Raw genomic sequence first — 72089 nt, forward strand, 5'->3', positions numbered from 1 at the left:
AGGAGGAGCAGGAGGAGCACTGCCAGAGCCCTGCAAAATGACCTCCAGCAGGCCACAAATGTGCATGTGTCTGCTCAAACGGTCAGAAACAGACTCCATGAGGGTGGTATGAGGGCCCGACGTCCACAGGTGGGGGTTGTGCTTACAGCCCAACACCATGCAGGACGTTTGGCATTTGCCAGAGAACACCAAGATTGGCAAATTCGCCACTGGGGCCCTGTGCTCCTCACAGATGAAAGCAGGTTCACACTGAGCACGTGACAGCCGTGACAGAGTCTGGAGACGCCGTGGAGAACGTTCTGCTGCCTGCAACATCCTCCAGCATGACCGGTTTGGCGGTGGGACAGTCATGGTGTGGGGTGGCATTTCTTTGGGGGGCCGCACAGCCCTCCATGTGCTCGCCAGAGGTAGCCTGACTGCCATTAGGTACCGAGATGAGATCCTCAGACCCCTTGTGAGACCATATGCTGGTGCGGTTGGCCCTGGGTTCCTCCTAATGCAAGACAATGCTAGACCTCATGTGGCTGGAGTGTGTCAGCAGTTCCTGCAAGAGGAAGGCATTGATGCTATGGACTGGCCTGCCCGTTCCCCAGACCTGAATCCAATTGAGCACATCTGGGACATCATGTCTCGCTCCATCCACCAACGCCACGTTGCACCACAGACTGTCCAGGAGTTGGCGGTTGCTTTAGTCCAGGTCTGGGAGGAGATCCCTCAGGAGACCATCCGCCACCTTATCAGGAGCATGCCCAGGCATTGTAGGGAGGTCATACAGGCACGTGGAGGCCACACACACTACTGAGCCTCATTTTCACTTGTTTTAAGGACATTACATCAAAGTTGGATCAGCCTGTAGTGTGGTTTTCCACTTTAATTTTGAGTGTGACTCCAAATCCAGACCTCCATGGGTTGATAAATTGGATTTGCATTGATTATTTTTGTGTGGTTTTGTTGTCAGCACATTCAACTATGTAAAGAAAAAAGTATTTAATAAGATTATTTCTTTCATTCAGATCTAGGATATGATGTTTAAGTGTTCCCTTTATTTTTTTGAGCAGTGTATGTTGGGGTTTTGGTAGGACCTCCAATTAGAGGCAGCTGGTTGTCGTTGCCTCTAATTGGAGGCCACATTTAGTTGGGGTTTGTTTCAGTTGTGTTTTCTGGGTGGTTGTTTCCTGTATAGTCTGTGCACCTTACGGGACTGTTTTCGTCGTTTGTTTTGTTTAAGTGTTTTCCCTTCAATAAATAAGAAGATGATAAATATACCCGCTGCATTTTCGTCCACTCCTTACGACGACCGTGACAACACCTGTTAATTGAAATGCATTCCAGGTGACTACCTCCTGAAGCTAGTTGAGAGAATGCCAAGAGTGTGCAAAGCTGTCATCAAGGCAAAGAGTCTCTATGAAGAATGTCAAATATAAAATATATTTGGATTTGTTTAACACTTTTTTGGTTACTTCATAATTCCATATGTGTTATTTCATAGTTTTGATGTCTTCACTATTATTCTACAATGTAGAAAATAGTCAAAATAAAGAAAAAGCTTTCAATGAGTAGGTGTGTCCAAACTTTTGACTGGTACAGTACATGAAATGATCTATGTAACAGAGCATTCTACTTGTGCAGGTTGTGATATTATCAGAAACACTTCGGAGTGTGAAATAACACACACATAAGACCTTTAAAATCAAAAGGATATAGTATCCAGCCTATACTCTGTCTACTCTGATCCCCTGAAAATGACAATCATCTTGTAATGTAGGCCTACGTGTGACAGGATATATACCTTAGTTTTGGTCCTTGTTTCTAAGGGAACCATAAGTAGTGGTGAACATGTAAAAATGTATAAAAGCACCCAGAAGATGGTAGCTAAATGAAGATGTCTTACTCAGGCCATTTACCATTGGGAGGGGATTGGGGGGGGGGGGGGGGGGGGGGGGGGGGGTAAGTACTGGTCTGCCTGACAGGGTGGCTCTCCCATAGGCACCAATGTAATAGCAGCTGGATCTGGTCAGCTTAATTCATTTTTATTGTTCAAGAAAAAATGTAGTGGGATGTCTCGCTTCCTCTTCTGTCTGTGTCACCCCCTTCTGTCTCTGTCACCCCTTAAAGTTATGGCACTGCAATAATCTATTTTGTTTTCAGTTGGTTTCATGTGTTTGGAGTATCAGATGGGGGGTCCAAGCACAATGAATCTGACCTACCTTGTCATTGTTTTTGGTCAATTGTGAAGTAGGTAAGCAGCTTCTAAAGTCTGTGAAAACACTTTAGTATTGTAGGAAGCATTGAGCCATCCAGTGAAAGTAACAGAGATCTAAGAAGACATTTGTCTTTTGCTATGAACCTGTTTCAAACAAGCAAACCTAAGCATTTATACTTAATACATAAACATTGGTTGTTTACCTTACAGAAAAAACACATCAACTTCACATGTGATCACATGTGATCTTATGTGAAGAGAATGTGATAACATGTGACGAGAATGTGATAACATGTGACAACATGTAAAAGCAACATGTTATAACATGAAACTACACAGGTGAAAACATCATCTTATGTGATATAAATGTGATGACATGGGAATGCAAAATCTCTGTGACACCATTAAATTACAAATTTGAGCACATGTGAAAACATGATCTGAATCTGAAATAAATGTGACAGCATGGGGATGCAAAATTTCAACAGTTTTTCACACGTGAAAAAGCAATTCCACATGGGAGTTTGATTTTCACGTTTTGGTTTTTCAGCAAAAACACGTTATTCTCATAATCTATCTGTTTATTTATCTATCCTATGTATCTATCCAGTCATAACTTTCTTTTAACAGTTTTATCATTTGATTAAGAAATGAATGTATGGTTGAAGTAAGGGATAAACACCTGGGATAAAATAAAGTTGTTTAATTCATTTTAAACTTCAACAATGCCTCCTTGTCGTTTGTACTCTATTATTACAGTTGGCACATACTGTGATATTCTAGTAGGAGAGTGTATAAAAGTGTAGTAGGCTAGTCTGAGTGTAGTTATTTGAGATGAAATATGTGATCTATCTGCCCCACAATCCAAAGTAATAAGGTTGATAAACTACACTATCAAAGTAATAAGACCAATTATTTAACTAAATTTAAGTTTGACTATATTTAACTGCTTTGCTTAAATAAAACATTTTAAACTTCTTCCACTACACCAAAAATATTTGCTACGACTTAAAGCAAGTTCCACAAATTTTTATTTTTATATGGTCAATTACCATATAGGGTCAAGATGTCCTGGGACACACTATTGGGATTGTCAAGAATAAAAATGTTACATTTCATGATAAACTGTAGCCTCTGTGAACGGATGTTACAGAATTGATAACTGTCTGTCTGCTGGCATTTTGCTCAATTATTGCATGTAAAATGTGCATTTCATATATTCAAATAATTATTTCAATTGTGCATTAATTCAGTTAAGGATTCATCCAGAATAGGTGCACTACACTAACATATCCACAATGCACTTTATTTCACAATAGATGGGCTAATCAAGTGTTTTGACAGTTTTCCCAATTCTATTTTCAAGTTCAAGCTTGACACAGTTAAACGTAGCCCAGCCTAATGATTCTTTTCAGCCCCAGTATGCAAGCACGAGGGTTATCATTATGTCCTTTGTCATTGGATGCCAGGTTCAGATTCACAATGCCATTGGCTCTTTGGCTGTCAGTCTGAAGTGTTGCTCTTTTTTTTTTTTCGCGGGTCGTGCACGCGCAACACAGACAGGCACGTAACTGTTTTGAGTCTGTCTGGTGTCTGTCTGAAACTGAACAAATTGGAGATGGAGTTTTAAGTCTCCATCTAAATTGATAAGAAATAATGAATTCAATATGGGAATTTACAATCACTCAACAACGCTCGCGATTGAATTACAGCGCAATTTAAATCAATATTTAGGCTGACGCTTTGAAAGTTTTTTCAATGTTTATCATCAGACAATTCATTATTTACAGGTAAGACAATCAACCGTCTGTAGAGCGCGATAGGCTACTATTTTATACAAGCTTACTAAATAAATGCTATCATTCATTGCTGTTAAAATTAATATGTTATGATAAAGAATCGGAAATGTGAATCGGAAATGTGTTTTTACACATGCTGTTAAATTGACTTCATTGCTGTATATAACGCATGCCTTATGTGATGTGAATTATGCACTGCCAAACAGACAACAGCATTGTTGCTTTTGAGGAAATATGCATCCCTCATTCTTCGTCCTGTTGACTACTTTGTGAAGATGCACAGGTGACGCACCTTTGCTCACGTGAATACCTATTAACCATTTGAGCACCTCACAAGAGAGTGCCGCTTATTTGTTCAGCATTTTCAGAGCCAGAGGATGATGGCCCTTTTTTAAATGTTACACGAGTAACAGTGTGTTATGCCGAGTTCATGTGGTAGTCGGAACTAGGAAAGTCGGAAATGTCCGACTTGCTAACTGGTTTAACGTGGCACGTGTATGACTACAACCATTTAGGAAGTCGAACATTTCAAAGTTCCGACAAGCACTTGAACGCTGGATACATGTTACTCCCAAATATGTGTAATTTGTTGATTGATGACATTTTTTTACAACAACATTGTAGGCTAAATGAGAAATTTGAACTGATGTAGACCAGCTGCACTGCGCGTGTGGTAAATACCACGGCATTGTTGGCATGTGGAAAAAATAGTTTTCTAGTGTGCTCTTAACCCGCAGGTATCATCTTCTTCCGTCCTGACAAAAAGCCTATTTGCCCGAAGTTTAAGCCTAATGGAGCGTTTCAATGGAGCAGTTATTTGAAAGGTTGGTTCTGGTTGAAAAAGTAAATTACAAGTAAATGATGATAAGTAAATTACTGAGGTATTGTAAAATTGCCGTCTACCTGTTAATGTAAGGCATATGAGATGGCCCATAACCCAAAAAGTACATTCTAAGCTACCAATTGCCAAAAGAGCTCTTAGTCATGAAAATTGGATGTTGGAACTGTGTCAAAACACGAGTAACAGGTAGAAGTTTTCTTTATTCACACAATCAATGTAAAAGCCTATAAGGCAATATAGCCCTGAAGATGAACCAAAACGTGATTTGTGTCAGCCAGTAGGTTTATTAACCTATGTTTATTAGCTGTAGTCTTCTGTACCTGTCTAAGGTGGTTTCCTGTCATCTCTTGCCATTCACCGAATTTGGTATAGGACACTAGAATTACTGTTAAGTTTTTGTTGAAGAAGCCATTCGAATTGACTGTGTTAAAAAAAAAATGAAATTGTGTAGCCTGAAACATTTACATAGTTCATAGATTTTTCCATTGCATGCACAATAAGCTTCTACGAATTTGACATGTTAGATAAGAAGGTGCTCTTCAGCGGGTATATCCACATTTTTTGTTGCCTCAGTCAGAGATTCTACTTTGCATGTGAAATAGACACCTTTGCTTAGTCATTGTAGCTGTCTAAAGAAACAGTAGTCACATGACTTGGAAGCTACCCTCATACCCGCCTCTGGTTTGACAGGACAAGATGGCGGCTGCTGAAATCATAAGGCATTGTTATTTTCTATCGCCTATTGATTCTTTGGCTATTTGATGAGACAAACCTTGGACAGAATACTAGAACACAGTGCGGTTATCTGCAATAGATCAGAGAAAGCATAGATTTATTTGTTACTGCTGAATGTAAAGTGAGCATTCATTGCACCAAAACCCCCTTTTTGTTTCTTTGATAATATAAAAAAATTCTCGGCACTCTTAGTCTCTTTTTCCCACATCAACCCTGTTGTTCATATGCACAAATGATATGGACTATCCCACTGTCTGGTTTTGTTTATCTTTCAGTAAAAATATCCATAGTATTCAGTCTTACGCCCCTCGTCGTCACTGTAGAGGGGAGTGACAGAGTTCAGAAAATGAGCAGGGCAGCCTGGAACATTGAGATCTTACAGGCACAGCCATCAGCATTTTGCTCATGGTACATAGTGGCTCATGGCATTATGGTTTGACATAACTTGTGCAAGTAATAAACATGTCTTTGATGCTGATTCTGATGTAACAAATGTGGTTAATGGACACAAGATCCCTTAGCCAACATTTAATAAAGTGAAAAGTGTACAAAACCACACATTATCAGAAGGAGTTGTAATGACAAGTTGATGTACAGTAGACCTCTAAAGAGATATCGTAATAGACGCAAGGCCTCTTTGGGTGCTGTTAAACACCCATAAGGGTGTGGTAGTCGGAAAATGCTATCATTCATTGATGATAACTGTAAAAGTTATCGCTGGTTCTGTTATGTTTATCTGTGAGTCTTATCAGTGACCGGCCTGGACAGATCACTTAATGATCACCTGTTAAAGCTTGATTTGTGCATCTGCTGTCCAACCTAACCCTCACTGAGTCTTAAAGTAACTGTCTCGAGTTTCTAGATTTCTATGAAATATGACCTATAATTACAATATGAGTGAAAAAGATTTCCTTCCAAAAAAATGGTAATTAAAAAGCAGCTTTTCTGTGTTTGAATGGCGTGTGTCACGTTCTTGAAAGTGAGCGGACCAAGGCGCAGCGTGAGTATAGTTCCACATATTTATTTAAGTGAAACTAACAAAAACAACAAAACTTACAAAGACCGTGAGGACGTAGTGCCCAAACACACTAACAATCAATATCCCACAAAACACAGGTGGGGAAATAGCTACCTAAATATGATCCCAATCAGAGACAACGATAAACAGCTGCCTCTAATTGGGAACCATATTAGCACCAACATAGAAATAAACATACTAGATCACCCCCTAGTCACGCCCTAACCTACTACACCATAGAGAACCAAGGGCTCTCTATGGTCAGGGCGTGACAGTACCCCCCCCCCCCCCCCAAAGGTGCGGACTCCGGCCGCAAGACCTGAAACCAAATGGGGAGGGTGGGGGGAGGTGATTAGTGTCGGTGGCGGCTCCGGTGCAGGTCGAAGCCCACGCCCAGACCCCGGATCCGGCCATTGCGCCGGGCTGAATGCCTTGCCTGGACTGGGCATCGGCACAAAGGAAGACTCCAGCCATGGAGCTGGGTTGGACGCTGTGCCTAGACTGGGCACCGGCGCAAAGGAGGACTCCGGCCCTGGAGCTGGGTTGGATGCCGTGCCTGGACTGGGCACCGGCGCAGAGGAAGGCTCCGGCCTTGGAGCTGGACTGGACGCCGTGCCTGGATTGGGCACCGGCGCAGAGGAAGGCTCCCGCCCTGGAGCTGGACTGGACGCCGTACCTGGACTGGGCATTGGCGCAGAGGAACGCTCCCGCCCTGGAGCTGGACTGGACGCCGTGCCTGGACTGAGCACCGGCACAGAAGAAGGCTCCGACCATGGAGCAGGACTGGACACTGTGCCTGGACTGGGCATCGGCGCAGAGGAAGATTCCGGCCTTGGAGCTGGACTGGACACCGTGCCTGGAAGCTCCGCACCGTTGACCGTCGCTGGAGGTTCCGGTCCGTGGACCGTGGCAGGAGGTTCCGGACTGGGAACCGTCGCAGGAGGTTCCGGACCGTGAAGCGTCGCGGGAGGTTCCGGACTGGGAACCGTCGCCGGAAGCTCTGGACTGGGAATGCGCACTGGAGGCCTAGTGCGTGGAGCCGGTACAGGTGGCACCGGACTGGTGACACGCACTTCAGGGCGAGTGCGGGGAATAGGCACAGGATGTACCGGACTGGGGACACGAACTTCAGGGCGAGTGCGAGAAGCAGGCACAGGACGTACCGGACTGGGGACACGCACTTCAGGGCGAGTGCGAGGAGCAGGCACAGGACGTACTGGACTGGGGACACGCACTGGAGGCCTGATGCGTGGGGCCGGCACAGGTTGCACCGGACTGGTGACCGGATCTTCTGGTTGAATGTTGAGCAGAACACACTTGCACAACATCTCTCTCTCCCAACTTCTCCATTGCCTCCCTGACAGTCTCTGGCTCTTCCCGCGGCTCAGCCGCCAGCTCCATGTGCCCCCCCCCAAATAAATCTTGGGGTTTCTGTGGCTGTGGTCTGACGACACGCGCCTCCGGAGTTTGCCATTCGGCTCTGGCACTCTCCTCGGCTCAACCGGCCAGCCCTTGTGCCCCCCACCCAAAAAACTTGGGGTTGTCCTTTGGCTTTCTGTGGCTGCGAACCCTGGCGTTGTCGCTGTCCTTCATTATTACCTTCCGTCTGCCGCCAAGGGAGGGTTTCGCATCCACCCATCACTTCTTCCCATGTCCAAAACTCCTTTACCTGGTGAACACGCTGCTTGGTCCTGGTTTGTTGGGATATTCTGTCACGTTCTTGGTAATGAGCGGACCAAGGCGCAGCGTGAGTATAGTTCCACATATTTATTTAAGTGAAACTAACAAAACAACAAAACTTACAAAGACCGTGAGGACGTAGTGCCCAAACACACTATCAATCAATATCCCACCAAACACAGGTGGGGAAATAGCTACCTAAATATGATCCCCAATCAGAGGCAACAATAAACAGCTGCCTCTAATTGGGAACCATATTAGCACCAACATAGAAATAAACATACTAGATCACCCCCTAGTCACGCCCTAACCTACTACACCATAGAGAACCAAGGGCTCTCTATGGTCAGGGCGTGATAGCGTGGGCGTGCCCCAATGACAGAATAGTGTGGGCGTATACCGGTCATTAAAAATATTAATGCGAGTAGACCGCTGACTGGCCATTTCATTTCACTATCCTCTGTGAGGAAATAGCAAGCATTTTTAAAACTGTCTGTTCGAGATACAAGTTTGAGGTGGGGTTTTTGAAGTGTTTTTTTCCCCCCTCCAATGTATGCTTTGGCCACATACGAGTATAGGATGAGTCAATAACGTTATTTGGGTATGAGTTAACAGAATATGAACTTTTAAAAGTGATATTTTCACAGGACAGTTACTTTGATGGTTTTTGAGTGGTTTAAGATTATGTTTGCAGTGTAGCCTAACTTGGGAAGTTTTATCTTTGCAGGTTTGTCCCCAACCTGACCTGAAATGGTTGACATGTACAATTTTCCAATTGCAATTAGAGAGGGAGAAAAACATTGCAAGCCATGCTCACGGTGATGTCTGTAAGCATGTTCATGACGGTCCAATGGACCTGGTTTAAATTCAAAAACCATACAATCTGTGTACGATGACATTGTAACAAAATCGGCTTCCTTTGGGAAACCTGCTATGCTCATCAACATATGTTTGAAATACATTTTGAATACATTTTTTGAAAGTACATTTTTCACTAACACTTTACTGAAAGCAGACATGTACAATGGATTATTATGCAATTATAATAATTAAGAACATTTCTGTTACACTTAAAATGGACTCTGTCCTTAATTTCATGTCTTTAATCCTATGTCAAGCATGGGTTATTTTTTTTGTTTTTCACGTTAGCAGCATATTAAAATGTTTCTTGTCTTTGTTTACAGAAGGCCCTTATGACATCTTGAACCCTGTACATAAACCCCATGTCTGTGGTGAGGACACTGTTCCATGGCTGATGGTAAGAATATTGTTGACCTGTTCGCTAAAGCACATTTGGGCATGTTGCAAGGAGAAAATAGTAACGCTAGGAATGCTATAAGGTGTTGGGTAAAGAGAGCAAGTGTTATCGCCTTGGGGGAGCATGACTCTGCTGCACAGGCTAATATTAACAGAAAATGAGTAGCAGCTTTCATCGTCAAATCTGTTGCTGAGAAATGGCACTTTGCATTCAGCTCTGCAGTCCATTCATTTTCAGCAACCACTTCTAATAAACTCAGATTGTTGATATCTTCACAAGATAATTACAAAATGTGGATCTGAAATCGAATAACTTTTCACCAGAGGCTTTTAGCTGGGGAAAAATACTGACGTATATCTCAGAATCATTTTACTACTCTGTTATTGGTTCCTTTTTGCTTACCACGCTCTAGTCACGATTTACATTTTAGCATCATGGAAATGCCCAGAGAGAATGTGGTTCATCTTAAAGCCCTTTTTATATTTTATTTTAACACTTCTTGGGGGATCTCTGTGCTCATACAATATATTACGGTAGGTTAAATTTGGTTGTTTAATCTTTTATCAGTGCACTGCACAACAGCGACACCAGCCAATGCTGCTTTCTAAATGGCTGGTTGTTTTTCCTATCCTGACTACGTAATGACGCTGCATTCTGGAAACAGGGCGTTTCCTTTGATATTGGTGTGGCATATTTTTTGAATCAAAGCATTTGCTGTATTTGAAGGGGTCTCCTGGCAGTCTGCCAGAATATGGGCCCACTTGCCTCTTCCCCCATGGCTGCACAAGATCATGACTATTTGCACAGCTGTACTCTTTGCTGGTCTTAGCTGTCGAAAATTCAAGGCCAGCATCCTCCATTTTATGGTGCAGCCGAAGGGGAAAGAGTTTGCGCTGTAATGTAGCTACTGGATCAGGCTAATTGAAAATGCAGGGCGTATGATTAGGAACCAGGACAATTTCGACAAAAAAATAACCCGATATGCAACTGAACAATGTTAAATCGTCAGTGAGGGAACTAATATGAGAGAGGTCCCTGAACATGGATTTATGTTTTTATCTTTATTTCATCTTTTTTTCCCCCTTCGTACAAGGTCGTTCGATTTTAGATGATTGCATTGAGACGGGTAACCATTCACTTTTTATTGGGTATCCCCAAAAGTTTCTTGTCAAAATCTGCGTCAAATGTTATCATATGAATTTGTCTGTTTGTGGTTGACTGTTCTCCACAGTTAAATTATATGATTTTACATTTGATCGCGATCCAACATATCCTATGATTCAAAATTAAGTGAAAAGTATAAAATATAAAACAATTAAATTAAAAGATTTCACTATATATTATATATAATTTTTTTCAGTTTTCAGGTTATTTACAACAGGTTATCCCGTTGTTTTGTAATGTCTTAAAATAAACATTTAACCCTGATAAATACAGATAGTGTGACACATGCAGACCTATATATTCCCTAATTTAAAAAACGTACCAAATCGTGTGTTATCTTTAGTATCAAATATTATCAGATGCTGCTTCTATAATGCATATTAAGAAAAAATGTGTTTAGTACATTTTCAAACCAAATGATTATTTATCGTGAACTTGAAGAATTGCAATCGAATTAGATGTATACATATACAGACCACAATATATAATATTAACTGATTAGATTATTGTAAAATACAATAGAATGATTCTTTGATACGTTACTTGGCATATAGTTGAATATCTTTTTGTTGTTGTTGCAATTTCCCATCGTTATTTGACTGCTTTTCAAACAAAGGTTACACAACAATTTTTGTACTTTAATATTGTATCTTTTGGCAGTCATTTGCTGTAACACAGTGAACTATTTATTGCGACTCATCATTACTGCAAAACTCAAACGGTATATATGGGGATATTATGAGTGTACTTTTGCAATAAAGGTAACTTTAATGTTTCAATCAATTATTGCACTATAACTGACTGGATGTTGCATGAGGAATGAATTAACAAATCAACTCAATCCCTGAAGTGGACATTTGCAACTAAACCTTTAAAGCTATACGACTTTGAGTGTGCAGTTTTATAGTTGCCCGGCATGATCTTTGAATTATTTGTAATTACCTTTCTATATATTATATGCCAACATGTTTTTAAACAAGCAAATCATTATCAGGTCTTTTAAAAGTAAAAAACTAAAAGTGAGAAAAAAATGTATACCAAAGAGAATCCATAAACTGTAAATCTCCTTACATTTACCTTTCTCTCTCTGTCCTTTGTATAGTCTGGTTGAAAGTATTTCATAATGTAAACTTAACATGTTCCCATATAGTAAAAACTGTAGCTACAAACTATTTTCTAATTGTGGGGTGTGTGTTTCTGGTACCGCTCTGAATGGTGGCCTTAGTTTTACTGTAAAAAAAAAACTTTTACGAAGGTCAACCTGTGTTTCTATACCACCTAACACAAGAATGGCTGCCAGTGACACGTTAAGCTGGCATGCTACTCCCTCGCCACAACAGTAGAAAGAGGACTGTTGGTTTGTGTGCGTGTCGGGATGTGGAGGGCGGCGGTGGTGGTGCGGGTGGGGGGGGGGGTGGGGGGGGGGGGGGGGCTTTGAGGGTTGGTGGTGTAGGAGAATCAAGCTTCGGCTTAATGTCAGGTTGTCTGCACTACAGTCCTTGATTTTTCACTGTTCGCTCAAATTTCTTGACCTTTGGGGTGAGACAAGGCAATGCCCAGTACAGTTGTGTTTTGTGCCTTGAGTTTTGTGCAGTGAGATTTCTGGGGTACATTTGGGTTTGGAAAACAGGGGCTGATATAACAGGTATTAGAGATAATTTGACATTGGGGGTTGTGGCTGAAGTATTTCCTCAACAACCAAAAACGTAAAGATGTCCTAAAGTTTGAAACAAGGCACTGCATGACTGAGCTTTAGTAAACTGTTGTACTGTACAAACAGTACAACAATAACACAAATTCTGCTGGAGAATAATATAACTTTATTTGGTGTTAAACCGTGTTATTATTATGAATACTCTGAGGTTTGAAGTAAGTTGCGAAAGGGTTGGCTGTGTTTAAAAGACATGAGAATTCAGTTCTAGGCAGCTACGATAGTTTAAAGTGTGTGTTTCGATATAAGGAAATGTATTTCGTAACATAGTGTAACAATCTACCATTTAGCTTATCCTCTGCTCCATTGTAGCTCACTTGGTAGAGCATGGTGCTCACAATGCCAGGGTTGTGGGTCAATTCCCACGGGGGACTGGTATGAAAAAAAAGGTATTAAAATGTATGCACTGGATAAGAGCATCTGCTAAATGACTATACATGTAAAATGTAATCCAGTATGTATAAGTAAACTAACTTTGTTTTTACTGTTGCCTAAAGGGCTATCCATATATAGGGCTATGGGTATGAATTTAGAAAAGATGTCCCCTGACCATATATTAGTATTTTCTGTGTTTTATGTCCAAATCATCACAACGACACTAAAATGGACTGCATAGCTTAATTAATACAGTTACTTTAAAGCTAGAATCCTTAGTTGCTACATCAATTTTTGGACTTATGTACATATACCCATTGATTCTTAAAGAATATAATTTGTAAATACCTCATGAGCTTAGTTCAGATGTCGTACGCCGTCAGAACCCCAAATATACTCCAATGTTTGTAAACAAAGTAAATGTAAACAAACTGTGTATAGCCTCAAAACATGGTTAAAACTATAATGGCGCTATCATGGATGGTCAGGCCGTGCATCCATAGATCTGTTTATGAATTTGAGCGGTTACATTTCTCCTGGCCCAACCCTCAGCTTTTTACCAAAACAGAGGTGGGGTGGTCCGCTTTGTTATTATTTCAATTAAAGATTCTAGCTTTAAGATGCCATGAAATTCCAAAAATACTCACATCAGGGATAATGTCAAAATTGCTAAAAGGTAAGCACTGGTCAAGTAAACAAAACCAAAACAAGTATTGTGGTCTTGTCCATAGACTGCATACATGGTAAGGAAACCAATGTATGTATTTTTGTAATTTGAGTGAACTATCTCACTTTTAAGGTGTTGATATTTAGGACACTTTCTCACACAATATTTCTTCTGATATTACAAGGCCGGAGCCTTCACGAAGTGTAAAATCATTTAAGGAGACATTGTAATAATAACAAATAATACTGTGTCATGTTTGTACAGTATAGTACACATTTCACGTTACTCATGCGTTCAAGTCTGGTACGCGTGTACCAGGATCCTGGGCGAACTTCTCAGACATTAAAGCCTACCTGATGAGTATGCGCTTTCGCCTCACTTATAAATGAGAGAATTGATCAAGCCGTCTTGAAAGTTGTCTGCATGACCCCTCTGTATGTCTGGGACAGGCAGATCTTTGATTACTGGGAGGTCATCTGCAATAGGATGGACGTGTCGCTCAAAAGTCAAAGGACAAGGTTAAGACAATGATGACGCTATGCGTTTATCCGAAAAAAGCAAGAATATCTTGGAAGTCATCGAAGGTCCTCTTTTGACTAGTCTCTATTTGAAGTGTCTGCCTTTTTATTTGGGTGGGAGGGTCTCTTTAGACAGAAAAAGATGAGCGGGACAAATAATATATGCCAATGGAAACATGGAGTAAACATCAGCTTAAAAGCACAGTTGCAAACGCGCAATTTAGTTTGAATGGTAAATAAGTGAATGGTTTGTTTCAGATGTTGACCGCGCTGCTCCGTGTGAATGCTAAGTGCTTTCCCATGTTCCACTGTTCTAGATGCAGCTGCTGGTTTTAGGATGTGCACACACAGCGTGTCCTTCCCACCCAGCTGCGTAACACTGACAGCTCCAGCAATTTCCCCTGTTTTCATTTGACTGCAAATCCTTCAGCCACTGCCTTTTAAATGGGGTGTACTCATCTATAAAACTCTCCATAAGAGTAAAGAAAAAGCGGTATGGGGTGGGTGAGCAACGTCTGACTGCGACCCCTAGCCTTGAAGACTGTCCAGATTGAATAGAGAGACCTTTTGGCTGGAAACTTTTGTCCTCGGGTGGTGTCTTATGTTAAACACGTTTTGTTTTCTTACTACTAAGTGCATCACTTTCGTCGTAAGATACAGTACGACGCATTCATGCCACGTCACTGCCATGGTTACTTTTTTTTCCCCCACTTGGGATAAATTGGCCAATGGTACAGATGGTCATGGGTTGCTTTCATGCTATTCCGTCGTTATTGCTTTGTTTATAGGAAAAATGGAAAGTGTTTAATAAAACGGAAATGAGAGAAATGTATTCCTATCTGGAGGTGTCGGTTTTGCAGATTAATGAAATGGACTGTTTCTCTCTCTCTCTCTCTCGATACAAATTTGGTTGAACTACTTGTACTTTTTGACTGACCATTAGTCAGCTGAGTTTTTTTGAGATGACATAAAAAAATCTCAAAGGAAACAAAATACAGTACATGGCCTATCACCTGCATAGTTAAGTTAGCCACCCTCCTGGAGTATTCCTTCCAACGCGCTTCCTCGTATGCGTGGCACTTTTTGTCCTGCAGGTGTGTTCGCATATTTTCTTAATTAGGGTCTCTCATTAGCTTCAGCTGGAATACCTGCTCTCTCTCCTAAAGCACTGTGACCTTTCCTGAATTGACGGCCAGGCAGAGCAGAGTTTGAACCAGTCTACCCCGCCGGTTCCTCGTAACTAGAGTACGATGCACCATGACTAATTAGTAAATCTCACCTCGCTCAAAGGTGGAGGAAATTCTTTATTGTACAGGGAGGTTGGGGGTTGGGGGGTAAATGCCCACCTGCTGCAAACCGTGGAAACCCACATCAGTCATGAGACCTTTAGGGTGGATTTCATATCTCACTGAGCGCGAGCTAGCATGCCTTTTGGCTTGTTTTAAACATTTAACTTCACAGAAGTCAAAATGAGCAAGGGAAATGTCCTTTCTCCTGTCACACAATGGTGTGGAAAGGTCAGGCCTAATGAAGTCAGAGGTTTAACCCCTGGTATTCAGTGACTGTGCGCGGGCCCCCGCACCACCTCACCCCATCAGCCATGTGGGTTAATCCCCTTTTGATGCTAATTGATAGGCAATAAACACAATCCTTATCCAGGAGCTGTGTTTTGTCTTCCACAGCCCAACTCTCAGTGTCGGTGACACAAGGTGGTAAAGTGCTAAACCAAATGTGAAATTGATATTTTTCATGTTTGTGTGGCAGTTCTTTTTTTATAGACGCTTACAAAGTGCTCAGTGTTCAGTTTGTGTCATCTGAGGCTCTTAGCAGGGCTTACTGCCATGACCTCTAGGATCCCTCATTGATCTCAATGGTAAAGTTTGTTTTGACTTGACCTCTTTCATCTTCAACGCCATCTTATGGATGGTTGCACAGCTGTAAACTGTTGGCTAATTACTCGCTTCCACAAAGTTTTAATGAGTTGGCTGGACTTGGAGGAATCACTTGAAAATGGAGGAAGCAGGAGTAACATATTATTCCATTCTCTGTACTATTGGTCACCTGTGGACAGGCCGTTACACAAGCCCTTATTCATCAAGCAATCAGAAGCTCAAATATGAGCACCAAGTGAACATCATTTTCATGAAAAATTCAAGCTTGATCAATATTAAAGGGATCTTCCGGCAGAATGATATTTTGTGTCAACTCTCAGTTGCTGTATGCAAATGTCTAGTGGTGAAAATGCGGTGTTCCGTGGCATTTGTGACCGAGCAGTATATTTGGGTGGCTAGGGCATAATTAAAGATGGGTTTATGATCATGTCAAGTCTTGTGCGTATTACAAAAAAAAGTCTGGTGAAGTCCAGTTTATTAATAAGGAACCGCATATCAGTAGAATACTCAAGTTTATGAGTCAAATGTGGGGTTTGTCTTTTTTTTTCCTTTATTTTACCCATTTTCATAAAACATCACATTTGATCCTCTGGTTTGCCATCTAGTAGCTTTACTCTCCCCCTTTTAAGCGTTTTGCATGTTTTTCCGTGGCGCTCATTGTTAAAGACTTTGCTTACTTTCATTAACTTCAGGACTGTGGGCAAATAGTGGTGCCAAGGAAACCACAGGCTATGTCTTTTGGATAGCCGTTATGCATCGACAGCTCGCATCACACCAGGCTGCAATGGAGTTAAGCATTTTATTTCTACTGGAAATCTTTTATCTCTTTTTTTTTTATTAGTTACTTTTAGCAGAAATTGTGCATAGCGAGAAGAAAAACAGTTTTCAGAAGCGTTTCGTCAATAAAGCCCCAGGTTTTTTAGAATGTTGTTGGAGTAAACAAAAGTGGAGTAGGTTAGACTGCCATTTCCACCAGTCTCTTCAACTAGCACAATTAAGCAGGCTGTTCCAGCAGTGTGCTCAGCGGTGTACAACAGCACACTTTGGCTGGGAAATGCCAGGTGTCGTGTCTGTTCTTGTTCATTTCACACGGTGACTCGAGTCCCTCCCTGGAACGCCATTCGCTGGTCTCCGTAGGATTGGAAGTTGTTTACAATTCGTTTGTTACCAGAAGTAATGGGGAGCCGTAAGACCCGATAACGTCATTTGTTGCACGGAAAAGACTCATATGGAACAAACGCTAATTGCAACTGGGACTGTGCTCATATACTCCACTTGACTGCAGACACCTACCCTCTTCATGCCACGGTCACCCATGTCATCCCAAAACGGTCGAAGTGAACTGAGTCAGTCTCAGACATCCATCTGTAGACCTCATCCTTAACCCCCAGACAGCAATATCACAATGACCTTTAACCTTAAAGTGTCATTTGCGGAGGAACAAGTCATTAAAAGTGATTACAGTCCAGGATGAACTGACGATCATGGATTCAAAGTCTTATTGTTCAGCACACGTTCACCCTGAAGAATGTTTCACTGGTGCCTGGAGGATTATTGAACCATGTAAAGAAATCTTCGAAATATTGCTACGGTATGACATTTACATTTTGGTCATTTAGCAGACGCTCTTATCCAGAGTGTAGGGGAGAACGGCTGGTCGTCACACTTTCTGCTCGCATCTGTACGTTTTATTGACAGCACCAGTATATCACCATTTTCAGTATGAGGAGAAAGGCCAATGTCTTGGGTTGAAATGGGGACCCATTTTATCCTCGTATCTTATTCCATCATGGAGTTATAAGCCATCAAACACACACCTGCCCCATCGTGGGGTTGGCTGTCACACAGTATAGAGTTGGTTGTCGCAATGTTTGCTAGTAGCTTATTTCTTCCTTTCGTAACAGGAAGTGAAGCGATATAGCAAACAAAGTCTTAGAAATAGCCAACGTTCTTTGATCGAACGATATTCCTAACAAAACGCCGCATTTTATGTCTTTGGAATAACATCTGACATTGTGAGTAAATGTGTGTGTGTGTGTGTGTGTGTGTGTGTGTGTGTGTGTGTGTGTGTGTGTGTGTGTGTGTGTGTGTGTGTGTGTGTGTGTGTGTGACAAAATAAATGTGTGTGAGAGACAGAAAGGTAACGAAGGGAGCTCTTTACATTACAATCAACCAAACAAGTCCTACAGGCCCTAGTTTTAGCCCACCTGGACTACTACCCAGTTATATGGTCAAGTGCCACAAAGAAGGACACACCGATAGGCAATTACAGTTGGCCCAGAAGAGACCAGCACGGCTGGCTCTTAACTGTACATGAAGGGCTGATACCATTAACATGCATGTCAATCTCTCCTGGCTCAAAGTAGAGGAGAGATTGACTGCACCACTACTTGTCTTTGTGAGAGGTATTGATGTGTTGAAAGCACCGATCTGTCTGTTCAAACAGCTAACATACAGCTCAAACACCCATACATACCCCAGAAGACAAGCCACCAGGGGTCTCTTCACAGCACCCCAAGTCCAGAACAGAGGCTAAGAAACACACAGTACTATAGAGCCGTGACTACATGGAACTCTCTTCCACATCAAATAACTCAAGCGAGCAGTGAAATCAGATTAAAGAAACAGGATAAAACAGCACCTCACGGCATAACACGGACTGTGGAGAGAGACACGCATACGCAAACACAATCTAACACACGCACTCTACATACACACATTGTAATATTGTATTATTGTAATAGTGTACATTTTATATTGTACATTTGTAATAATAGAGTAATAATATATTGTATAATTGTTTTATTTATGATGTAGGCTGTTGTTGTGTTGTGATGTAATTGTTTTATTTCTGTTTGGACCACAGGAAGAGTAGCTTGGCAGCAGATCAAATCAAAATCAAATCAAAGTCTATTGTTCGAGGACACAGATTTGCAGATGTTATCGCAGGTGCCGCGAAGTGATTGTGTTTCTAGCTCCAACAGTGCAGTAATACCTAGAAATACTTGCAGTAATACCTAGAAATACAATCATGGGAGAGCGTGGACGCAGTCCCCCACTACCACAAACTATGCAGTCGAGATTCCCACATTTGGGGAATTCGCAGGGGTCAGCATGGCCGGAGTGCGATGGGCGAGACTCGCCCTAGGTGAACCTCCTTCGTGGTCAAGGTGTCTGCCAGGTACAGTAAGTATTTAATGGGGATCCTAATGAATACTAAATACTAAATGGCACAAGCGCAAAAGAGCTTGGGGTGTATTGTGTACTGGCAGTGGCAATGTTGATAGTGACAATCAACCCCACATTCCATGTGCTCATTAAGATGCTAGTTACCATATGATAACTAGCATTTTAATGAGGGCGACGATCCGAGGGTGACGATCCCGAACTCCGAAATAGGTTTGAAATATAGCTTTCCGTTTTCTCCTTTCCACAACATAATTGTTCATGGATACTCCCATAGTTCAAACATTTTCAAAGAAAATACCAATAATTCATTTTTTTACTTTCACCGATGAAAAATATATATTCCCCTCACCTCAATGTTTTGTCATGCTGACATGAATTGACCAGGTGGATGAGTTCTTACGCAGTGCCATTTAGATTGGGAGTAATTAGCACTGTGTCAAGCAACGCGTGAGACCTCCAGCCCTGGTCTCCCCTAATCTTATCATGATGCCTGATAATGATAGTTATGTAATTGCAACGTTCTCTAAAATGTTCCACAAAGGCTTGATTTTGTTTTATATCTAGTCGTAGACAACATTTGATGAGTTCTCTGGAGATAATTGCAATCTGCAAGGATTTTCAGCTTCTGAAACGATACATAGAGACCAGTTTCTGTCCAGTGTCTTTTCAAAGATGGCCGTCCATTCCTCCAATGGGGATACAATGGATAAAGTGTTAAGGGGCCTCCTCTCTTTGAGGACGGCTGGCCGGTTGGATCCTCTTGTTCTCGCACTGTACCATGTCCAGAGAGACACCATTCAAATCCCTTATATTGGCCAAGAAGAGACATCGGCATGTCATTGTTGAGAAAGGACAAGCTTTGGTAACTATCCCCTTCAGATCAACCAGGTATAATTTTACCATCAGAATAATTAAGCCATTCCTTTCTACGCTACAGCAATGTATTTGTAAATTCAAAGACATTCTCAAATGTTTGATTAATTCATTATGAATTCAAATGTGTGGTTATTAACAGATGGCTTGAGAGTGGTGCTCAACAGCCGAATTTAGATTTTTGTTGTTTTCTGCTGTTATGCAGCAAAATCCATATTTACATAAATCCTCCAAAATGGTTAGAGCCCATCTGACAGAGCTGTACACACTGGCTTTATTTGCAAATGCAGATTGGGTCCCAATCTCTGGGCTGAATGTGTGAGGCTTTACTGTATGTTTGCTTATCTGTCCAGCCATCCCATCTATTCAAATAGCATCCCTTTAATTAAAGGGAGGCGTGGCTCGGTGGGCTTATTCTCTTCCTGGGACCCTTTCTCTTATTTTGGAGACCAGATGGCGGAGGGGCACAGAAGCTCCCCTTTTGTGCAAACGGCCCCTGTGAAAAGAGCCTCTCCTCCCTAATGTAATCAGTGGCACCGGAAGGGTCCATTCTGGGCTGTGAAAGGAGACAATTTGGTCTGGACACGTCCAGATTAGAGAAACACAGAGTTCATCTCCCGGCCCTGCCCCCTTTGACCAGGGCCCTGGCACAGAGTAGCGTCAGCTTTGATCAGTGGAGGGAGGAGGGCGACGATCCGACCTGCCTTCTTTACCCTGTACTTGGCTGCTGCTGACACCGCCTTCCGGAAAGAGCCGGGGGGGGGGGGGGGGGGGGTTGGCCTGGGGTGGTGGCCACCATGACCTGTCTAGACAGTGTCGCAGGTTGCTGTGGTGTTGCCAAGGGGAAATGATGAACTCTGACCTTAAATGCAGTTGGTTAAGAGTCACTCTGGTCATCCAAAAGGATGTTTTTTATTTGGAGGGGTTGGGGGTGGGGAAAAAGGGCAGGGGCGTGGATGTGACCCACATAATATACAATCTTCTGGAAAGGATCACTAGCATGAATGCAAAAGTTTTTCTGAAGTTTCATTTATTTAGTTTTCCGTGAAAATATGTGGCGCTAACTGTCCTGAGAAGCAAACAAACATTTAGGTTTAATAGGTTTGTTAGCAGATTATACCTGCTCACTTGGGGACCAAGACATGCAGATGATCTACATGGGAGCTTTTTTTCAGGATGTTCAGTATTTTACAGTTGGACTTCCTCTGACATCTAATTTCATAAAGTTTTCAGTAAGTTATCTTTTTTTAATATATATATATATATATATGTGTGTGTGTGTGTGTGTGTGTGTATACACATAAATAAATGTATTACTTTGGTTATGTGTAAAGTAACCCAACGTACTTGTATTCTATTATTATAATATTTCAGTAATTTGGGATTTTTTTCCCCCTTAACTTTATGTACAAATACAGTGTAATAAGAAGGTAAATGGTTTTTAAAAATGTTTTGGAGAAAAAAAAAGTTGACTAAAAAACAGTATTACTGTTTTTGTTTTGAGGGACACGAAATTGCTGTATCATTTCATGAGATATCCATTTGGTCTGTTGCCAGTTTTGACTCAGCTTAGCCACCCACTTGACTATATGAGAACAGAATTGATCAAATATTGTAAATAAATTCAGTTATTACAATATGGTTTCTCGATTTAATATATAATATCACTGTTAATAAATGGTCACAAAACGTGTCAACGTAGTTTGTCGACTTTTGCTGCGCCTTGTCTAAAAGAAAATAATCTGCAACACATGCATATTTACAATGCACATTTTTTAAAGGAAAAGCCATTCGTGTAGCATTAGTACCACATAGTACCACTATTTTCTCATAGTCTGTGATGACTGGCGCCTATTCACCGGCACACAGCCAGCTGCAGGAAGCAGTGGTTGTTCCTGTGGAACGGTGGGTGAAGTGATTCTTCCATCATGGCCGCCATTGCCACCCCGCCCTCTCGCCTGCCACTCAGGACTAGCAGTAAAATGGAGTGAGCGAGACTAGAGAGTGATGTGCTATGTGGCTGCTGTGGCACACTCCACTGAACCATAACCCTTCCCGTTCACCATACCCGAGCTTAGGGGCTCTCTATACGTCTTAAGGTGCTTTTAAACTGTGTTAAAGCACAGTAGTGTACGAAGGAGAGAGTTATTATGTGAGTGAGTGCTTAGGGAATGAATCGTTTGCGTAGGACAGCACAGGTAGAAGATACTACTGATACAGATGATGGGTAGCCTCGCCCGCCACCATTTTCTCAATGACTGTAGCCACAAGAAACGGTTGACAGTGCAGGCCGTTCAGAGTCTCAACGATAGAATTGACGTCGCCTCGCCATGGTAGTGCGTGGCAGACCGCACAGAAGTATATTGATCTGGATTAGCGAGTAGTGTTACTTGCGAAAAATTACTTTAAGGTGGCTGTTTTTGCATTTGTCTAGGAAGCAACTAGGGATAGTCATCCCAGTGATGACACTGGTTGAAATGATGTCTTTTTAAACCGGTTTTACAGCCAAAATGACGTCTTTTTAACCAGTTGTGTAGTTAAAAGGATGTCTTTTTAGCCAGTTTTGCTCACTGGGATACAGTAACCAGTACATCGTGCGTTGAGGCTTATCTTCTTGCGTTGGATATGTTTTTGTTGTCAACACTAGAGATGGAGGCGAGGATGTTTTCTGCACAATTTCACCAGCTACTCTGTTTAGCAGTGAAACGTCTTCCTGATGATTTATGTGTTATGTGGGCAAAACAGAGATTTGGTTATATGATCATATCTTCTTCCCGCTTACATAACACGGCCGCGCCATTTATCTGCGGTGTCATGTCTCCGGTGATCCTTCGCGTCACCATAGAACACTGTGTCATTTGAATTCCAGAATTGCACTGTATCTCAGAAGTAGAATGGGTTTCTGCGGTGTAGGGAGGGCATTGAGTGGTCTGAAACGTGGTAAACCTTGAAATGGGGGAATATATTTGACCTTCGGGTTCATTGCGGTGATTATACGTCATTGATGCCAAATGACTGTTTTTTACGGAATACGATAACGAACCCCATTTGCGATACTCTTATCTGTTTGCTTCTAAGTCACTATACGTATTACATGTATGTTATTTTGTTGCTCATGTGCACCAGCAACTTTAGACGTAGCCTAATTCTGGGATTGTTCTTTACAGTATATTGACGAACCTGAATTTTGCCTGAGAAATGAATTGTGTGATGGAGTATACAGCACATTGGCATCCAATCTACACACAATTCTTAGGAAAAATGGGTTGGATCATGCAATAGTGTTAATATTAGGTTGGATCATATAAATCAAAGTTCTATTTTTAGGCACCCCTGGTAAATATGACATTCTCATTGGTTCACAATGTATATTTGTTTCTTTGTTGGTTTTTTTCTCACAGCGTGTGAGGAGGATGGCTGTGCTCTGCACCACGAAGAAGATGTCATGCTGAGGATGGGTTTCTGCACTGATGTTGTTGGTGTGATGTACTGTAGCGGTGGCTCTCTCACTGTGTCTCTGTTGGCCATGATGCGTAACCATAGAGAGTGAGTGACAGCCTGGTCTCCACACAGCATAGGGGGCCTGAGGTGAGTAGGATGTGCCCTTGGCCCTGCCTGTCTGGCTACCTTTGTTTCTCGCAGCAACACAGACACATACAGAGCCTTCAGAAATTCAAAATGGCTTCAATAAATAAAACATTCTCACCCATCTACACACAATACCCCCATAATGCCAATTGTTTGCAAATGTATTGACATTGAAATACAGAAATATCTAATTTCTCTGAGTCAATACTTTGTAGAAGGACCTTTGGCAGCGATTACAGCTTTGAGTCGTCTTGGGTATGCACAACTGGGTTAGGGGATTTTTTTCCCATTCTTCCATGCAGATTTTCTCAAGCTGTTAAGTTAGATGGGGAGCGGCTGTGAACAGCAATCTTCAAGTCTTTCCACAGAATTTCAATGAGAATCAAGTCTAAGCTTTGGCCGGGCCACTCAAGGACTTTCACATTCTTGTTCTGAAGCCATTCCAACATTGCTTTGGCTGTATGCTTGGGGTCATTGTCCTGTTCTAAGGTCGTTTGCACTCTGAAGCAGGTTCTCATCAAGGATTTGCCTGTATTTGGCTCCATTCATTGTTCCCTCTATCGTTACCAGTCTCCCAGTCCCTGCCACTGAAAAGCATCCCAATAGCATGACGCTGCCACCACCATGCTTCAAGGTAGGGATGGTGTTAGACGGGTGATGAGCTGTGTTTTTGTTTTTCTCCAGACATAGCGCTTTGCATACATTTTTGTCTCATGAGAACACAAAATATTTTTGCCTATTGAAATCAAAATCTCACATGCCTTTTTGCAAACTCCAGGCGTGCTGTCATGTGCCTTTTTCTCAGGAGAGGCTTCCATCTGGCCACTCTCCCATAAAACCCAGATTGGTGAAGTATTGTAGAGATTGTTGTCCTTCTGGCAGGTTCTCCCATCTCAGCCAAGGAACTCTGTAGTTCTGTCAGAGATTTCATTGGGTTCTTGGTCACCTCCCTGACCAAGGTCCTACTTCCTCAGTTTAGTCGGAAGGACAGCTCTAGACAGAGTCTGGGTAGTTCTATATTTTTTTTCCATTTCCCAATGACAGAGGCGACTGTGCTCTTGGAAACTTTCAACACTCTAGAGATTGTTGTATACCCTTCCCCAGCTGTATGCCTCATCACAATTCTATCTCGGAGATCTACTTACTTACTTACTGACTTTATTGTTTTGTTGCAGTATCATGTACACGTTTAAAGTGGCATTTAAAAAGAGCGCCACACCAAACATCGCACACACTGAGGGATGCAAAAGTAAATACATCTGTTTTGGGGATATAAATAAAGAAGAAAAATTACAATGTTCGGTGTTAAAATGAAGGATTTGAATATGGTACGGAATATGGACTAAGAGAAACCTACCTTCTCTCGCTGTGTATCCCACGGTTTGGCACCATGAGAGATTGATCATGACAGTTCAGCATGAAACAAATTATGTGCGGACTCCATTTCCTATGTTCATGATCTGCGGTGTGTTTGTCAGTGCTCCCAAAATGGTGGGTCAAACCCAACCGCACACTGTGGCCAATTTCTACTCGGGAACGTCGTTTGTGGGGTCTTAAAAAAATATTGAATGTCTAAAAATCACAGCAACAAAGTTTGGGAACCACTGTTGTAGTATTGCCGAGTTCAGCATTTAGTTCATCAGGGGGTCTCAGATTGCTTCTGTGATGAAAACTGCATCATGGCTGCGTTTACAAAGGCAGCTCAATTCTCATCTTTTTTCCCACTATTTGGTCTTTTGGCCAATCACATCAGATCTTTTTCAGAGCTGATCTTATTCATCAAAAGACCAATTAGTAAAAAAAAAAGATCTGAATTGGACTGCCTGTCCAAACGAAGCCCATGACACGCGGGGTGTCAGAGTCTGTGCTAAAAAGGTTTATTGGTCAACTCCAAATTATAGACTAGGTGTAGAAATGACTGAGGCGTAATGAAAAATCATACAGTGCAATGAACATCCTTTCATACTAGTCTGTCCATACTGCTCCTTTCATAATCTGTTATGTAAGTGAAATGTGAATAGAAACCAGAAACCATGACATGAAATTAATGAAAAACCACCTACACTGCTATTGTATTTCACTGCAGCATTTATAAACATTGAACAGAAAGTTTATATGTGGGTTGTTATGTCATATGTGGACTATATACTTTCAGCATTGGATGAAAAAGCTGTTTAGGCATGAAAATTAAGGAATTGTGGGGAATTGGAGCTAATGCTTTATTGATGTTCATTTTTGACTATTTTCTCTCAGCCCTACTGCCAGTCCCTCAACAATATCGTAGCATGTTTTTACTTTTGCAAGTGAATCGAATCGTCCAGCAATTCAATTGAATTCTGTCTGGTATGCATCCATCAATCAATCAATCAGCAACCTTATTTCATTGGTTAGTTTAGTCCAGGAAGTGGTTTTAACAAGTTTCTAGATTCTTAAATTCCATGGCATATCTTTCTTCTCTTTTTTTCTTTAAAAAAAAACGTTTTGGATGAAAATGCTTCCTAAGTGAGAGAATGGGTAGGGTGGCCTACACCAGGAAGGGTCATTCGATATCCTACATGAGAAAAACAGGCAAATGGAAAGTTCCCTAAAAACTTCTAGCATTCCAATGAAAACTATCCCGTGTCTCTTTTGCCAAGGGGTCACTCAAACACAGTGTGTGAAATGAGAGTTGCCTTCTGTGTGACTTCTTAGAAGGCGTCCGCTTCTCATTGTCTGCCCAGTCAACTTCTACAGGCCCCAGTGCCCTGAGTCCCATACATAAGAGATCAAGGGTTACCAAGGTGCTATTGAGAGAGAAGGGCTCAATGTGAAAGGGGACAAACTGGACCACAAAATACTAATTTCCTTTGCATGTTAGGTGCCCTGGTGGGGATTCAGACAGGGTCACTAACACAACTGCTGGAGTTTCTGTTTGTAAACGGTCCCCAGCTCTGTGCAGTGTGTGTGTGTGTAGCTTGATAATGCATTGAGGTGGTTGCCCAAGGAAAGTTGGACCTGACTATGGTCAAGCAGTGCCAGATAGAAGTACCTCATTTAGAAAGGTAAAAGGTGCATCTGTCCACTCGGGTTCTCCCCACAATGTCCAGTCACTGAGCTCTGGCATTAACTTGTATTCTAACAAGATTAAAATATATTTGTCCTGGGGATTAGCATAGTTAGGTGCCCTTTTGCCTTCTTTTTTTTGCAGTGGTGCGGTGACACTGGGCTTTGATCTGTGTTGCATGGCAAGGGTCCTGGCTTGGGCCTGGCCATTCGACTGCCAAGTGTGAAATTGGCCTGATGTCATCCCCATTCTCCACCTTTTACATCTTTCACCACTTTAATTATGTTTCCGCTACAAAGCCTGGGCACCTCGAAGCAGATTCAACTCGAGCTATAGGAAGCATTTAGAAACTATGGTAAAATGACACAGTAGGGGAGGGTGAGGGCATAGCAGGATGGGATCCTTTGTAGGAAAGGTAGGCAAGGGACATTGATACTTTTCTGTTATTTTCTGTTATCTCCCGCTTCCTCTTTCTTGGTCTCTCTCTCTCTCTGCCACCTAACTACCTGTTGGTGGAGAACTTTTGAAAAGTTCTATGAACTTTCAAAGCAATTACTTTTACTCTCCTTTAAAATTGTTGTTTTTGAAGTGCGCATTTTAATGCACACATGCATGTTCATACAGTTGTTTCTTAAGGTAATGTGCTCCCTCGGTTAACTAACCATTCATCTCAATGGGAACCAATCATGTTTTATTTGGATAGGTAGCTCTCAAACACAGTAAAGTTATGGTTTCTAAACCACTTTCTATGCTTACATTTAACCTTCACACGACAAGCAATGGTTTTGGGGCTTAGCAGTTATTTTGGTTTTTGAAGTGTGATGGGGTTTTGATGTTGGGTTTGAAACTTTGGAAATTGACGGAGGTTCCCATCGAAAGGCTGCATAAAAAGCTGCAGAAGTGTGTGGGTGTGTGTGGACGAGAGGGAGGAAGGGAGGGGAAGAACGGAGGGAGGGAGGGAAAGAACGGAGGGAGGGGAAGAACAGAGAGAGGGAGAAAGAAATGGGGGAGTGAGTTTGAGTTTGTGGGTGAGAAAGTACTGTGTATTGAGAATGGGTTACGGGGGGGGGGGGGGGGGGGTGAGCCACCTGCAGCCATGACAGGAGGATTTGACCTTCATTGGTCTCTCTCTCTTTCCTTCTCCCTCCTCTTTCTGTCTCACTCTCTTCTTCTTTCTCCTTTCCTTTCCCGCCTGGCCACAGAACCACAGACTCCTTTCAGAAGCAGTGAGGACTGACCAGTCTGCAAGCGAGACACTGGCCTTTCTCCCATCATGCCAGTCACTGACTGTTCTAGGCGTTGTGTTCAAAGACTAGTGCCACAAGTATGGAAATGCAGATAAAGCATTGTAACAAATGAAAGAGGGAAAAAAAGGGTTAAATGCCTGGAAATGGTCACCGTCCACCACTTGTGCCACTGCCTGGTGCATTTTCTTTTGTTTTGAAAGTTTTGCCAACATTTTCAGTTGTTGACGGATCTGTAGAGCGGAGGTATCTATCTACACACGCAGATTATGAGAGCCCTCAATGTAAATAACATATTTTTGTTTCTTTGAATTTAAGATGATATTAACAATGACCTATCACAGTTTGCTGATGATATGCCCGAATGTACTCTTTCAGGTAAACATTCTACATAGTTTGTTAGATACGGAAACATACAACTGCCATGTAATGTTTACGAGAAAGCAATCAAAACAGTATAAAGCAAGCCTGTTTAGTATTACGTTTTGCAGGCTATATGTTATTTGGGTAATTCATAGAAGCTCTGTAAGTATGTAAAACATGTTTTGTTTTTTATATTTCCCCCAGAAATATCCACAGTATATCTATTGTCTTAATCAAGTATCCCCAAACAGTCCAAATGGAGGAGTAGTCCAATGGTGGTTTTGGTTATATTGTGATGATTGAACGAGTTGAACCAGTCGTAGGCTGTGATATAAGGCCCACCTGAGTAGTATGAGAAAGAATATGGGAACATAGCAACATTTATCTAGAATTATATCCAATACATTTGATCCATCTTTAATTTGTAAAAAAAAAATGTTTTGTCAAAGTGATGAAAAAAATATTATTCACCATTTTGTGTAATGTTGTGATTGTCCTTCTCATAATAAAAATGAAGACATACTCAATTGTGATGTCTGTGTTTTAAAGTTATATGTTTGTGTCACCTTTTTATGAACTAACCTGACTTGTGTGATGACAACACAAACCTGGGAACGTAAAGCTGTTGGTTGAAATTCACTTTACGGCTTTTCATGAGCAAACATCACGGTTATAAGACCTACTTGGAACTTAAGCCAACCAGCTTTGTTGTGATATTGCTATTTTCTTGTAGGCCATTGTAAATGAAAAAGTGTTTTGGTGTTGTTATTCCTTTTTATTTATCTAGTAGTCTTATTGATAAGGTAACTGTAATGTCAATGGTCTTGAGAAGGGAGTGTCAGTTTGGGGGAGTACTAGGCCTAATAACAGCTCACCACTTAAACTAATGCACCCTTCTGGGCTGGACCTAACCTCTCTGGGGTAGTAATAGTTGCAACAAATGGTGGCAAAATCCAAATCATGTAAATGTTCTAGATTTTAGCTTTTTTTGGTGCATTTTGTCATTGACCTTTTTGGTCGAAAGGTTACTACAAATGACATTGGTGATTTTCCCAGTGGCGTTGCCAAAACAATGACGCCATCCAAATGGACTCCTTGGAACAACTCTGACGTCACCCCATTGAAGTTGAAATGTAAAACAGTTAGGTAAGGGTTAAGGTTCGGGTTAGGATTAGGTTCAGATTATGGGCAATGTTTGATGTAAGGATAGTGGCTAGGGTTAGGGTTTAGGGTATGGCCATCACAAGTATCCCGGATAGCACTAACCATTTGTCAGTGTAGGGTCAACGTTTTCTTTCCGATTTTTCGGAAAAAAATGATGATGCCAGAGAAGTGTTAAGTGTATTATCTTCGAGGTTTATTTACTTTTCTTTTCCAGTTTTTCAGGAGGAAGTTAATTACACAATGAATACATACATGATACAAATGATGTACATTATACCAAAGAATACTTTTGAACATAAAATAATTAAAAATAACATTGTATAATAATACAACTCCGTGTTGTAATTTCATTTAAAACATATTAGCCTAGGCCTATAGATAGATATTCGCTGATGAATATATTCTTTATGTCATACCAGCAGTTTTCATAAAGGCAATAATCTTGAATCAATAGTCTGCATTTTGAAGTGATAGGCTACTGCTTCTCTGATTCGGCACAGTTCTGTTTCATAAAAAGTTCGCACTTGAACTTTAAGGCAAAGTGTGTTCAGTTTGGTGGATTTTAATTCACACACACTTTTCCCAGATACACAACAAAACAATTAAAAGGCAAAAGTCCACAATTTGGTATGGATACAGTCTAAAACTTAGCTCGATCATACTCTCGTTGACAAAAAACAAAGTTTATAAACACAGTTATTTGCCCAAGTATAACAAATTGCAGCTTTCATGCAAAGGCCCCATAAACCAATTTCATTCACGAAAAGAAGTTATTGCAAGATAAAGAAGCAGTGTAAAAACCTCAGAAGTCTACTCTAAAGCAACACCGGTCATTGGATAGATTTCTTTTTCTCTCAATATAATCTATATAAATACACATATGAAGTCCTTTCAACAACAATAAAAGAGATTTTCAACAATTGTTATACAGTCACTAACGATTTCGCCTGTTTAATGATATATATGGATATGTATATGAAATAAAATGTATATAGAGAAAGAGTTCCATGGGATGTATATAGACCATATGTTCCGATACCTTGTGCCTACTTTTGATAAAGTAGACCTATAATACTTTCAGCCAAGAGTGCATTAAACGTTTTGTCATCATTGTCATTATGCTACAGAGTTGTCTCTCGCGTTATAGGCAGCATTATAATAATTCAAAACATTTTGCTACAAAAGATGATTTATATTGCTCTTCAAAAACTATGTATAGAGGCCTCGGTGCATTGATATAACACAGAACACGCTAATTGTTTATGGGAATGAACTTGCTTTAGGCTATCCTACGTATTAGCAATGTAGGTGTTCTGTCTGCTAACCAAAACATTGTTAACCAATCACTGATGTGATAATACGAATTTTCGAAAAAATAGTATCAAAATCCACTACTTTTCAATTAAGTCTGCACATCACTGACACTCAAAAACCCTTGCTATGTCCTTTTTACACTAAACCTCAACCCCAATAAAACCATAACAACCATGGAAATAAAATATCTTGTCAGCAAATTTATTAAGATTCACAGTTGCCTGGATGCAGCAGAAAATATTCTTTGGACTTAAGCAGGTTGTTTTTCACTTCACTGACAGATCTCAACGTCAAGTGCCAGTTTAAAGCGCTATAATGTACAATTGAAAATGAATAGCAATATAAAATGAAGCGTATAATAAGCATTTGTACTTTTCCTGGAAGAAAAACGACACACGTTACAAGAGATTGAAAACATACATTTTTACAACATCTTTTCATAGACATGATATTGCAGAAATATCTCTATATATTGATCAATTTATGCTGGTATATTCTATACACTGGCCCTTTATTCGGTGAAATTATTGCATTGTTATCTGTATCTCGAAATCAATCGCTGTCTGATTTGTCATCTTTTGACGTCGTAGCATGATTGTACAGTCCCTGTGCCATCAGGTGCAAGGCTAGGGTGTTTTTTGCGCCCGTGGCCTTCTTGATTTTTGCCCTTTTGTTCTGGAACCAGATTTTGATTTGAGATTCGTTAAGACCGAGTTCTTGGGCCAAGGCCTGTCGCCTCTGTTCGGTCAAATACCGGTTCGTTTGAAACTCGGTTTTTAGTCTTTGAAGCTGTTCAGCTGTGAAGGCCGTCCTTGGTCGCTTGTCCTCTTTGCTGGCGGTTTTCTTCTTTGGTTTTCGAGATCTCGGCCCTGTGTTTAAAAATATATATATTATTAGCCAAAACCAATCATAATATGAAATGTGAAAGCTTAGTGTAGCCTAGGCTGTAAGTGTCCCAGTTACTACGACTGTAGTAATGAATTCGTTAATTTAGGCCCTACTTATTAATTTATATTTGCGCTGTAGGTAGCCCATTAAAAAAGCCCATTTGCTACGTAATGCAAAATAGGAATTTGAGTGTCATTTGGTCATTTCAACGCACATTAATCCATATTACACAAGAATTGTCAAAATAGTTAGAAATGAAACCGTAGTTCCGCACTTCTATAGGCTACTTATACTACAACCATGCATTTGGAAGAGATATAGATGGTAGGTAGGCTAATAGGCTACTGATGGAGTATGTCGGAGTTTGTTATGGTCATTGGAGGAATTGCTGAGAAGGCCTGAAATATATCAACACAACTGGAATGCCCGTCTGAAATTGAAATACTGAATAATATCAAATATATTTTTCGTAAATAATTGATTTCTAAGACCGCCTTTCTACTTTCATATACAGTAGAGGTAATAGCCTATAGGCTTGTTGATGTTGTCTAGTGGAATACAGCGTAGCAGGTTTCTGAATTCGGTTTTTGGCTGTTGCAAAATACTATTCCAAGTTTACACTTTTGGTGGGTAAGCATGATTGGTTGTATTTGAATATTTGTTTCATGAAAATAAACATTGACCTCAGCATTGATGGTTTTTATTTAGGCTTAATTGTTTCGCACTATCAGCCCAAACGATTTGATGAAAAAGTGGTGACATCCGTTTGGGTAAGCAGGCCTGGTCGACAATCAAATAAATAGTATTGAATACATTTGGAGCTCGCTGGAGATGATAAAACGACGTAAAACGTTTTAAGATAGCCAGCCAATGGGGATACCATCGAATAATAGTGCACTCCATGCAACGAACGTTACGTAATGCATGAGAACATTTTGTACAATACGATTTTTGGAGTAAGTAGTATATAGAATACTGATGGAAACGTTCATGCTTTCTGTGCTAATAGGCTAAATATTTAGAGACCAAGGCAGCTCCATTGCGAAAACTCATGCATTAACAAAAACAGTGGATTTGCACGACAGAATTATCGAGGAAAAGTATGCTATTAAGTCATTAAACACATTTTTGGGGACATTCAAGAATTCTATGGAAGACGATTATTGCTTTGGTTATATGCGCGCAGATGTTTATAGTAACCTATAAACTAGTAGTAGTAACCTAGTAGTTAATTGGCTAGGATCTAGCCCAAAACTAGCATATTCTTATTATGGGGTTATAATCTAAACACTCATATAAAATACAATTCGTGGGAGGTTATTCCAAAATGACTTCAACAATGTTGTTGGCTTATAGCCTATTTTGAAATATATATTTATTTACAATTCGATTCATTCATCCATTCATGTTCTAGGCTATTTATGCCGCACATTTAGGCTACATTAATGTGTAGACTTCCAATACCCCTGCGTTAAAACATTTCAGCTTTAAACCAGTGCAAGATGCTATTTTTAGCGCCTTAATTAGTCTTGATATTGTTCCCTATATAGCTTTCGTGGATAATGATATCGTATATAATGTTTTTATTGTTATTTTTATGTTTGCACGGACACATTTAGAATATTTTGCAAGGTTAAACCTTCTATTTTCCATTTTCACGTCGTAAAACAGGCTAACACTGTTTGCCCTTCTTTCCTTATAGAACTCGGTCGAGGCGTTTGAGGTCAGTGTTACAGCGGGTTGGGGCATTTCAGGATACAAAGACGAAGGAAATGAATCGTAGCCTACCTGATGAGGGCCTGTCTGAGTATCTGGTGCAGTACACCCAAGCTGGCCAGAGCATAGGCTGTTTGGATGGTACATTTGAGCTGGCTTGAGAACTATCCGAGTCCGAGCTTAGGCACTGATCTCCATTCTCTCCGCGGGGTTTCAGGGGCTCTTCGGTCACTATTTCAGCCTTATTGGCCACGCCGCCTGGATGAGGAGTGGAAGTTCCTTCGGTTGGCACAGTACTCCCCACTTGCTCCGTTCTTGGAACAGCCGGGCTATGGTTCTCTCTGGTAACGTGACTATTTTCTTCCTGGTCTGTGTTGCCTTCTTTTTTCCGCCCAAAGTCCGGCCGTAAGATATTATCGATGAAGAAATTGGTGACTCGATGCGGGATCTGCTGAATGTTTCCCGGCGCTTGTAACAGGGGAAGTATCGCTCTGTTTGACTCATCCGCCGACACTTGACGTTCCTCATCTCTGTTGCTATGATCATTTTCTTCCATACTGATACACTTTCCAATGTTCTTTCTTTAACCCCTTTATTGCTCTCCCGCACCGAAATGAGCGCAATCCACTTCTATGTCACGCGTAGCTTTTTAAATGTTTGAATAAAGGTTTAAAAAATAAACTCAAATCTTGTTGAGTGTGCAGGACACCATGCAACCCTTTGCGATAGTGCCCACAGACAAAAACATCGTTTTGGTCATATATTCCCAAACTTGGCTATCCTATATTGTTGCACTGGATAGACACCATTTGTCATTTGGCCATCCAACTTGGTACTATCCGTTTTCAGTCTATCCAATAAAAGTGCTTCAATGACTAAACTAAGGGTAAATAAAGAGGCTTCCAACTGATCCTGAAACACATTCACTCTTGAGTTTTGTTCTTATTTTCAATACGAGCCCCCCAAGTGACGTTGCAGCAGTTATCCTAGACACGTGCCTTGGACCAATAGACTGGGAGATATTTTACCACATGACAGTGACTAGTGAGCGAATCGACAAACGTTCAGCCTCGCCTTTTTAAAGGAAAAGCGTTCTGAAATAAAACGAAATCCCTACCCTAAATATCTCTTATGTTTGACTTGACTATTATATAGGTGACTTTGTGTTGTAGTTGAAGGTTAATGTTTTCAATTCACGCGTATTGCATGCGTAATGCATGCATAATCTGGAAACGGTCAAACGCCATTTCATAAGAATAATAATATTGAAATAGACTCATTCTAAAAATGTTATTGTAAGATTGGGTTAAATATGGAGAGTCGGTTAATAGACTGCTGTGTGAAGTTTGCATTATACAACTATTCTGTTTCAGACAGATGAATAGCCTAGTAGTTGTCGAAGCGGTGTCCTAAACAACTAGGCTACTAAGGATAGTCTCTGCAACCAGAATTGGGTGGGGGATACCGGACTCTGTAGTTTATAGCTCGCATCGAAGCTGATTCGAATTAGTGGGCTACTGGGTTTGGTTTTTTTTAAAGTAATTTTTTTAACTCGCGCGTTTTCTATTTGGGAAGTTGTGTACCGTTTTTTACTTGATTGAGCTCTTAATTTTGAGGAGTGATATTTAATGGGGCTATTGCTGACTCGTCTTGCATGCATCATGTCATTGACAGGGCATTGACCGTCCCAGTTTCTAAAGCGCCATAATAAATGGCCAATTCATGCAACCTCATAGCTAGTCATGCGATCATAGCCAGTCACGCAATCTCCAACTCCTTCTCATCTCCTCATGTTCCCTCCATAATTATTTAAAGTGCAGGTAGTGTTGAGTCCTTGGCTAGTTGCGCTCGACAGTCTGCGGTCTAAGAAACGAGAGGTTCGAAGCAAAAATAGGTCCGTAGCCCTTTAAAATAAATCAGTGATGCCAACAAACTGTTGTATTCGCCGTGCACATGACATAGAGTCGCGCCAAAGACAAAACTTGGGAGTAACTTTACTGACCAACTCCTTTACTGTTTTCTCTTAAATCAGGATCCAGGGCGCGCCTTGCAATAGTCGCCAAAGTTAAGTTGCTATTTGATCTGAAATGTAATGTAGGCTACGCACTGCGTAAAAGGACATCACTGAAGGACTGAAGGAGCGCGTGAGTGAAGGAGGACATAGCCTTTGTCAAATTTAGGTTTTTTAAAAAAAAAAACGGTGAATTATGGAATTGTTTTTTTTTAACCTCTCCTGGGCCAGTGGGCAATATCCGATGTAAATTCTTATCAAGGTAATCGTGAAGTGTTTAATTTCGAATTCTTTGTAGGCCTATAGGTGCCATAGAAATGTTAAATGTTTGGCATTACAAAATTAAGAGGACAAAGTTGGTCTATAATTTCAACTCAGTCTCCCCAAAACGAAAATGGTGCATTGCCTATGTCATTGTTGTGTTAGGTCATTATTATTGGTACGTCCGAACATTCATGGACTATTCATTCCTCCAAAGAGTGTTGGGGAACGGTGGAATAACTCTGCAAGAGTGCGTTTTTAGAATGACAGTTCCTCTGTGGTGTACTAAGAACCTATAATTAGGTTGCATCTTTTTAGGTATTGTCCTGCGGTAAATAGCTTTTCCAAGTCATATGGCGGACTGTGCCCTATTTCGTGTGTGACTTATTGCATTACTATTTGTTTTCACTTTGTGTACGTTTAAAATGAAAGTTTGTCAGCTCAACAGAGAATAAACTTCGAACAGGCATACAAATGTTTTCTTCCACATTGTGTAGGCCTATTGGCTCGTGCAAAACGGCCAAATCACGTGAGCCCGCTATATTAATGATAGGCTATATTACTTTTATGTAATTTTGACCAATAGCCTAACTCTGGTGGTTTTGAAAGCGATTAATAAATTCCTGCATTTCCACCATAGAGCGATCTCCATACGTCAGTCATTTTCTAGCAGTGCCACATGGTTGTAAGCGGCGGCGTTCCCTGCACCATGCACAACCATCATGCACCATGCCGTGACCGTCTTATATCTCCAGCTGACAGTGAAAGTTCTGAGTAAAGGATGTAATTAGATAGGCCACTCTCAAGCTGTGATTGTTTCTCACTTGTGAGGGATGTCCAGATTATCCAGAGCACAAATAAATGAGCAGGAAACAATGGCGGCCAGACAGGCCCGCTACCACCGAGGCTTGGCCTCTAACCCCCGAGGCTTGGCCTCCGCTTCTCGAGTCTCTCGCTGCCAGCCACAGCAAAACAGGGCTGGCGTGGAGGAAATCACACGATTTCGAGTCAAGAGTCATACAGATTTAACCACAGCCAATAATAAACAGGATGCTTCAATGGGCCTCTATGTTGGTATTCTTGTTGCAGAAGATTGAGGAAATCGAGTTTTATGCGTTTTGTTATGCAGGCTCCTATAGACCGCAATGGCATATACGTGTCAATATGCTATTGAAGGGCTACGTTGGTTTTTATTGATTATATTGGACAATATGGCATAGTATATCCCTTAATTGTAGGCGTATTCTATTGTGGTGTCACATGCACCCGGTTAATTAAGAGACTTTTCTTGAAATATTGATATAGAGGCCAGCCTACCTTACGTTTTCTTCCACGGTGCACCTTGTAGGCTATGCTGCACACTTTCGTGTTTTAAGAAGACTGCGTTGTCTCGATATCCTGTTTTTTGGTTTATGTTACCTAAAGGTTAAGTTAAACGAACTCGAATTTGGATTAATTTAAAAGGAACAAATACATGTTACATTTTATGCCTTATTGTTGTATAATTTCCAACAGCTTTTCGTGACCCATAATCTGTTTTTCGCTGTAGGCTTGTATTTCTTGCAATTGTAGCCTATAGTTTATTCTTGTAACGAATTTGACTAATTCGGTGTGGATCCATAGCCTATATTCTCTTATTGCTGTGTTAAATGCGTGAATAAATTCTACATTTAGGTAGATTTATAGGCCTATTAATACAAGATAATAAACTTGCATTTATTCACAACCTTCTTAGGGCAGTCTTTACCGCTATCTCTGACTGCAATATGCCCTCGTTATGCATTTATGCATTGTGCATATCATTTAGTTTTACGATGGATATGGTAATTCATCTCTCGTAGCCTATGGTAGGCCTACATGAGATGTATGCTTTGCCATTGCGTCAGTTTGGCAATAACGCCCCCTTTAAAACGTAGTGAGATGCGTAAAGGGCTGTGCTACATTGACATTTTTATTCTGCCTGAATGTGACATCATTCTGTTTATCATGTGTTGTTGGTGTTGTTGTGCACATTGTGTATCATTCAGCTGGTGGTCAATGCCTCAACGGTCGTTATACCCTTATATGATTTACTAAACATGTATTGGGTATTCGCACTTCTGCACCAGTCTAATCCCCCAGAAAAAAACATCGCGCCCTGACAGCAACCCTATAGGTCTACTATTCCCTGGACACTGGCGCGACGAAGGAAATCAGATATTTTACCCAAAGCAGTAGGCCTACATTTTCAACGAATTCCTAGGGATTTACTCTTCAAAACACCTCTTGCGATAGTTGGCAAAGAACGATGGTAATGTCAGTTATGTCGTTTATGGGTATAGGCCTTCATGCGTATGCTAACCTGATAATTCTACGCCACTTTTTCCTATGATTGTAAGTATAGCCACGTTAAAAATCAATTGAGTCAGATTAAAGAGGTTATTAACACGATAAATAAAATGCAATCCGTAGGTTATTATGAACGTTCACATATAGTATCCTAACCAATTCAGTTAAAATTGGACCGAAATGCTGCTTATATAAATGTTTTAACCAATAACTCAGTTATGGTTATGTAAACTGTATGTTTTCGTTTATAAATTATGTGCACCTTCAGGGGAGGTGGAAATATTGATCATCCTTAAGGCCATGCACGCATACAACCTAAACCTGTCAAATGTTCTTCGAAACCAGTCGATATACAAACCTGCAGTGTGCCTGCTAAATGACTAATAAATGTTATGCAAATGTTTAATGTAGACTAGCCTATACATGAATCGAGAAGTAACAGTGAGTTTATTTCAGTCCAAGACTGTTCAAGACTATCTACTTTGGAAGATGCTGTGACATACAATTATGGCACATACAATTATGGCACACCCCTCTATATAAATCAAATTGTATTGGTCGCATACACATGTTTAGCAAATGTTATTACGGGTGTAGCAAAATGCTTGTGTTCCTAGCTCCAACAGTGCAGTAATACCTAACAATACACACACATCTAAAAGTAAAATAATGGAATTAAAGAATATAGACATATTTGGACGAGCAATGTCGGAGTTCGGAAGTTTAATAATGTAACACTAGTCACTTTAATAATGTTAACATACTATTCACATACTATATATTCTATCCACATACTGTCCATAATGTTTATACATCCCAGCACATATACATATGTAAAGTGACCAGTGTTCCATTATTAAAGTGACCAGTGTTCCATGTCTATGTACATAGGGCAGCAGCATCTAAGGTGCCTCTAAGGTGCAGGGATGAGTGTCCGAGTGGTAGCCGGCTAGTGACAGTGACTAAATGCAGGGCAGGGTACTCATCCCTGCACCATAAGCCCCCTTTGTTCGTTCGATAGATTTTTCGTAAGCCTTTTTGATTCCAAATGATCAATGATTCCAAATGATCCAAATGATCAATATCTTTGATTTGATCAAAATTCAGTGTTGATACATTTCATATGAGCTATATGCCTACCAATTGTGGGTACACGCGTACAAGCGTTTTTCCCACTGATACCTTTGAAATAGACATTGGTTAGCCTAGGCCGACGTGTGCGTATGCATATAGGCCTACTGCAAACCGTCCTCGAGTCCCTAACCCTATTTTCCTGTTTTTCTTTTGGCTTTTCTGAGACGTCATAAGAACTCACTGCCATGGATTGAGAACCCCCACTACAAAAGGTGACGCGCAGGGAAGGATTTGTGAATGGACACCGTGCACAGTCTGTGCCAGCTCACAGATCATAGGGCTCTGAGATCGTTGCAGATGTGCCTTATTCGCATCCCTCCCTCTCCCACCCCGGCCACCGCCCCTCCCGTCGAATGGGGTCGCTAAGATATCAGCTCTGTCTCCAGGGGTCGGCCCAAATCCGCCAGCTTCCTGCATGTGCCCTTTCAAAACGTGAAAGCACATCTCCCCCATTTGACGATTCTGTATAATTTCTGTGGTTTTGTCTCGGTGAAAGCTGCTTTTTTATTTTGTCATCCTGGGTCACTCAAGAACAGAACAGTCATATCACAGTCAATGTACAGATCAAATCCACACATCATCAAACCTAGCCCAAAACGTTCCCTGTCTTTATTGTTCCCTATTCTTAAAGGCCCAGTGGAGTCAAAAACGTGATTTCCCTATGTTTTATATTTCCACACGATGAGGTTGGAATAATACTGTGAAATTGTGAACATGATGTTAATAGTGTTAGAGCTGTTAGTGTTAGAGCTGTTTGAAAAGACTGCCTGAAATGTCAGCCTGTTTTGGTTGGATGGAGTTTTGGCCTGCCTCTCTACCAATAACAGCTAGTTTTCAGTTTTCCTCTCCCCACTCAGACCACTCACAGACACCCCTAGCAACATTCTTGCTTGAGAAATTGCTCTTTGCTATAAGAAGCTATTTTTGTATTTTTTTTCAAACTATTTTAATTGAAAACAATCACAGGTACTTTATTGTTAACCAGAAAGAATTTGATATCGAGATAAAAACGTATGCATTGGACCTTTAACTTAAAGTTCATCACCCGAGGTTGAAGCTCCCCCAAAAATCTAGTTTCGATTCTCCACCCTATGTAATTACGATTTAAGGGTGTCCAATCCCCATCCTTTGTTTTAGGATAAATGTTTCTTCAAGCTAATCTGACCGCGTCACCGTCGAGGTCTTGCCTAGCGAATGGCCACTTGAAAGTTTTGAGTGGAGATAATTTATAGGTTTAATAACTCTTAATCCACTTGATCGCCCTGGCGTAGATAAGTCTCCTTTGAATTGGGATTGCTCTTTAGGGATCCCATCGGATTTCGCCATAGAGGTCCTAATCGAGTTTACCGCAGCCCTGACGAACCACTGCTGCATCCCCCGAACGCAATCAAAGTCTTGATCAGATGAAACTAATTGAACGCCAATCCGTTGTTTAATTGCAACTATCTACATATGTTATTTGTGTTGCTTGAGTTTAAGATGCAGAAGAATTGGGAGAAAAACTATTTAGAACTTTGGTTAAGTCAGTGTCGTCTATTTAAATGTTTGTCTGCAGCTACATTTCTAGAAGTTTAGACCCACTATTAAACTCTCTTATCTAATCACAAGAAAAACAAAGAGCATGGTGGTGATTTGGCCTATAGTGTATAGGTAGACCTAAAACCAATTCCCAACATTTCTGACCATCAAATTCTGTTCTATAGGCTACGTCCTAATTACAATTGATAAAACGGAGATCAAACGCATTTTTATTTAATTGATGATGAATGTTTTCTGCTGTCAATCATTAGGCCTAGTCAACGAAAATACCACATGCTTACATTTCTGATTGTTTGCAAAAGCATCCGGCTATGATTTCTGGTCTAATTTGATATTCTTCTAATGTGGTCAGATATCTTGTGAAGATTTTTGAAAATATATAATAAAAAATGTGTTCCAGAAGTTTAGAAGGCTGAGCTGTCTTTGTCATCCGGATTTCTATTTATGTAAACTGAACCAAGAACTTTTGATAAATAGTCTATTTCTAAAATAAACGGAGCTTATTTCAGTATGAACAATGTTGTATTCAATCAATGTTACATAAATCAAATATGCCTATAATGTACAAATATAGGATAACGTTTACTAATCAAAGTTTTAATGTTGACACAATGTCAGTGTCAAATGCAGGTAACATCAATTTTGACACTTTACATGCAATTAGCATATTGTGCTTTTTTTTTGTCCTGATTCAGAATATAGTTTTTTATTTTTATTGAAGTGCAGTTTGGTAATCCGGTCTATGTAAAACTTCTCAGTTAATTGTTTGAATTCCACATATAAGGCATAGTCTTTAAGGAAAAACCTTGTATGGGCTATAAAAGTTATGTCGGAAAAAAGTGTCCTAGAAGTCTACAGTGTAGCCTATTTGCATGTCAAAGACCTTACAAAAAAAAGACTGGGTAAAAGACTGGTTTTGTCCAGAAGAGAATATATTTTTTTTTGTGTTCGTTACACATTTCCCTTGTAGAGGCCAGGCCTAAGCCTGCTTTAAAAACTCGACGAAAAGTTCTAGGATTCGCTCGAGTTATTTAGGTTAAATGTGTCAAAATTGCTATACTTTTTTCACTTAAAAAATAATAAATAAATAAATATTGGACTTAATATTGTAGGCCCATTTCACCACCGGTCTAATGTTGGAGCCTTGCCGTGTTGACGTTTTTATTCACCAATGGTAACATATAGGCTATACATCGGCCAACTTATCCTGTTGATGAACACCAAAGCGCGCATGCACATGTACGTTTATACAGCCGGTCAGCCAGACGTTTCACGTGTCACGACGTCTTACTTGTGACAGTAAAGAAGGAACGCCACGTGTAGGCTATTTCCGTGAGGTTAATGGGTATAGATTCTCAGTCATACAGAACAAATACCCTGCAGGGGGAGGGGGCACTTTCAGGCAATTGACACTGAAAATCTGCTCATTAATAAAACCGCGTCAGGCCAAACAATATACCCATTTAATGTAAACATGCTGAAAGGTCAACCGCACAAAAGCCCAGTAACAATAAAGTAGAGGTATGGTACCTGATCCAACTTCTGTAACGTATATGGCAGGCCCCCACCCAAGCGTATATGGGTCTTGAATATTTGCCTGTTTTACTACAGTATCCCCGACGCCTCGCGCGTTTTAGATGATCGAAATGCCCCCTGCACCTGTCTGAAGAGGTCTGCAATCAATTACCAGGGACCTCGACAGGTGGGAAGCACTTGTTACTCAAAACCCAACCACTTTCACAAGACTGTAAACTCAATGAAGCCAATTGTTAACTACAACTTTTCACGTTTCTAAAATGGTGTAAACGGTTGTAAAATCAACTTTGTGAAATTATTATGCGTTAAGGGTGTCGAAGGTTATCGATAATGTTTATTCATAAAAGTTATTAGCGAGTAGCCTATCGATCGAATATGTTTTGCACCTGACCTGGCCATTGGACAATCAATTCGAATGTTTTATTTTTTAATATTTCCACTAGATATAGGCCTATATTTTTGCTTTAATCTCAGATAGGTTATAGGCCTAAACACTTTTTTAGGCCTAAACTCAAAATCATGAATTAGCCTAAATTATGTGTAAAGGTTCATGTTAAAGCACTGTGGAATCATAAAGTAAAAATAGCATAAATTGCCAATTTTACACTAACCTTACATCTGTTTTGGCCAAGGACCCTGTAAATCGAATGTTTCGTCGAGTTACAAATGTGAGTGGGCAGTTGCAATATGCTTTTAGGTCCAGCTTATTTTTAATTTAAGAAAGAGGTCAATCGTTATGAGAAGTTATTCGACCCCTCTCCTTGTGTGGCATCATGCCCCTGCACTGTCCTCAGTTTTAGCTTGCAAAAATAGTGCTGCAGGATGTCATGAAAGCATGCATGTGTCGAAGCACCTTTCACCCCCCCTACGGTGAAATATGGTGATGGTGACTTTTAAATCGTCAGGCGGTATTAGTAAACGACGTTAATTCAATAACGTTTCAATAATGTTTCATTAGGCTATACACGGGTGTCAGAAGTGGAAGCATTATTGTCTGATGTAGGACCTATAACTCTTGAGTAACTTTAAATATGTTTTTCGTGATAATAATATAGGCCTCCGTTAAATCCGTTAGATTTTGCACTGAGTAGCCTACACTTTAATTCTTACATTTTTACATTTTGTACATATTTCTTTAAAGCCAGTCACGCTTTAAATTAACTAGAACTCAAAAAGACTTTACAGGGCATAAGTCTTAAGAGCATAACATAAATGTTTTACAAATCACACACGTTGACCTTAATTGTTTATAAGATATGCAAGAAAAGGCAGAAACATTATTGAACGTTGGTTGCCTATATAGTGCCTTTGGGGTCAAAAAATAAACAATTTTGAATAAAGGTTTTTTTACTAACACAATCGATTCTGAAGTGATTCTGGAACTTTATACATGTTTTTATTTTTACTTATAGGGTGAGAACTCAAGTGAGTAAGATTTCTCATCCATTACACACATGGCAAAATAAAGTTGAAAAGTATTCGTATTAGGTCAAATTCGCCTGATAATTTAATGTATACATGCATTCATTTAATCTCTATCGTGGTCATATGAGCCACCGAACACCCACCTTCACATCCATGACACTTATATCTCTGTCTCAACAGGTGTTTCTCATGCTGTTCGGGGCAATGCACCTGCACTTTTTTCGTCTGGCACTCTATTCTTGCATCCTGTACCTCGAATATGTTAATATGTAATTAGTATTGAACGAATTGAGATGTAATAATTCTAATATAGGGTATAGGATGAATTTTGGTTTATTGCATATTTGGCTAACTTTCTGCACTAGTGCATGCTTGCCGGGCGTTTGTTCGTTATATTGATGACCAATAACATTTCGCTGCATTATGAATTTAGACAGATTTTCTTGTCTTTTTATCTTGTGGTAAATTTCTTCTCCTTATTTCTTCTTCTTTCGATTGTGGAAGCCCAATCACATGATAACTGTGTTTTTGTGTATGATAGTTACACTCATTTTGGGGATTATATTTAGGGTAAAGTGGGGTAACTAGGGCTTCCTGAGAAATATTTGCAATTGGTTACACAAAAAAAAGCAGTTTGGTAAAAATTAGGTATGTGAATGATGGTCATGCTTAGCGAAATAAATTATGATGGTATGTAAGTGGCTACAGTTTACACTTTTTTACTTATTTAATGAAATGTTGTTTTTACAAAAGGGTTGTTTTTCCCAAGTACCAGCCTAACTGGATCTGATGTGGAAAATGTTCATTTAGGTATCATTGACTTGCATTGGATTGCCTGAGGAGGGGGGAGGGGCAGTTGTCCCCTACACACTCACCTTAAATGTTACTGCTTTATTAAAAACAGATACAAAAAAAAAATCTCTAAACAAGTGGATTATTTATCTTTAGGCTCCCCTAATGATTTATATTTGAGATTCTTCAAAGTTGCCACCCTTTGCCTTGATGACAGCTTTGCACACTCTTGGCATTCTCAACCAGCTTCACCTGGAATGCTTTTCCAACAGTCTTGAAGGAGTTCCCACATGTTCTGAGCACTTATTGGCTGCTTTTCCTTCCACTCTGTGGTCCAACTCATCCCAAACCATCTCAATTGAATTGAGGTTGGGTGATTGTGGAGGCCAGGTCATCTGATGCAACACTCCATCACTCTCCTTCTTGGTCAAATAGCCCTTAAACAGTCTGTAGGTGTGTTGGGTCATTTTCCTGTTGAAAAACAAATGATAGTCCCACTAAGTGAAAACCAGATGTGATGGCGTATTGCTGCAGAATGCTGTGGTAGCCATGCGGGTTAAGTGTGCCTTGAATTCTAAATAAATCATCCACAGTGTCACCAGCAAAGCATCCCCACACCATCACACCTCATCCATGCTTCACGGTGGAAACCACACATGCAGAGATCAGCTGTTCACCTACTCTGCGTCTCACAAAGACATGGCGGTTGGAACCAAAAATCTCACATTTTGACTCATCAGATGAAAGGACAGATTTCCACTGGTCTAATGTCCATTGCTCGTGTTTATTGGCCCAAGCAAGTCTTTTCTTCTTATTGGTGTCCTTTAAAAGTTTCTTTGCAGCAATTCGACCATGAAGGCCTGATTAACGCAGTCTCTGAACAGTTGATGTTGAGATGTGTCTGTTACTTGAACTCTGTGAAGCATTTATTTGGACTGCAATCTGAGGTGCTGTTAACTCTAATGAACTTATCCTCTGCAGCAGAGGTAACTAATTGAAATGCATTCCAGGTGACTACCTCATGGAGCTGGTTGAGAGAATGCCAAGAGTGTGCAAAGCTGTCATCAAGGCAAAGTGTACCTAATTTGAAGATTCTCAAATATAAAATATATTTTGATTTGTTTAACACTTCTTTGGTTACTACATGATTCCAAATGTGTTATTTCATAGTTTTGATGTCTTCACTATTATTCTACAATATAGAAAATAGTAAAAATAAAGAAAAACTCTGGAATGAGTAGTTGTGTCCAAACTTTTGACTGGTACAGGTACTGGTATATAAAACTTTTCTAGATCTAACTTAATTCGATTATTTATATAACTTTTTCTAAATGATAAATGATTAGATCAATTTACCTCAGAATCCTTTTGTTAGTGACAAAAAACATTGTTTATGAGACTACTAACATTTGTTGCACATTTTTTTGGTGACATAAAGTGGTTTTCGTGAGCATTACAGGGGGGACAGTTACCCCAGGGGGGTAGTTACCCTACATACATGTCATTGTCTAAACTTATTTATTTAAAACCCTGTAACAAAAAGGCGCACCTTGATGGATTCTATTTACCAATGCAACGCCATGTCTCAACTTTATTAGGTTGTAATATGCTGGGCCGGTTTACCATATGCTAATCCACACCGTAATATGGGATGTGTGTGTGCTTTGTGTTTAATTTGCACTCTAAAGGATTTGTTGGGATGAGATGCATAATGTGGCATCACCTGAGGTTTATCGTGTCAACTCAATTTTGTCCTGTGGAGAGAAGAGAAAAGCGTCAGAAGCAGCATACAGCACTGCACACAGAACATGGGATAAAGGCAGAGAAGGCAAAGCCCTTAATCTCCATGTATGCTTGTTTTCTTTCCTATTCCAATTGTAAGGGATATGTTGAGTTGAAATACATGGTTGATATTTACATTTATATTCTATGCTATTCACTTGGGGTATATTTTCCTGTATATTCTTACTCACAGCACATGCTTGAGGTATCCATTTCATTATAAAGTAGTTATATATTCATCATACTTTGAATACTTGGATATCAATTGTCTGCTTTTACCATGGTGTTTACATTGTTTTGTTCTATCAGCTCTGCTGTTGGGATATTCCAATCAGACATTTATAGACGCAGTATTCTGAATTGGCATCTGCACTGTTCAATTCAAGGTCCAGGGGCATTGACCATCACAAGCCAACTGCAACACTGTTACAGGACTTACTAAATGAATGAATAGTCAAAACAGTGGGTCAGATATCAATCAAATGTATTTTATAAAGCCCTTTTTACACCAGCAGTTGTCATAAAGTACATACAGTTTTTGCACTTTTCTTAGATAACTCCCTATTTCTCTTAAAATATTTTTAAATTGAAGAAAACTTTTGGTCTCCACACCTTGCTATTGGATTTTCAACATGCAGAACCAATTTTATTTGAGTACATTTCTGTTTACAATTTTAATTTAGAAAATAAAAAGAAATGGCATGGACAAAATTATTGGCAGCCCAGAGCTAGTACTTGATTATACAGCTTTTGGCCAAGATGACTGCAGACAAATGCTTCTTTTAACCATCAATGAGCTTGATGCAGCTCTCTACCGGCAATGTGGTCCACAAATGAAGCATTCAAAGAAAAAACACCCTCCCTACAATCTAACATAAGTGAGGTTCGATAATGCTGTGTTGCTTTGCTACCTCTGGTACTGGGGGCCTTGAAAGTGTGCAAGACATCGTGAAATTAGCGGATTATCAAGGTGTTTTGGTGTCCAAAAACTGTGTCTCTGATAAAGGTTGTGGGTCTTCCAGAAGGACAACAACCCCAAACACACATCAAAGCACTCTGAAATGGTTCAAGCTGCTGGACTGTTCTGTGGCCAACAAAGAGTCCATATCTGAATCACATCCATAACCTATGGCGAGATATGAAAACAGCAGTTGGTGGAGGGCACGCCTCAAAAATGAAAGAGCAGGTTGCTGCTGAAGAGTGGGGCAAATTTCCAGTAGAAAAGTGCAAGGGTGCCAATATATTTGGCCGGAACCATATCACATTGACAAGGATATGTGGAGAATAGGAGAGGGTACTACATTAACGACTACAATTTGAATGGGATCTGCCCTAGGTCATTTGACCTAAAATGGAGTCCATTTGCAGCCATTTCAGTCAGCTCCTCTTTGGCATCCGCTGTAATTCATTATTCCATGCTGGCATGGAGAGTGAAGGAGAGAGGTACTGAGAGAGAGGTACTGAGAGAGAGGTACTGAGAGAGAGGTACTGAGAGAGAGAGAGAGAGGCTGGACAGAAGTGACTATGCTTTGGGTTGTGTCCCAAATGGCATCTTATTCCCTTAATAGTGCACTACTTTTGACCAGAGCCCTATGGGTCCTGGTCAAAGTAGCACACTGTATAGAGAATAGGGTGCCATTTGGGAAATACAATACATTACCAAAAGTATTTGGACACCTGCTCGAACATCTCATTCCAAATTCATGGGCATTAAGATGGAGTTGGTCCCCCCTTTGCTGCTATAACACCCTCCACTCTTCTGGGAAGGCTTTCCATTAGATGTTGGAACATTGCTCCGGGGACTTTATTCCATTCAGCCACAAGAGCATTAGTGAGGTCAGACACTGATGTTGGGCACTAAGGCCTGGCTCACAGTCAGCGTTCTAATTCATCCCAAAGGTGTTCAATGGGGTGGAGGTCTGGGCTCTGTGCAGGTCAGTCAAGTTCTTCCACATCAATCTCGACAAACCATTTCTGTATGGTCCTTGCTTTGTGCATGTGGGCATTGTCATGCTGAAACAGGAAAGAGCCTTACACAAACTGTTGCCACAAAGTTGGAAGCACAGAATCATCTAGAATGTCATTGTATGCTCTAGCGTTAAGATTTCCCTTCACTGGAACTAAGGGGCCTAGACCGGACCATGAAAAACAGCCCCAGACCATTATTCCTCCTCCACCAAACTTTACAGTTGGCACTATGCATTGGGGCAGGTACTTCATCCTGGCATCAGCCAAATCCAGATTCGTCTGACAGACTGCCAGATGGTGAAGCGTGATTCATCACTCCAGAGAATACGTTTCCACTGCTCCAGAGTCCAATGGTGGCGAGCTTTAAGCCAACGCTTGGCATTGCGCATGGTGATCTTAGGCTTGTGTGCAGCTGCTCGGCCATGGAAACCCATTTAATAAAGCTCCCGACGAACAGTTCTTGTTCTGATGTTGCTTTCAGAGGCAGTTTGGAACTCGGTAGTGAGTGTTGCAATCGAGGATGAACTGACTTGTTGGAATGGTGGCATCCTATGATGCTGCCACATTGAAAGAAAGTCACTTAGCTCTTTGGTAAGGGCATTCTACTGCCAATGTTTGTCTATGGAGATTGCATGGCTGTATTGTCAATTTATACTCCTGTCAGCAACGGGTGAAAGAGTATCCACATACTTTTGTATATATAGTGTAGATCTTGTGTAATGTAGACTCAGTAGACCTGAACGGCCCACCATGCTGTTTTATTAAGAAACACAAAAGAACTGTCAATCTCCCTCGGCCTGGGGCTCCATGCAAGATCTCACCTTGTGGAGTTGCAATGATCATGAGAACGGTGAGGAATCAGCCCAGAACTACACGGGAGGATCTTGTCAATGATCTCAAGGCAGCTGGGACCATAGTCACCAAGAAAACAATTGGTAACACACTACGCCGTGAAGGACTGAAATCCTGCAGCGCCCGCAAGGTCCCCCTGCTCAAGAAAGCACATATACATGCGCGTCTGAAGTTTGCCAATGAACATCTGAATGATTCAGAGGACAACTGGGTGAAAGTGTTGTGGTCAGATGAGACCAAAATGGAGCTCTTTGGCATCAACTCAACTCGCCGTGTTTGGAGGAGGAGGAATGCTGCCTATGACCCCAAGAACACCATCCCCACCGTCAAACATGGAGGTGGAAACATTATGCTTTGGGGGGACAGAACAACTTCACCGCATCAAAGGGACGATGGACGGGGCCATGTACCGTCAAATCTTGGGTGAGAACCTCCTTCCCTCAGCCAGGGCATTGAAAATGGGTTGTGGATGGGTATTCCAGCATGACAATGACCCAAAACACACGGCCAAGGCAACAAAGTGGCTCAAGAAGAAGCACATTAAGGTCCTGGAGTGGCCTAGCCCGTCTCCAGACCTTAATCCCATAGAAAATCTGTGGAGGGAGCTGAAGGTTCGAGTTGCTAAACGTCAGCCTCGAAACCTTAATGACTTGGAGAAGATCTGCAAAGAGGAGTGGGACAAAATCCCTCCTGAGATGTGTGCAAACCTGGTGGCCAACTACAAGAAATGTCTGACCTCTGTGATTGCCAACAAGGGTTTTGCCACCAAGTACTAAGTCATGTTTTTCAGAGGGGTCAAATACTTATTTCCCTCATTAAAATGCAAATAATTGTATAAAAGTTTTGACATGCGTTTTTCTGGATTTTGTTGTTGTTGTTGTTCTGTCTCTCACTGTTCAAATAAACCTACCATTAAAATTATAGACTGATCATTTCTTTGTCAGTGGGCAAACGTACAAAATCAGCAGGGGATCAAATTATTTTTTCCCCTCACTGTATACACACAGATCACGTCTAGATATTTACATTTCCTGAGTGTAGCACACACTGCTAAATGACTAACCTTGGTAGTCAAGTATGCTGTTCTGGGATAGGATGGAATCCTGTTGCCCTTTCCTTCTGCAGTCCACTTCATCTGTTCGTGTGATTCAATAGTATATGTCTATGTTCTCTTAATTTGAACAGATGTCCAATATCTTTGCGTGTGTGTGTGTGAGCATTTGGTTAAGAAACAAGTCATTCATTCTTGTCCAAGTTGTAATCATCCCAACAACTATTTGTTGACAGTTGACTCCTTGTCCTTTATCCAGCCAAGACAGTGGTTGATATTGTCAGCCTTACCACTAGGGGTCCACATCTGTCAAGTCAATGATGTCCAGACAAACTGAGGATAAATACTGTCATCTGGTGGTTACAAAAGCAATCACCACTGAATTGTTATTGCATCTTGCCTTGTTGTCCTGTTCTCAGGTTTTGTCCTTCTATATCATAATGTTTGGTCTTTGGTCTCATATAGTCGATAGTCAGGAAATTTAGGGCACATAGGCCAATATTCTCTCTCTCTTTCTCTCTCTCTCTCTCTCTCTCTCTCTCTCTCGGTCTCTCTCTCCCATATATCGCTCTCTCTCTCCATCTCTTCCATATCTCTCTCTCTCACATATATATCACTCTCTCTCCCATATATCGCTCTCTCTCCATCTCTCTTCCATCTCTCTCTCTCTCAATTAAATTAAATTTGCTTTATTGGCATGACGTAACAATGTACATATTGCCAAAGCTTATTTTGGATATTTACAATATAAAAAATAAAATGAGAATCAAAATTGTCAACGGGACAACAGTAACAACAATAACCAAGGGTCAAAATAACCATACAAAATAACCATACATTCAACAATAACAATAAGCACACAGTAGAGGATATGTGCAGGTTGATTGGTCTGTCACACTGTCCCTCAACTTATGGCAGGCAGCAATGTAGTGCGCTGCCAACCCACAGCTCTCTGCGTCCTCCCCCAACAGGACGGGCAGCCTATCCTCATCAGAGAGGTCTTTGAAACCTTGAATAAGGGTTTCAAATTTGGGAAAATTACACTCTCTAATTGTTTTATGTTTTTGACATTTTGTCAGGAAATGCAGCTCCGTCTCAGGTTCTGCTGTTGTGCAGTGGTTGCACAGCCTTTCCTCTACAGGGAGCCAGATTTTCCTGTGTCTACCCTTCTCAATGGCAAGGCTGTGCTCACTGAGCCTGGACTTTGTCAAGGTTTTTCTAAGGTTTTGATCAGTAACCATGGTCAAATATTTAGCCACGGTGTACTGTCGATTTAGGGCCAGATAGCACTGCATTTTGCTTTGTGTTTGTTTGTGCTTGTGTTTCCCAATAAGCAATGTAGTTTTGTTTTGACTGTGTTGTAATTTGGTTTATTCTGATTGATTGGATGTTCTGGTCCTGAGGCTTCAGTGTGTTAGTAGAACAGGTTTGTGAACTCAGCCCCAGGACCAGCTGGATCTCTCTCTCTCTCTCTCTCATATATCGCTCTCTCCATCTCTCTTCCATCTCTCTCTCTCTTTCACACATGCCCCCATATGTTTTTAAGGTCTAATTTTCTCAGAGCAGAAGGAGAAATGTCTTCATCTCCATCTTTGAAATGTAGGCCACTAATACATGCCTTTAATTTGAAAACATCCAAAAAATAATTAGGAGAAAAACTCCCATCTAGCGGGACCAGTGTCAGTTAGAAGCACTTAGCGCTCCCAGAGAGAGAGGGAGCACTGAGGAGAATATCAAAGCTGGTGCACGTCAGTGTATATGATAGGGCCTGGGAGAGTTATATGTGTATCACCGGCTTAGCTGACTGGCAGTTAAGGGGGGAGAGAGGACAGGCCCCACTGCCGGGTTCCACCCCCGCTGAGTCAACTCCAGGTGAGGGGGCACAGCCACTCCAGTGTGCTCTGGGAAACACACACACACACACAACACACACACACACACACACACACACACACACACACACACACACACACACACACACACACACACACACACACACACACACAAAGAGCATCAGCTGCACCACAAATGATACTATAGCCTACATTCTTCAGAATCAGAATCTCCATAATAGAACGTATAGGATTTTTCTGCTTTGCTGTTAAAACATCTTAAAATCATAAAGTCTTTCTGCTTTGCATAACATATAAAATCTACTGGCATGAAAGTTAACCCAATGTGTTTGTCCCAAGTCAAAATAACATCCCAAAGGTCTTCCTGGTGGTTTTACCAGCTAACAGCCGTAAATAAAATATCATTTATGGTGTAGTGTGTTGATCTATCCAGTTACCCAGTTGAATTAGATATGGCTGTGGGGTGGGTACGTGCCTGTTTTATGTTGATGAGGGGTACATATAATGACTTCACTAACTGTTCCTGGACTGTCTGGGGATCCTGTCTGATCAAATAGGCAGCGCTGGAGCTTCGCCACGTCTCTCAGCAGACGACTGCCCCTGTGGAGAATCTGTCCAGTAGAGAAGACCGTGTCCGAGTCCCAAAATGGCACCCTATAGCCTGCATAGTGCACTTCTTTTGACCAGAGGCCCTGGTCAAAAGTAGTGCACTAAATCGGGAATAGGGTGCCATTTGGGACGGGCACCCTTGTATGTTTCAGTCAGATGGTTGACATTTTATAGCCTATTCTTTTTTCCTCTGTTACCACCACCAGTTATTTTCCTTTGTAATGTCTGGTGTTCCTTATGTGATGGCTTGGGAATGTCATGAATGCCTGCAGGGCCAGTGAATATTTTGTTGTTGTTGAAATTTGGACTGTGCATCTTGCCAACGTGCATTCATCGGGAGTTGGCTATAACTGAGAAATGATGACTCATGTTAACTGTACATAATCAGGTACACATTCATTACAACTACAACATTAAGGCCTCCCCCAGAGAAGATTGAGATTACATACGATAGGCTTTTGACCCCACCTGAGGTAGATGGAGCATAATAAGGTACCGTAATATGTATCGGCCAACTGTCAAGTATCGGGGCAAGTTGGCCCTCAGGGCACTGCGTCAGGACCGGTGTTGTTTTCTAACTCTTTTATGTATGAGCGGACGTGAGGCAAAGGAGAGATTTGGATTTGATTTATTAGGATCCCCCATCACCCGGCGCCAATGGCGACAGCTAGTCTTACTGGGGTCCGACATATAACGAAAAAGACTTTACAGACAAAATACTTCACAATTTACATACACTTAACATGCAGTATGTGTGTGTGTGTGCACATCTATCAGTTACACATGCATGTCAATACATACACACAACAAGTAGGTCACATGGGGGAGAGAGAGAGAAGAGAGGCAGAGGAAATAGATACAGTGCCTTGCAAAAGTATTCATCCCCTTGGCGTTTTTCCTATTTTGATGCATTACAACTTGTAATTTAAATTGATTTTTTATTTGGATTTCATGTAATGGACATACACAAAATAGTCCAAATTGGTGAAGTGAAATGGAAAAAAATAACATGTTTCAAAAAATTATACAAAATAAAAAAACGGAAAAGTGGTGCGTGCATATGTATTCACCCCCCTTGCTATGAAGTCCCTAAATAAGATTTGGTGCAACCAATTACCTTCAGAAGTCACATAATTTGTTAAATAAAGTCCACCTGCATGCAATTTAAGAGTCACATGATCTGCCACATGATGTCAGTATATATACACCTGTTCTGAAAGGCCCCAGAGTCTGCAACATCACTAAGCAAGGGGCACCACCAAGCAAGCAGCACCACGAAGACCAAGGAGCTCTCCAAACAGGTCATGGACAAAGTTGTGGAGAAGTACATATCAGGGTTGGGTTATAAAAAAATATCTGAAACTTTGAACATCCCACGGAGCACCATTAAATCCAGTATTAAAAAATGAAAATAATATGGCACCACAACAAACCTGCCAAGAGAGGGCCGCCCACCAAAACTCACGGACCAAAACTCATAACCCCGAAGGAGCTGCAAAGCTCCACAGCTGAGATTGGAGTATCTGTCCATAGGACCACTTTAAGCCGTACACTCCACAGAGCTGGGCTTTACAGAAGAGTGGCCAGAAATAAGCCATAGCTTAAAGAAAAAAATAAGCCAAAAGGCATGTGGGAGACTCCCCAAACATATGGAAGGTACTCTGGTCAGAGGAGACTAAAATGTAGCTTTTTGGCCATCAAGGAAAACGCTATGTCTGGCGCAAACCCAACACCTCTCATCACCCCGAGAACCCATCCCCACAGTAAAGCATGGTGGTGGTAGCATCATGCTGTGGGGATGTTTTTCATTGGCAGGGACTGGGATACTGGTCAGAATTGAACGAATGATGGATGTCGCTAAATACAGGAAAATTCTTGAGGGAAACCTGTTTCAGTCTTCCAGAGATTTGAGACTGGGATGGAGGTTCACCTTCCAGCAGGACAATGACCCTAAGCATACTGCTAAAGCAACACTCGAGTGGTTTAAGGGGAAACATTTAAATGTCTTGGAATGGCCTAGTCAAAGCCCAGACCTCAATCCAATTGAGAATCTGTGGTATGACTTAAAGATTGCTATACACCAGCGGAACCCATCCAACTTGAAGGAGCTGGAGAAGTTTTGCCTTGAAGAATGGGTAAAAATACCAGTGGCTAGATGTGCCAAGCTTATAGAGACATACCCCAAGAAACTTGCAGCTGTAATTGTTGCAAAAGGTGGCTCTAATGGGGGGTGGGTGAATAGTTATGCATGCTCAAGTTTATTTTCTTTGGTCTTATTTCTTGTTTGTTTCACAATAAAAAACATTTTGCATCTTCAAAGTGGTAGGCTTGTTGTGTAAATCAAATGATACAACCCCCCCCCCCCAAAAAAACTATTTTAATTCCAGGTTGTAAGGCAACAAAATAGGAAAAATGCCAAGAGGGGTGAATACTTTCAGAAGCCACTGTAGGAAGAGGAGAGAGAGAGATTTGTGTTGGCAGAGAGCAGTTGTCTAATGGAGTCCTTCAGTCAGCTCTGGGTGGAAATGAAAGAGGTTGAGGCTTCGCCAATTATTCTGCCTGAGTGGAGGAGGAGACGTTAATAAGAGGGGGAGCGTAGCCGTGGCGCTAGATCGCTGCCCTGTTGGGAGAGACCCAACGAGGGCCAAATTCAGACCGAAAATTGGACTCATTCCCAGAAATGTCCCCAGTGCAAAAGGTTAACTGTCAGTCCCCTGCTAGGTATAAATAGAAGACTGCTCTCCAGAAAGGCGTGTCAGGAGGGGGGCGGCAGATTGGGGAGGGGAGAGGGTGTTCCCCCTTATGATAGTGATCCTAGTGACAGGCAAGTGTATATACTGTAGGTTCAGGAAGGGCGGTGGGTTTGGGAGGGTGGAAGAAAAGGGGGAAAAAGCAGAGTACATTATAATGAGAGTTGAGACTGACAGGAACTAAGACAAAATACTGTCTTGCTCTATTCAGCTTCCCCTGCCGTAGACGCAACAATAACAAGCCGGGCTAACCAAGCTTCCAATAGAGCAGCACATTTGAAAACCATTGCTGTAGAGGTCATCTTGACACAGTAATTAAGTGGCAGGAATTCTTGTTGTCATCCAGTCTTGTACACATATGTGGAGTTCAACGCCAGGTCAAGTGAGAATTAGGGCAGTGAGGATTAAAATGGAAGAGAAAAAAATCCATTCTCTGCATGAAAACAGACAAAGTATTCCTCTTCCTCTATAATACTGCACTTTGTGATTATTATAATCTAACCATACAATAGTTTCTCCCTATAACACTTATTGTCCTTGTACAACCAGAGAGAGATGACTCACTATGTTACTCAGCAACTCTTATTACACTTAAGCATTAGCTTAAATCTGAACACTTACCTTTACACCTACACCTACCCTTACCCTAACCTTAACCATAACCCTTACCCTTACCCTAACCATAACCCTTACCATTTTACATTTCAACTTCAATGAGGTAGGGATGTCCCAATGATCCCGGACTTATTAGTGGTCTGACCAGGTGAATCCAGGTGAAAGCTATGATCCCTTATTGATGTCACCTGTTAAATCCACTTAAATCAGAGTAGACAGGTTAAAGAAGGATTGTTAAGCCTTGACAATTGAGACATGGATTGTGTATGTGTGCCATTCAGACGGTGAATGGGCAACACAAAATATTGAAGTGCCTTTGAAGGGGTTATGGCAGTAGGTGCCAGAGGCACCTGTTTGAGTGTATGAAGAACTGCAACACTGCTGGGTTTTTCACACTCAACAGTTTCCCGTGTGTATCAAGAATAGACCACTACCCAAAGGACATCCAGCCAACTTGACACAACTGTGGGAAGCATTGGAGTCAACATGGACCAGCATCCCTGTGGGACGCTTTCAACACCTTGTGGTCCATGCCCTGATGAATTGAGGCTGTTCTGAGGGCAAAAGGGGGTGCAACTCAATATTAGGAAGGTGTTTTTAAAAATGTATTATGTCACATTTGCATACCTTGTCTGTTTGTATCAATTACATTTTCCGATGGTAACGTTACCAAAGGGGTAAACTCTCATACAAATACTGCATGCATTGGGCTCAAAAGATATTGTATCTGTCTAGTTTCCTTCTGCTAAGATATGTGGGTGCAACAAAGTAGAAGCACACACATTACTAGGTGTTCCTTTTTATTTTTCCACTTGGATTCAAGGTAATACAAATTATACACAGCTGACATAAAAGAAACACTCACACTCTCTACATATTGAAATAATAGGTGCTTCAACCACCCCAAAAATAAAGCTATCTTTTCTCCCAGCAGCACACCTGGACTGCTTGCCAAATGGAACCTTATTCCCGATATAGTGCACTACTTTTGACCAGGCCATAAGGGCGCTGTTCAATAGTGCACTACATAGACGGGTTGGTTGTTTAGCGACAAAACCGACGAGTACGCAACTATGGGGCAAAGCAGATTGGGTTGGCTTATATTGTTGACAACATGTAATCTATATTTCTTCTACAATGTTTATTGAAAACATAAATATATTTGCACAATGACCACTTGTTGTCTCTGAAGTACACTGTTACAGTTGTTGGTTAGCTAGCTAGCATATTTTGGCCATATTAGCACTGACATGAAATCAATCAAAACACGTATTACAGAACAAGATTAAAAAAAGGAGCTGAAACGAGCTACTTACGATTCCCCACATTGCAGTTTGTCATTTGCGCTAGCAATCTGGCCATCCAAAATCAAAACATCACGCTGACTTTTGCCCCATGGAAGTGCCCACATCATTTTTGTGACGTTGTCAGTTAACCCACCTATAGGGAATAGGGTGTCATTTGGGACACAAACCTGAACTTGAGCAAAGATTCAAACCGAACCAGGTGTACCAACCAACCCCTCTGTAATCTATACATCACAACAACAACAAAAGAATAATAATACATCAGTCTTCCCCATTTACTAATGTTGAACTACTACGAGATTTTACAAACGGTTTGACACAATGTTTTTTTTTGTCTTCTCACGGTGAGAATAGTCATTGGTATACAGTCTAAGGCAAGTAATCTCTGACACTTTTAAAAAAAAATTTTTTTTACAAACACTGCTGTTATTGCTAATTTTCTGCTAATTTTCTATATCCACACTGCATATAATTCCAGAGTTTCACCTCTTAACCATTTACAGAAATAATAAATACAGAAGAATAAATCGGCTCAGGTATATATATGTGATTGCACTTTTATTCCTCTAGACCCCCAACTATCGAACTAAATAGGTATAGTGTGGTAATACCTGTCTGATTATAAAGGGAAGAGATTATACATGTAAGCAATATATAATTATGTACAAGTAATACAACTGAACTGGTATGGTAGTGACAAAAGCACTCAATTGTATAATACAAAGGCAATCACAGATTGCAAATCCTCTAGGCCGTAGTAAAAATGTCCTGTGCTCCCTCCTTCTCTTAATGTATGTTCCCAAACTTTAATGCCTAGTCTGAAACTTTAAATGGAAAATCAACCATTCATATACTAATTTGAGGGTTCATAGGTCAAGTCCAGGTGGCACACCATGTCCAGGAAGTCATCCAAAAGGTGAGCTTTCACACCCGATCATATTCAGGTGCCTTTTTTTTAATCATTACTTATTTTACTGCAACTATGAATATGCTAACTTAATACGCATCATGGTACATTCGTTCAAAACATGGTCACATCATCTGCGATCTCATGTATTTGGTGTTGGCATTCTAATTTCTCAGAGATAAATACTTATTTTGGTGAATTACATACAATATTGGGAACATACAATACATGTCATCAGTGACATACTGCTGGTCGCTGTCTCTGTGAGTGTCAGACATTTTTGCACAGCTCTGAAACCTTTCCCTTTTATGATAATTTTATACTCGGGCATAACAAAAAAGCAAACATTTAGCACCACCTTTTTTCCTCGTCTTTTCTGTTAAGACCTGCACACATCCACACGCACGCGTGCACTCCCACACCAGTAAAAAGCAAATAGTTCACTCTGAAACCAGTTAACTTTTCATTTCGAAGAACTGGAAGGTCAAATACTGTCCTGCCATAGTGAGTGAGGAGCTAGTGGCTAGAAGCTAGCCTAATGCTATATGGACCCAAACAGGGATAGCCTTGCGGCTAGCTGCTGGCCTTAAGCTACATGGACCGTAATAGGGATAGCATAGTGGCTAACTGCTAGCCTAATGCTATTTCAACCCTAACAGGAATAGTCTAGCAGCTAACTGCTAGCCTAATGCTATCTGGACCCTAACAAGGATAGCCTAGGGGCTAACTTATAACCTCATGCTATCTGGACCCGAACAGGGATGGGGAAAGGTATTTTGGCCACCAGGAGGTGCAGAAGTCATGGCACATTAGGTAAAGGAGATTCTGGCTAGCTCTTTGTTATAATGCACAGAAAACTAGTAAAAAAAATAATAAGAGTCTCTTTTCTTTCAAACTGAAATGTCTCTCCCCATGATGTCGGACTTTGTTCCATTATGCTGGTTCTCCGTATTGGTTGCCGTTCTTCTCGCTCCTCTTCAGCTGATCTCTGTTCAGTCGTTGTGCAGTTTCTCGACACCACCCTGAAGGGAGAGAGGGGAAACCCCATGTTCAAATATCATGTACAATGTCTCAAATCAATAAAAGCGTCTTCTAAATGGCATATATTGTTATATTATAAGCCAGGTGGTTCGAGCCCTGAATACTGATTGGCTGAAAGTCATGGTATATCAGACCGTATACCAGGGGTATGACAAAACATAACTTTTTACTGTTCTAATTACATTGGTAAGCAGTTCATAATAGCAATAAGGCACCTCTGGGGTTTGTGGTATATGACCAATTGCTAAGGTCTGTATCCAGGCAATCCGCATTGCCTGTATATTGGCCATATACCACACCCCCTCGGGCCATATTGCTTAATTGTACACTGAGTGCAAAAAACCATTAGGAACACCTTCCTAATATTGAGTTGCACCCCCTTTTGCCCTCAGAACAGCCTCAATTCGTTGGGGCATGGCACCTACAAGGTGTCGAAAGCATTCCACAGGGATGCTGGCCCATGTTGACTCCAATGCTTCCCACAGTTGTGTCAAGTTGGCTGGATGTCTTGTGGGTGGTGGTCTATTCTTGACATACACAGGAAACCGTTGAGCGTGAAAAACCCAGCAGCGTTGCAGTTCTTGACACACTCAAACCGGTGCGCCTGGCACCTACTACCATATCCCATTCAAAAGCACTTAAATATTTGATGTTGCCCATTCACCGTCTGAATGGCACACATACACAATCCATGTCTCAATTGTCAAGGCTTATAAATCCTTCTATAACCTGTCTCCCCTTCAACTACACTGATTTAAGTGGATTTAACAGGTGACATCAATAAGGGATCATGGTCAGTCTGTCATGGAAAGAGCATGTTCCTAATGTTTTGTCCACTCAGTGTAGATGCCATTTTATTCTGAATTTTGACCACTAACATGGCGTTTTATTCTATCTTGGAAAATATAGGAGGTATAGTGGAGATGGCTACGTCCCAAAGGGCACCGTACACTACTTTTCATCAGGGTGCCATTTGGGACACAGACATACTGTTACGAATAACTCCCATGGTGCTGCCCTTCAACTTGTCCTTGTTATGGGTCCTTGCTATCCAGGCGTTCCGTTTTGTACACTCAGTGTATCATCCACAATGGGGATTAGAGAAGAACATTACCGATGACTGTTACCTAAGGCTCAGTTCTGACTCCTTTACGGTAGACTATAGGACTATTCTACAGTGGATCATGGGGTCCTATGTATAGGTACAGCTGTGAGAAGATTCTCCTACGTCGGGGTTGTAGTAAAATGTGATATTCCTTCCTCTAGGCCTCCCTTAACTGTATACAGTCTGGAAGAAAAAGTGCTCCCTCTCACTTCCCCGTTCCTCTCGATTTAGAACATCCCGTCAGAGCACTCACTCATGTGTTAAGCATATGTAGAACATGCATCCCAAAACTTAGAACAGGGGCTCTGTTCAGTTCATTTATTTGGCCTTATACAACCAGTTATATACAGTATAACTGCCTCTAGAAACAGTTATAGGCTACTGATGAAGGACTAAAAGGAACAGCACATTGCTTTTAGCACTTTCAATACATGTTATTTATTAAGACGATATTTCAGCCATTTCAAACTTTTGGAAGCACAAAAAGCTGGGTGGAGCCATTTTGTTTTTGTGTGTCAGATATCAAAAAATGATTAGCCAGCGTCTCAACAGTTCAATCGCTGGTTTATCGAGAAACATGAAGTAAGATGCAAGTTTGAATAGACTGAATGAAATTTTAACAGTCTTAATCCATCTCACAGAGAGCGATCAAGAGTGAGAGTGAGAAAAAAAAAAAGTGAGAGTGAGAAAAAAAAAGAAAGGAAGAGCAAGAAAGGGCTCGTGCCAACATTTCAAACCCCATCAAACAAAAACAACAAGCTGAAAATGACCCTTTGATACATTTGGCTCTAAGACTGGCTCTAAGACTGGCTCTAAGACTGGCTCTAAGACTGGCTCGCTACTGTGAAAAACAAAACAACATGCTTAATCTGTTTTCACACTTTAATTGAGTCAAACTGAATAACGGACATGACTGTGAAGAGTTCTACACAGAATAAGGGCAGACTTCGGGCGTACACCTGATAAAGGCATTATAGCCGACACTGTGGGGGCAGGCTTTTTCTCTCACAAAAGTTTGTGCCACATGAACATGTCAATGTGTTCATGTGCTTACAATCCAGAAGAATTTGACTAAGAAAATAGGGGGCAGGACTTACCATGGCTAGCTGGCGTCCTATGTTTCCTACAGTCACTCCTCCCGAGAAGAATATGCATGGAAGCCAAGAGCGCACATACAGAAAGTCTGGATACGTGTATCTACAAGAGAGGGAGAAAAATAATTCATATTAAATGAAATATCTGCCCCAATAGTCAAATCTAGCCTCAAATAAGACACGTGTCGAGTCCTAAAACAGGAATGGCAAGTTAAACACAGATCTCGGAAGGGGGAAAAGCAGCATTATTAAAGTTTGGTGAAAATTCTCACTCACTCACTCACTCACTCACTCACTCACTCACTCAACAGAAGCTGCGGAGGCCTTTTGAACTCAGCTCTTTGTAAGTCCCTCACTGAAGCAACAGAGTGCTCCTCCTTCCCAGGACATTTTTGAAGAGGTTCCACAGAGGCAGGTAGGAGGGCCAATAATTGGGCGTAGAGGCATGGGGGACTCCAAAATAATTGCTTTAATTTCATCAGTCAGATCCTCTTTGATGGAATCAGGTGACTGGGACCAGTTCCAGAAAATATACTTAAATATGTAATTCACAAAGGAGATATATATTTTCTTAAAAATCACCTAATTTGATTCACTGGCTATTCTCAAACTATAAGGTAAGTAATGATACCATGTCCACGAAAAGGTAGGTGTTGTTGCAAACCGTACCAATATATCCTCCAAATACTGGCTTTAAGGGTATTATCACTTTTATACAACGGGTTACCAACATATTCAAATAATGATTGACATATTTTCATTAAAAACATTATTTTGATGAATTTATTCATACCATTTAATCATTATACAAGATATAGTCCCGACACAAATCTAAGGTTGCTGTTCTATATCTATGGACGCGACCCAGTTGTTCGTTCTAAATGTTCCATTGCCATACTGGCTGGCAACGTTCTTATGCCTTGCTTGCTACCTAGCCAACTACGGCTAACTTGCAGTCAAGTCAAAAAGTGCAGCCAGAATGACAGCAAAGTAGCTGCATTTGCATTTGTTTAAGCTGTTTTCTAGTGAATTTTTTTGGATACATCCATAACAAAGAGCTAATGAGGCGAGATTTCACCTGGCATAGAAAACGTGCTCACTCGTCAGGACAATGTTGTTCAGAGGAGCTAGCCAACAACACAGTCGTAGTAACACAATCACTTCAAACTGAAGCTGGAAAGACTGCAAATTAGCTGTTTTGTCTTACCTTTTATCAATTGACATTTTCTGTATATATCCATAAAAATGATGCCAACTGATTAATGATTAACTGTTTGACTCTGCCTGTCTCATCCTGACACATTCATTACTATAGGACAGCGGGAAAATCGAATTTAAATATTGAAACAATGTTGCAAATGTCAGCGAGACAGACAGCAAGGTTTATTCAAATATACAAATCTCCGCTGTTGAAAACTAAATGTTAGTCTAATAGAAATGTGAGATAATGTCTTGATGCATTTTATAGTGGAGATCAAGTTTAGAAATTGCCTGGCTGGGCTGATGAGACAATGGATTTCGCTGTCAGATGGAACAGAGTAAATCGGCTAAATCTATGACATTAAAATGCCTGTGGCAACTTGTGGAATAGACACCGGTTGGAATGCGGTTTTAATCAATCAGCATTCAGGATTAGACCCACCCGTTGTATAATAACATAATAACATGGTCCTGTGTAGCTCAGTTGGTAGAGCATGGCACTTGCAACGTCGGGAATATGGGTTAATTCCCGCTTGGTGCCTAAACGGCATATATTATTATTATTATTATTATTATTATTATTATGTCACCAAAATATCCTATCCATGCATTTTTGACAGTTCGTGCTGCATGGTCAATCCGATGTCTGCATTGGCCGTGCAGCATTTACGGTGATACGACCTCTGCAGAAGTCAGAGCATTCATACTTATTGCACTTCGCAGAGCTGTTATGAAGGAAGTTGTCAAGGAAGTGAGTTTCCGTGTTTATATACAGGACCTTTCGCCCCCACCTACCATCAACCAATCATTTCAATGAGGAGCTACAGTTGAAGTCGGAAGTTTAGATACACTTAGGTTGGAGTCATTAAAACTAGTTTTTCAACCACTCCACAAATTTCTTGTATAAAAACTATAGTTTCGGCAGGTCGGTTAGAACATTAATTTGTGCATGACACAAGTAATTTTTCAAACAATTGTTTACAGACAGATTATTTCACTTATAATTCTCTGTATCACAATTCCAGTGGGTCAGAAGTTTACATACACTAAGTTGACTGTGCCTTTAAACAGCGTGGAAAATTCCAGAAAATTATGTCATGGCCTTAGAAGCTGCTGGTAGGCTAATTGACATCATTTGAGTCAATTGGAGGTGTACCTGTGGATGTATTTCAAGGCCTAGCTTCAAACTCAGTGCCTCTTTGCTTGACATCATGGGAAAATCTAAAGAAATCAGTCAAGACCTCAGAAAAGAAATTGTAGACATCCACAAGTCTGATTCATCCTTGGGAGCAATTTCCAGAAGCCTGAAGGTACCACATTCATCTGTACAAACAATAGTACGGAAGTATAAACACCATGGGACCACGCAGCCGTCATACCACTCAGGAAGGAGACGCATTCTGTCTCCAAGAGATGAACGTACTTTGGTGCGAAAAAGTGCAAATCAATCCCAGAACAGCAAAGGACCTTGTGAAGATGCTGGAGGAAACAGGTACAAAAGTATCTATATCCACAGTAAAACAAGTCCTATATTGACATAACCTGATAGGCCGCTCAGCAAGGAAGAAGCCACTGCTCCAAAACAGCCATAAAAAAGCCAGACTACGGTTTGCAACTGCACATGGGGACAAAGATCGTACTTTTTGGAGAAATGTCCTCTGGTCTGATGAAACAAAAATGGAACAATTTGGCCATAATGACCATCGTTATGTTTGGAAGAAAAAGGGGGATGCTTGTAAGCCGAGGAACACCATCCCAACCATGAAGCACGGGGGTGGCAGCATCATGTTGTGGGGGTGGCAGCATCATGTTGTGGGGGTGCTTTGCTGCAAAATGGACTGCTGCACTTCACAAAATAGATGGCATCATGAGGGAGGAAATGTATGTGGATATATTGAAGCAACATCTCAAGACATCAGTCAGGAAGTTAAAGCTTGGTCGCAAATGGGTCTTCCAAATGGACAATGACCCCAAGCATACTTCCAAAGTTGTGGCAAAATGGCTTAAGGACAACAAAGTCAAGGTATTGGAGTGGCCATTAAAAAGCCCTGACCTCAATCCTATAGAACATTTGTGGGAAGAACTGAAAAAGCGGGCGAGCAAGGAGGCTTACAAACCTGACTCAGTTACACCAGCTCTGTCAGGAGGAATGGGCCAAAATTCACCCAACTTATTGTGAGAAAATTGTGGAAGGGTACCCGAAACGTTTGACCCAAGTTTAAATTGTTTAAAGGCAATGCTACCAAATACTAATTGAGTGTATGTAAACTTCTGACCCACTGGGAATGTGATGAAAGAAATAAAAGCTGAAATAAATCACTCTCTCTACAATTATTCTGACATTTCACATTCTTAAAATAAAGTGGTGATCCTAACTGACCTAAGACAGGGAATTATTACTAGGATGAAATGTCAGGAATTGTGGAAAACTGAGTTTAAATGTATTTGGCTAAGGTGCATGTAAACTTCTGACTTCAACTGAACAAACGGACCCCTCTGCATTGTTACAACATTTGGGAGGTGCACAGCGATACAGCACAGAGCTCAATTTGGTCTCTGCGTGCCTCCGGAGGCTCCGTAATTGCGTCACACCCTCCATACGGAGTCTCTGACCACATTTTCGGATCAAGCATAAATTGGCTCTTAGAGTAACATGGAAAAATAAAAGCGTGATTTGACTTACTGATATACACCGTTGTAGACCAGCAGCTGTGTGATAACGGTGGCAAGGAATGCCGTCCCAATGCCCAGGCCGAAGCCACTCCTCGAGCGGTCAAACGTCCACCACAGTCCCAGGGAAAGGGCAGCCAGGGTCAGGGACAGCTGGACATTATTGGCAAAGTCTAGTTTCTGTGAGATGGAGCAGTTAAGGGCAAAATAAGACTATTTGTTTGCATAGGTTCCAATCTGGCTTACTGCCCTTTGACACAACCTCTCCCTATCTGTGATCCTCTCTCAGTATCTGCTCAGTAAAAAATCCCTTAAAATATGTTTAAAAATGTGTTTAAAAAAAAAAGATTATTTGTTTGACTGTTGCATCAAAGAGTTAGTGTGGGTGGCACAGGCAGTGTATGTTTGAAGCAACTGTAAGTTCCATACATACTTGGAAAGTATGTCAAGGAGTCAAAACAAGCAGGAATGCAGTTGGGACTTCCACCCACTGTCCCACTGACACTAGATGAATTGCCTTCAAGGCCGTAAAAGTAGCAAAACGACAACAGTGCCGCCTCTTCCTATACGCAGGCTACATGCTGCGCGTTTGGCACAGAGGTCGCTTGGGGGCCCTCGACCTAAAAAAAAGGAACTCCATTGGGGTCTCAACTTACAGAAATTTGGTAGTGCATCAGCAGTTTTCCACTTGTTATGCCAGTCCCTCAATTAGCCCATGTCAGCTAACATTTTCTCGATTGCTAGGTAAGGTAGTCTAGCCAGCTATCTAAACCTTGCAGTAGGCCTAATCATCTCCAAATTAACGACCGGGCATGCAGGGCATGTGCTCAGGGGCCCTGACCTCCAGGGGCCCCCGTTGATTATCTTTTTTGTCCATCTCACACAGATATCATATGAACATGGAATAAGTAATGGCAAAATGTGAAGAAGTGCAGAAAATGTCCTTTAAAACTGCAACACTTTCTATACACCCCATGGCAAAATGTGTAGAATTGCAGGAAATACATTTGTGCACAAAAAAATAAACAAGATCCATTGCCAAGAGGGGGGCATTAAAACGTTTTGCCTGCAAGGTGGGGGGGGGGGGGGGGGGGGCTCCCGACCAAATCTTGCTTATGGCTCCCAAAAGGAGTGTATATCAAACTAATCACAGAATGTTACTCATCTATGTATTACACATTAATTAGTCCACAACATCCAGCTCTGGACGTGATAAACCTCACTGGTGTAAATATGTGTCAGTCTGTCTCTAGATTGAAGATAACATGAGACATTGTGAGCACATTGCGACATTGTTTTAGAAAGGATACAGCACTGGCGTGGTTGATGCCAACAAATACTGCAATGCATCTCATGACACTGGCCCATTCCCTTTTGAACTTGTGGGGCTCTCCTAGATGGCTGTCGATGCAGGGGTATAGCAGGCCAACAACAGCTGCAGAAAGGACATTTGAGTTAGTACATCACTGAATAGCCTACATACAAATCAAACTGGGCTTGAACATTTTTAATTTCTTTGAGTTTCAATTTGGGGGTAAAAAAATGGCAGAAATGAAACAAACAACATGATTGCTTTCTAGTTTCACTTTGAAGCACACATGATTATTTCTCTCTTATCAATCCTTGCACAAACATGTCTGCAACCGACTGATAAAAAATAAGCCTGGAACATTGTAGTCTATCACTGAAAAAAAAAACGTTGGATCAATTGTCTCCAACATTGTTACATTCGTATTTCTTTTAAGTGTGAACCACTGTAGCCTACTTCTCAAGAACATGGGGGACGGGTTGGCGGTGAAAATAATTTATTTAATTCTGACTGCACAGTGCACACGACTTCCTTGTTTCGCTTTTTCGATAGTGGCATGTTCGAGGCAACAGCCAATTATGGACCGCCTCCACAGCTCACCCGTTATGAAAGCAACCAATGAAAACACAGCACACCCTTAATGACTCTCTATGTCCGGCTGTTTCTAGGGAAGCCTATTGGAGCATTGGAGGGCAATATAAATACTACTGTATGTTTTTCCCAGACAAAACACTCATCATTATATGGCCTCGTGGCTACGAGAACACTTACATAATGGATAATAACAATGATAATGATGGAGAAAAAAAACTGTAAATGATTATGTAGTCCAGGTTATAGTTGGTAGCCTATAATGGCATCATGAAACACACACGCTCCCCCCTAAAAACCCAATTCACATTCCTTTCTCCAAATTAGAAGTAGGCCTACATAGCAATCTCATTCATTCAGACAGAATGATAAACTATAGGTTTTGGAAAAGTAACAACTCACCAGCTGCCGTGCCGCAGCAAGGGGGAATCCACCACGCCGATGAAAACAAAGTTGCCATCACCTCTTCTGGAAACAAAGTCACATTTCTTTGAACCTGTAGCAAGTTGAGCACCAATGCAAGAAATACTCCCACGGTGAAAAGGACGAGACCCCGTCTGATTAAGTTTGCTGTTTGCAGACTGTGCAGCGAGCCGTATACATTGCTAAGCACCGATGTGATAATTGACATCATTTCTTCAGCCTTCGATGCGACCCAGTTTTCCCTAGAATAATTATTCGATTCCACCCTCGATGTACAAGAGCGTCTCCAGCAGTGTTCTTCTAGTCTTGGCATTTGGCACTTCAGCGCTGGAGAACAACAGATGCGTTATTAGATTGTAGCTAACACAGGTATGCCTCGTTACATTGCATCTAATCTAAGACTGGTGGTGTCCAGAGCAGACTGACCTTTGTAGCCCATGCTTTTCTCAAGCTGATTTGCCACAATCTCACTATGATTAGCCTATCAATTGGCAATAACAAAGCAGATATAATTGATCTCTTCTTACCTTGATCTCCAGACGTTCACACTGTCTGATCGAGCGAGACCCGACGTTGTTCATCCGACAATGTTGTGCGTTTCGCTGCTCTCAGACTGTTATCACGGTGTTTGGTCACATCATCGTTTGGGTGAGAGAGAAAAAAAGCTTCTATATCATTCCTAACAGCAGACCTCATAGCAGAGACAGTCTTCCTCTGCAGAAAACAATCACAGCTGTGTCGGGTGAGTAGTGTCGGCCAATGGAAGCGAGGCGGATGATATGACGCGACGACACCCCACCGCCCCCTTCGTTCAGGACAGCCACAAGAGTCTGGCGCTTGCGTTCGTGCTGTCTGTCTGCATTCGTGGAAGGGTGGAGTAGGATACGTAAACCAGTCATTTACTTCAAACAAAGTGAGCAAACAAACAATTGAAAACGAAACAAACTTATTGAAAAGTCATTCCGATTAAGCAGGTTGTACATTTTACACAGGTCTACTTCAACAGGCCGGCCTAGTTAGTGTGATAGTTCTTAAAGACCATCTACCCAACATAAAATCAAATTCTGGCAGGTGGTCTTTTAAAGACTCACCCCAGTACAAACCTTCCAGGCAGATTGGTAAAAACCAGGTCAGCCAGACACTGGAGAATTTGCTGTGTCCAAATATACACTATACCAAACATTAGGGAGTATACCAAACAAATACCAAACATTAGGGACACGGTCATAATATTGAGTTGCCCCCTCCCCCCTTTTGCCCTTAGAATATCCTCAATTCGGCCGCACGTTGCCTCTACAAAGTGTGAAAGCGTTCCATAGGGATGCTGGCCCATGTTGACTGCAATGCTTCCCACAGTTGTGTCAATTTGGCTGAATGTCCTTTGGGTGGTGGACTATTTTTTTTGATACACACAGGAAATTGTTGAGCGTGAAAAACCCAGCAGCGTTGGAGTTCTTGACACAAACCTGTGCATTTGGCACACACTACCATATCCCTTTCAAAGGCATTTCAATATTTTGTCTTGCCCATTCGCCCTCTGAATGGCACACATAACCAATCCATGTCTCAGTTGTCTCAAGACTTAAAAATCCTTCTTTAATCCTGTCTCCTCCCCTTAATCTACACTGATTGAAGTGGATTTAAGAAGTGACATCAATAAGGTATCATAGCTTTCACCTGGATTCAACTGGTCAGTCTATGTCATGGAAAGAGTAGGGGTTCTTAATGTTTTGTTAACTCAGTGTACATGGTCAACGCTAATAACAGAATTCTATCAAAGAAATTCTCATGGTAGATGGAAACGGCACTCTTGGTTAAGGGCTTGTAAGTAAGCATTTCACGGTAAGGTCTACACTTGTTGTTTTTTGGCGCATGTGACAAATAAAGTTTGATTTGACATGTTTTTATATGTTTCCTTTGTTTGGTGTGTCTATCAACAGTGACTCCAGTGTTGGCAGAGTACACACAGTAACAATCTTGTCAGAAACAAAGAAATCCATGTACTGTATGTTTCAGAAGGTGCTTTGAAGCTGATATTTGGATGGCAACCAGAACCCTAATCCCCTCAACAGTGCCTAAGTGCAAATAAGCATCCTGATGATTAACTCATTCTGTGTATCCGCAGTACCTAAAATCATATAAAGCAACACAGAAAACTTCCTTGAGACATATACAGTAAACAATTACTTTAAAAAATGATTTTAATTAAACTTAATTGAAAATAAATCCGATCTGATTAATGCAGTATGTGCTTTTTGCCTGCCAAACTAGCTCTAGGTTAAGAAGTCACACTTAATTTCGGTAGCCAATTTGCATGAAAACAATGATTAACCCATGGAATTGCATTCAACAAAGTGCCAGCAGCTAGTGAGCAAATACTAGCCATATTTTTTTACTTCTTGGCTGATAATTTGGATAAATCCACTAAACTATTTTGGTTAATCCCCTGGCTAAACATCTTAATTTCATCCAATACACTTTCACTTGCAAATTGTGACTTATTTAAAAAATGTGGGAATTTCTCCTAAGGATTTAATGCCAAATAAATTATGACAGCAGTTTCAAAGCATAATGACATATTCTTGCTCCTGTGTGTGTGTGTGTTATGAACAATAACAATATTTTTCAAAAGTTCAAGAGTCCCCCACCCCAAAATATGTAAAAGGCCCTGCTGCAGACAAGCACTTACACTATGTCAAATATAACGTTACAGGGTAAAAAAATCCAGTTGATTTTAAGATAGCTTACTGGCAGCCAGTTACCTGTAAGTTACTTTTTTAAAGTACAGTACGTTACTGTAACCTTTGAGTTAAGTGTGGGGTTCTTGACATGGCATCTACAGTTCATCAGAATTCTAAACGGTTCTTGAAATGTATGGAAGCCTGCAAATGTGTCCCTTTCATAGCCCAAAGCAAATTGGCCAGTGTTAACTAGTGTTGATTTTTCAGTGTAAAATTTCTAGTGTTGATTCAAGAGTGAAATTAACACTGTAAAGAGTTAAATTAACACTCAGTAGTGTAAAATAATCTCACTGTTGGTGTTAAATATATATATATATTTTAATGATAACATATTCACATAGGATCCCACTTGGTGAAGTCCATTGTACAAAAAAATGGATGAATGCAACAATGATGTTCCTGTCACAAACAAATACAGTCATGGGTGGTAACTCAATTTACTCGATTGTCAAGGCACTCTGGGAAATATTTGAATAAGGCTTTACACTATATGGGCCGACAGACTCAACACTTTTTTTTACACTGGAAAATTTGCTGTGGTTGTTCAGTATTTGAGTAGTTTCAAAGTCTTTCCTCCTTCTTTTTTACAAGTTGGGTTGAAACCTTGTTGGTCATCTGAATGGTCTATGTTGAAGTCTTAAGTGGAGCTTCTCATCTTCAAATTGGATTCAGGAAATAGAATGGCCCTTATCAGTCTATCACACCTTTTAAACTCAAGCTAGAAAGCATTTTTTGGGTGTCTTAAATACTTGGGTTTGGTGGTTGTTCAGCAGTTCATGGACACAAATGGGCACACAGCATGTCTTATTGGATAATAATTATGGGTCAAAGCAGGGATTCCAGTCTTTCATGAATAAAGCTGTTTATCGAGCCTTATTGCGTCGCTATGCACACATGCTGTTTGTGGTGTAGAACAGACAAAGACGCACATGGCCTTCCCTGTAGCTCAGTTGGTAGAGCATGGTGTTTGCAACGCCAGGGTTGTGGGTTCGATTCCCACGGGGGGCCAAGTACGAAAAAAAAAAAAAAAATGTATGGAATGAAAAAAAATGAAATGTATGCATTCACTACTGTAAGTCGCTCTGGATAAGAGCGTCTGCTAAATGACTAAAATGTAAAAATGTAAATGTAAAATGAGGTCTTTGAGATTTACTCTATCACACTGTATGACACAACATAGAACATGTAATGTAGTTGAAAGAGAAAAACAGGCAAGGCTGCACAGTTTGTCAAAGGGGAAGGAAGTCAAAGCAAAGAGAGAAGGTTAGGACGTGAACAGAAACCTCCCCAAAGGTAAACCAAGCGTCAGAGTAGCCCAATAACGCCATTGTCTTCCTATGGACGACATATGAGTACATTGTTCCTCCATTGTTGCTCCACGCTAGGAAGGAGTATGTGCTTGTTCTCACAAATAAATCATTTGTCATTTTTCCCTGTAATTCAGGGAAATACCACCATCTCTCTCTCTCTCTCTCTCTCTCTCTCTCTCTCTCTCTCTGCTGGTGCCTAGGAGGTCTCCCCCTCATCAGAACTTAAAGCAGAATGTCATGACACATCAAATGAAAAGCAGATCAAGCGTGCCATAGATTGCTGTTAGACTGAAAAAGAGGAATGAAATAGCACCATATTAAAAGGAGAGCAAGACCGTTAGCGCCAACCGTAAATTGATCTATCAAACTAGCACTTGACAATTATTTCCTCAATCCTGCGTGGAATTATGAAGGCAGACATCCTCATCTGTCCTTGCAGCAAAGAGACTAAGACTTGAAATCAGTTTTCATTTGTCATTTACTGTTTAATTTTTTAATGGAACCAGATGAAATTAGAGCCATGTCCCTGATGTACATTACTGTGTTACTGCCTCAGCCCATTTATACAAGTCTCTTAACTGCCATGCATTGAAGTCAGGTTGAAGTATGACATACATGCGTTCCTGTGTAGCTCAGCTGGTA

General features: G+C 41.0%; 2 protein-coding genes, 1 long non-coding RNA gene and 1 other non-coding gene across 4 annotated transcripts; 1 reads left to right on the forward strand and 3 right to left on the reverse strand.

Annotated features, from left to right (window-relative positions):
• The first annotated feature begins 3781 nt into the window (after positions 1–3781).
• Positions 3782–28713, forward strand: LOC106590106 (uncharacterized). Its single transcript, XR_001325010.3, has 5 exons — positions 3782–3993; positions 4740–4826; positions 9461–9534; positions 23325–23511; positions 27757–28713. It is a non-coding gene; the product is annotated as an uncharacterized LOC106590106 (long non-coding RNA).
• LOC123731563 (U1 spliceosomal RNA) lies at positions 18892–19051 on the reverse strand. The gene has a single exon (XR_006762773.2). It is a non-coding gene; the product is annotated as a U1 spliceosomal RNA (small nuclear RNA).
• A 783-nt stretch (positions 28714–29496) lies between the features above and the next one.
• en2a (engrailed homeobox 2a) lies at positions 29497–34177 on the reverse strand. The gene is made up of 2 exons (XM_014180681.3): positions 33316–34177; positions 29497–31508 (listed from the first exon to the last, which is right to left on the reverse strand). The coding sequence occupies exons 1-2, from the start codon at positions 33797–33799 to the stop codon at positions 31192–31194; spliced, it is 801 nt and encodes a 266-aa protein (XP_014036156.1). The 5' UTR covers positions 33800–34177; the 3' UTR covers positions 29497–31191.
• A 22359-nt stretch (positions 34178–56536) lies between these two features.
• Positions 56537–68232, reverse strand: insig1 (insulin induced gene 1). The gene is made up of 6 exons (XM_014180682.3): positions 67924–68232; positions 67376–67723; positions 66384–66508; positions 65087–65253; positions 61207–61306; positions 56537–58985 (listed from the first exon to the last, which is right to left on the reverse strand). Exons 2-6 carry the CDS (start codon positions 67707–67709, stop codon positions 58956–58958), a joined length of 756 nt encoding a protein of 251 aa, XP_014036157.1. The 5' UTR covers positions 67710–67723; positions 67924–68232; the 3' UTR covers positions 56537–58955.
• Between the last annotated feature and the right edge of the window lie 3857 nt (positions 68233–72089).

Source organism: Salmo salar, chromosome 29, assembly GCF_965601325.2.
Source record: "Salmo salar chromosome 29, fSalSal1, whole genome shotgun sequence".
Classification (NCBI taxonomy): domain Eukaryota; kingdom Metazoa; phylum Chordata; class Actinopteri; order Salmoniformes; family Salmonidae; genus Salmo; species Salmo salar.

Excerpts from the sequence above, each read along its gene's own strand:
- en2a (XM_014180681.3), bottom strand. The coding sequence starts at position 33,799 with ATGGAAGAAAATGATCATAGCAACAGAGATGAGGAACGTCAAGTGTCG. Across the intron at positions 31,509-33,315 it reads CTCAGACAGGCCCTCATCAG|GGCCGAGATCTCGAAAACCA; the intron begins GTAGGCTACGAT and ends TTTTAAACACAG.
- insig1 (XM_014180682.3), bottom strand. The coding sequence starts at position 67,709 with ATGCCAAGACTAGAAGAACACTGCTGGAGACGCTCTTGTACATCGAGG. Across the intron at positions 66,509-67,375 it reads TTGCTGCGGCACGGCAGCTG|CTGTTGTTGGCCTGCTATAC; the intron begins GTGAGTTGTTAC and ends TCCTTTCTGCAG. Across the intron at positions 58,986-61,206 it reads TAGGACGCCAGCTAGCCATG|GGTGGTGTCGAGAAACTGCA; the intron begins GTAAGTCCTGCC and ends CTCTCCCTTCAG.